This window comes from Procambarus clarkii, chromosome 83 (genome assembly GCF_040958095.1).
Source record: "Procambarus clarkii isolate CNS0578487 chromosome 83, FALCON_Pclarkii_2.0, whole genome shotgun sequence".
Taxonomy (NCBI): domain Eukaryota; kingdom Metazoa; phylum Arthropoda; class Malacostraca; order Decapoda; family Cambaridae; genus Procambarus; species Procambarus clarkii.
In genome coordinates, this window is record NC_091232.1 from 11,305,304 (window position 1) to 11,377,392 (window position 72,089).

General features: G+C 39.1%; 3 protein-coding genes across 7 annotated transcripts; 1 reads left to right on the top strand and 2 right to left on the bottom strand.

Moving 5' to 3' along the window:
* Window positions 1-6,352: 6,352 nt before the first annotated feature.
* Window positions 6,353-7,285, bottom strand: LOC138358379 (cysteine-rich, acidic integral membrane protein-like). The gene is made up of 2 exons (XM_069316214.1): window positions 7,281-7,285; window positions 6,353-6,875 (listed from the first exon to the last, which is right to left on the bottom strand). The coding sequence occupies exons 1-2, from the start codon at window positions 7,283-7,285 to the stop codon at window positions 6,353-6,355; spliced, it is 528 nt and encodes a 175-aa protein (XP_069172315.1).
* A 21,469-nt stretch (window positions 7,286-28,754) lies between these two features.
* LOC123768660 (protein phosphatase 1 regulatory subunit 16A) lies at window positions 28,755-45,801 on the top strand. Of its 3 annotated transcripts, none has more exons than XM_045759317.2 (11): window positions 28,755-28,894; window positions 30,980-31,986; window positions 33,884-34,100; window positions 37,047-37,275; window positions 37,681-37,806; window positions 38,149-38,224; window positions 38,740-38,828; window positions 39,389-39,526; window positions 40,367-40,485; window positions 40,881-41,011; window positions 42,160-45,801. In XM_045759317.2, the coding sequence occupies exons 2-11, from the start codon at window positions 31,728-31,730 to the stop codon at window positions 42,735-42,737; spliced, it is 1,962 nt and encodes a 653-aa protein (XP_045615273.1). In that variant the 5' UTR covers window positions 28,755-28,894; window positions 30,980-31,727; the 3' UTR covers window positions 42,738-45,801. The 3 variants fall into 3 exon arrangements, with proteins under 3 accessions (XP_045615273.1, XP_045615274.1, XP_045615272.1); XM_045759318.2 differs by lacking the exon at window positions 28,755-28,894 and adding an exon at window positions 29,075-29,189 and having other exon boundaries at window positions 42,160-45,115; XM_045759316.2 differs by lacking the exon at window positions 28,755-28,894 and adding an exon at window positions 29,100-29,357 and having other exon boundaries at window positions 42,160-45,115.
* A 7,724-nt stretch (window positions 45,802-53,525) lies between these two features.
* Window positions 53,526-71,341, bottom strand: NELF-B (negative elongation factor B). 3 transcript variants are annotated; one of them, XM_045759312.2, is made up of 12 exons: window positions 71,253-71,341; window positions 70,238-70,377; window positions 65,526-65,624; window positions 63,928-64,116; window positions 63,054-63,236; window positions 61,318-61,574; window positions 59,898-60,060; window positions 59,328-59,402; window positions 58,916-59,066; window positions 57,821-58,002; window positions 56,274-56,474; window positions 53,526-54,861 (listed from the first exon to the last, which is right to left on the bottom strand). In XM_045759312.2, the coding sequence occupies exons 2-12, from the start codon at window positions 70,340-70,342 to the stop codon at window positions 54,724-54,726; spliced, it is 1,743 nt and encodes a 580-aa protein (XP_045615268.1). In that variant the 5' UTR covers window positions 70,343-70,377; window positions 71,253-71,341; the 3' UTR covers window positions 53,526-54,723. The 3 variants fall into 3 exon arrangements, with proteins under 3 accessions (XP_045615268.1, XP_045615269.1, XP_045615270.1); XM_045759313.2 differs by having other exon boundaries at window positions 70,238-70,358; window positions 71,253-71,339; XM_045759314.2 differs by having other exon boundaries at window positions 70,238-70,348; window positions 71,253-71,324.
* Between the last annotated feature and the right edge of the window lie 748 nt (window positions 71,342-72,089).

The following is a 72,089-nucleotide window of genomic DNA, read 5'->3' on the forward strand; positions in this document are numbered from 1 at the left end:
CGACGTTTCGTTCCATCCTGGACCTTTAGCAAGTCTTGACTAGCAAAGGTAGGAGAGTCAGTATATGAGACAAGAGGGAAGGTAAGTGGAGAAGTGTATAATTGAAACATACGAAGGTCATTCCCTGGCGCAGTGTTGATTACGACCATCATTCACCCACTCACGTGACGTCCTTGGTCGAGAGATATGCGCAGTTCTTTTGCTCAATATGATGCTCGGGGCTGAGAATGCCTGCTCGCAGGGGTACTTGCAGGACAGTTTGTCAATAACAAATAAAATTAAAATGGGTTATATTTTCATGACCACGTCATGTAGTATGTTTAGGTATAATTGGGGAATTTTGACAAGCCGCCTAGTAGAGTATCCCCAAGATGAAGTCGTTACCTTTTAAGATAACATAGCTTTCCCGCTAAGATATAACGATTGGCATCCCTTAAGATAACATCACTTACTCCCTAAGATAATATCGCATACCCGCTAAGATAACGTGTACTCGCTAGGGTAACGTACTTGCTAAGATATCGTATACTCCCCAAGATAATATCGTGTATCCCCCTATGATAACATGGTTTACCCCTACCATAATAATAGTAATGATTAATTTTGTCGGGGGACATGCAGCCTGCGTACATATATACTTTAGGCTTAAATTGAGGTCCACCCCCCCTCCCCAAGGTCGAATTACTATAACCTTCCCCAGGGTGCAGCCCCTCAACAGTTGCCTAACTCCCAGATACTTATTTGCCTTTGAGTGAATAGAGGCTTTAGGTGAAAGGAAACGTGCCCAACCATTTCTGTCCCGCCCAGGAATCGAATCCCCGATTGTGAGTCGTGAACGAAGCCGTACTGTACTTCATCGTCAAGGTTATTTTCAACTAGTTTAGTCTCTAGTATGACTAAATATTGTTAGAAGTTCCATAGATTTTCTTAAAGATATGACATGCAGGAAAATCAACTCGTTCTCACTCTAAACTAATATTCGTGTTAAAACAGATTATATATATATATTTTTTTTTGACGTAAAGTTTATGGTGTTGGCTTGACGCTATATAGTTAAGACAGGAAGTTGGGTAACCTTTGCGACGGGATGGGTGCTCTTCGAAGTTGAATGGAGATAAAAAGTTGTCTGTGTGGCATTTGACTCGCTTTATTATGCATAATTTAAAGGCTACAGCAAGACATGGATTGGCCTTTTGGCGCTGATAGTCTTAGTGACAGCAGTGCTCCACGCACTCACTGTGTACTTATACGCACTATGTACTTTTAATCACTAGATACTCACACGCACTATGTACTTTTAGTGTCCACTCACATACACTATGTACTTTCAGTCACCAGGTACTCACACGCACTATGTACTTTCAGTCACCAGGTACTCGCACCTCACACTCACACTCAGCAAGTACTCGTTCACACACGGTATCTAACCAGGCTCTTGGTTGGCTTACAAGCCCAGTCACGCAATTACTGGTAACTACGCCAAGTGAATACAAAAAATATGCCCTGGGGAGGAGGAGACGGAAAGGGGCGGAATATAAGATTGCCTCAGTGACACTCATTATGTCGCCGGTACATGAATTCAAGGGACCCGCACTGCTCTCGCGCCCAGTTATAACCACCAGCACACTGAAGTTTAAAGGATGAAAACCCCAGCTGGGATTCTTCCTAGTAAGGAGTGGTGTTGTATGTGCTGCTCACGCGCCGAGGGACGCTGCTGCTCAATAAACTCTTAGCTCGAGGCGAAAATGCAAGACAAGTTTAGTGGGTGATATTCTTGTGGGCTCGGTTACGCAAACCGCTTACATAGAGCTTCGGACAATATATCACACACCAATCTTTGTATGTAACCATACCCTCGTACACTGAAGTACACTTTCCCATCTAAGAGCACACGGTATATACACACACACATATATATATATACACTCATACATTCACCCCCTGTGCTTAATTACCATCTGCGCACTGTGTAAACACTGGGATGCGGCGCAGATGATACACTTTCTAAATACACTCCGCGCCACCACACGATGAAAGCTACTTGGGCCCATTAATTAACTGGGATGGGGGCGAGCTCCTCCTTTGGAGACGTTCCCAAGAAATGAAACTAGAGTTTTTACTTTTATCTATATTTCTTATTGGATGTTTAATCACAAGGATTACGTCCTTCCATAATACATACATTAGATCACAATGAACAGTGCACGATACTGCATACAGTGCGTATAGTATAGTAAGAGAAGTGTGGGAGCGGGTACTCGCCAACCACGAAGGAAACATTTTGGTTTGATTTCAAAACAATTATTTGAACGTAAGCTAGATGATTATACTCGACTTCAACTATAAATTATCTTTGCTCATAAAGTTAATTATTTTATTTATAGTAGTACTAAAGGTCACAGTACTGAACACCCACCTCTATCTACCTCTCTATTTATTACACTAACATAACATCATGAGAATGTGCTCTTGCGTTCATCTATGTTGGAAGAATGACATTGCCTAAAGAAAGCCTGGGCTGCCCTAAATGAGTTAGGTGCGCTTCTGGGTAAACTAGGACGTTTGATTTAGGACTCTTGTGGCAAGTTAAGAGAACACACCACAAGCGTTCATTAACTGGCCGGGCGCCATGCAGGCACCTGAGTCAATGTTTACCAACAACATACACCTGCCGCCGCCACCCAACCTTGAATCACGTAAATTCCATTCTCGCGTGTTTCACACAATAGCGAGCAGAATCTTATGTGCAGGAGTGATGTGCTCGCTAATATCAATGGTTAAACTGAGGCCTAAAATGACCACTGATATGGTGATCGCTGTTTGAGATGTATAAGGGATCCCCAGACGCATACAGCGGTCGTCGCCCTGACCGCCACCAACTGTGCGTGTCTCGGGCCTGGAGATGCGCTCCGATATTCCGTGGCCACAACCTATGATAGAGGAGAAAGCATATCTCTCCACGCCCCCGTCCGCAATGCCGAATGCCATTAGAGGAGTAAAAAAAGTGGAAGAATGCCTGAGCCTGGGTCGAGGCCTGTGCTGTCTTGTTCCTAGCTAACCCACTATAGAGGTTGTGTACAAGCCAGTCCAATCAGCACGAGACCCAGAGACACTTCAAGATGTTACACCATCAAATGTCACATTCACCCCTAAAATCTAATACTACCTACGGGCTAGTTATGCCCGTGCCACCTCTAGTGGTGGCTTATTCTTCTACAACAACAACACTGCAATCAGACCTTTTGGTCACCACTTGGTCCGGGAGACATCTCCCGTCACGCAAGGTGCAGTCGCGCCTCCACAGATCTCCAGTATCAGCTCTTGATACTGGTAATGGCTCAAAAGGGCCACCACGTACGGGCTATTCATGCCCGTGCCACCTCTTGGGTGGCTTAATCTTCATCAATCAATCAATCACTGCAATCAGTAACCTCGTCAGCAGCAGAATCGACAACATAGAGATCACTCAGGCAAGAATGTACACAATATCTTGTAGTATACACAGTTACAGCCCCATTCCTATGCCAGGTAAGTCCACTACGGGCTCACCATAGCCCGTGCTACTTGGAACTTTTGTTCCTAGTAGCTGAATCTAAAACAACAACAACAATCTTGTAGTAATTGTGACGAAGGTAAGGTAATTCCGAGAAGAAAGCACTGTTGTTGTTGTTATAGATTCAGCTACTCGGAACAAGTTCCAAGTAGCACGGGCTATGGTGAGCCCGTAGTGTACTTACCTGGCATAGGAGCGGTGCTGAAGAAAGCACTAAACCAGCAAGACTATACAGCACTTGGAAGGGATAGGGCTGAGGGCAAGGATCTGGGATAGAACTGCTGGTAGGAAGGTGCTCAACCACTTAGAGCGTCGGGAATCGAACTCCGGCCTGTAAGAAGCGAGGCCATCGCTGTACCGACTAGTCCAAGTGGCTGGGTAAAGCATGCGAAAGAGTTGTGGAGGTGTGATGCACGAAATAATGTGCATATTAATTGTTTTATATAACATATCTGTACCTACCACTGTAAAAGGCTCGAGTGAATATTTCATATTAGATTTATTATTATTTTCAAGAAGCTTTAATGTGATGATTTATAAACATAAATGTGTTCATTGTCAATACAAAAAGGTCAATATTCTACCTCTACCATGGCCAGCCGTACGCAATATTACCGAACATATGAACTAACAAATTGTTCAGTGAGGAAAACTTTCCCGAATTCGAACACGCGAGATGTGCCACTGAAGATTAACCTTCATCGTTACATCATAGGAAATTGTGGGTACTTATACGCCTATCATGTAGGTCCCAGGCACCGTGCCTAGAGAATAATCCGGTACCGTACTCACCTAATTGTGCTTGCGGGGGTTGAGCTTTGGCTCTTTGGTCCTGCCTCTCAACTGTCAATCAACTGGTGTACAGATTCCTGAGCCTACTGGGCTCTATCATATCTACATTTGAAACTGTGTATGGAGTCAGCCTCCACCACATCACTTCCTAGTGCATTCCATATATTAACTACTCTGACACTGAAAAAATTCTTTCTAACGTCTCTGTGGCTCATCTGGGTACTAAGTTTCCACCTGTGCCCCCTTGTTCGTGTCCCACCCGTGCTGAAGAGTTTGTCTTTGTCTACCCTGTCAATTCCCCTGAGAATTTTGTAGGTGGTTATCATGTCTCCCCCTTACTCTTCTGTTTTCCAGGGATGTGAGGTTCAGCTCCTTTAGCCTTTCCTCGTAGCTCGTTCCTCTCAGTTCTGGGACGAGCCTGGTGGCATACCGCTGAATCTTCTCTAACTTTGTCTTGTGTTTAACTAGGTATGGACTCCAGGCTGGAGCTGCATACTCCAGGATTGGTCTTACATAAGTGGTATACAGGGTCCTGAACGATTCCTTACACAAGTTTCTAAAGGCAGTTCTTATGTTGGCCAGTCTAGCATATGCCGCTGATGATATTCTTTTGATGTAGGTCTCTGGGGACAGGTTCGGTGTGATATCAACCCCCAGATCTTTCTCTCTATTTGACTCTTGCAGGAGTTCACCTCCCAGATGATACCTTGTGTTCAGCCTCCTGCTCCCTTCGCCTAATTTCATTACCTTACACTTTCCTGAATTGAACTTTAGCAGCCATTTTCTAGACCATTCCTCCAGCTTGTCCAGATCATCCTGTAGTCTCTGTCTATCTTCATCCGTCTTGATTCTTCTCATAATTTTTGCATCATCAGCAAACACTGAGAGGAACGAGTCTATACTGTGTACAGGAAGAAATGTTATCCTTTTACACTACTGCTCGTGGGACAATTATGGTACGCACAATAAGGTAATTACAGCAGACTACACCAATCACCTTCCGTGTGAGATTAGTGAATAACTGAAATGAGTTAGATAAGGTAGTTAACTTTAACTCTATTCATAGGAGGTGGTTAAGGGTAATCGCATTCACAGCTATAAATGTAGGTAAGCACAGCTTACTCCTTCACATTAGACAACCGACGGTAACAAAGGCGAGGGATCCAATATATAACAGCTCGATCCTGCAGGTACAAATAGTAAACACACATACAATTATATAAACACACACACCTCACTGAACCTCACGACACTGGAAGACAGGAGAATTAGGGGGAGACATGATCACTACCTACAAAATTCTCAGGGGGAATTGACAGGGTAGATAAAGATAAACTGTTTAACACGGGTGGTACGCGAACAAGGGGACACAGGTGGAATCTAGAGTACCCAAATGAGCCACAGGGACGTAAGAAGGAACTTTTTCAGTGTCAGAGTAGTTAACAGATGGAATGTATTAGGCAGTGATGTGGTGGAGGCTGACTCCATACACAGTTTCAAATGTAGATATGATAGAGTCCAGTAGGCTCAGGAATCTGTACATCAGTTGATTGACGGTTGAGAGGCGGGACCAAAGAGCCAGAGCGGTGCCTTCTCGCCATGCCCTGTGGCTGGGGGGATTGGTGCCCTGAAGCTACATAAACACCCTATACCCTCCGAAGTGGCAAAGGGAGTTAGGGGACAACAAGTACAACTAGGTGAGTACATAAACACACACACACACACACACCGGATATACAGTGTCCGGAACCAAGAATCATTATAACGGCGGAAGTGAAGAGCGGTGACTAAGCCTTGTCCAATACACCAACTGCGGGTGTTTGAAAGTTTCTGGTGTTTTGGAAGTTGGAAATATAGATAAGGGCCCAGTACTTACTTGGCTGGTAATGTGTTCCTTACGCCAGCACGAGGACGGGTACCCGGCGGTGCCCGGGCGCTCTCACCCCTCGTCTTTCCCCCCTTTTACTTTCTGACGCCGGAAAGCTCTTCAGGAACATCAACTTTATTTTAGCTCTTCTTTTGATCAGTGCTGCGCTCTGTGGCATGGCTGCCTACATCCCCAGGTACTGGTGCTGGTGTATTGGTGCAGGTACTAGGAGTGGTACAGTACTTGGTGTAGCTGTCGCAGTCGGTGTATTTGTTGTGGTTGATGTTGCAGTCGGTGTATTTGTTGTGGTTGATGTTGCAGTCGGTGTATTTGTTGTGGTTGGTGCTGATGTTGCAGTCGGTGTATTTGTTGTGGTTGGTGGTGGTGTTGCAGTCGGTGTATTTGTTGTGGTTGGTGGTGGTGTTGCAGTCGGTGTATTTGTTGTGGTTGGTGGTGATGTTGTAATCGGTGTATTTGTTGTGGTTGGTGGTGATGTTGTAATCGGTGTATTTGTTGTGGTTGGTGCAGATGTTACAGTCGGTGTATTTGTTGTGGTTGGTGCTGATGTTACAGTCGGTGTATTTGTTGTGGTTGGTGGTGGTGTCACAGTCGGTGCAGGTATTGACGTAGGGTTTACAGGTATTTATGAAGGTGTTACAGTGACTGTTGAATCCATAACCTATGTTTGTAGGTGTTTGCTGTAGTAGTGTTGGAGCGCGTGTGCGCCCACGCACATGTACAGTAACAGCAGCGTGACGGGGCGTGACGGGACACTCACCAGCACCTCACTCTCACACTTTCTACACCTGGCTACATCACACTACTCTCATATGTCTGCCGCCATCCTCGATTGTTTCAAGCGCGGGTTGGACATGTATATGAGTGGGATTGGGTGGTTATAAATAGGAGCTGCCTCGCATGGGCCAATAGGCCTTCTGCAGTTACCTTTGTTCTTATGCTCTTATGATCCTGCATACTGTTCATTGCTGCTCTCATAGCCACTATCGCTGGTAAGGATACAAGCCAAATCGGGAACAAGGCGATTTGCTACTGGATATTAAAACCTACCTCATAATACCCAAACTATGCTGACAGTGCTTTCCCCTGATAATTATCATACTTTAACCCAAAACAATCTAACCTAACCTAACCTAATCTAAGTTAATACATGTTTAGGTTCTGTATTTGCGGTACGTTGGTGAAGCATTTACCAACTCGTTCTTGACTCAAGTCCATTCCATCCAGCGGTCGACCCCACAGACGCATTCATAAATGTTTACATGCTGTTCATTTAAAACGGGAATTTTCTCAAATATAAATTAATATTATAATATATTAGCATATTGTGCATATATAGGGATACGTTAGGTTAGGTGTTTAGGTTCTGTTGGCGATTATTTGTATTTGTAGTACGTGGGTGAAGCATTTACAGCGTTGTGGTTCGAACAAAATTCGTCCGTGAAGCACTTGTTCAGGAAGTGTTCGAACGTCATCAGTTGTGAGTCGTGTGTAAACCGTTTTTCATTCATAAACAGGGGGTTTGGCGGGTGCATGGAATCACTTTTGGGTCTTTGGAGGACGGGCTGTTTACAGCGTTGGGGCTCGAACAGCGGTCGTCATTGAAGCATTTCTTGAGAAATAATCGAACGTCATCAGTTGTGAATCGTGCGTAAACCGTTTTTATTCATGAACAGTGGGGTTTTGCGCCAGGATTAACGAATATTTGACCTTTGTTGATGAGGACGGGTTGGGTTAGGCAGTCCGTCCTTATCATACTAGCTCTATGTCCTTCATACTTGCACTACGTCATTCATACTTGCACTACGTCAGTCATACTTGCACTACGTCATTCATACTTACACTACGTCAGTCATACTTGCACTACGTCGTTCATACTTGCACTACGTCAGTCATACTTGCACTACGTCATTCATACTTACACTACGTCAGTCATACTTGCACTACGTCGTTCATACTTGCACTACGTCAGTCATACTTGCACTACGTCATTCATACTTACACTACGTCAGTCATACTTGCATTACGTCGTTCATACTTGCACTACGTCAGTCATACTTGCACTACGTCATTCATACTTGCACTGCGTCAGTCATACTTGCACTGTGATTCATTTCTTCACACATATTTCGTATACCTTCACTGCGCCACATACTTGGCGCTGCTCTGCTGTTATTTGAACCAGGTTCACCAGACCGTCATATAGTCCACCACAACCCATATATGTCATGTTTCTCTGCCATCATCACTAACATCAGAAAGTTCGTCATCTCACGTGACTCAAATACGTATGTGGCTCAGCGCAGTGCGTCACAGTGCGTCACGACGGTGTCATATTTACGCCATGCGTCCGAAAGTCAGCACTGTGTTTGCTGACGTCTTTAAGACGCCACACACTCACCCCATGCGTCAGTAAGGCATCGCAGTGCGTCACATTTACGCCTAACGTCAGTAAGGCACCGCAGGGCGTGACAAGCACACTGTACGTCACTAAGACGTTACAGTACGAAGTACCGCGTGGCCAGCCTAATGTTCCAATAATGACAGGATGGTCTTCCTCGCGGGCGAGAATCTCCAAGGGAAAGTTTGCGGTTTCTAAATATATAAAAACATGGGGGCTTAATCGTTAGTGATGATGGACTTGGGAACCACCGTATCGTGTGGCGATAATTTGTGTATCATCTGCGGGTCTCCAAGGGTGCTGAGTGTATGTTGCATTATACCTTACTGGGAAAAAAGGGGTTCGATTACATTATGTCGTAACCTTACCACAAAGGTACAGGCGGCGTCTACCTAGTTACTGCAAGGGTACAGGTGGCGACTAACTAGTTACTACAAGGGTACAGGTAGCGTCTACCTAGTTACTACAAGGGTACAGGTGGCGACTACCTAGTTACCACAAGGGTACAGGCGGCGTCTAACTAGTTACTGCAAGGGTACAGGCGGCGTCTAACTAGTTACCACAAGAGTACAGGCGGCGTCTAACTAGTTACCACAAGGGTACAGGCGGCGTTTAACTAGTTACCACAAGGGTACAGGCGGCGTCTAACTAGTTACCACAAGAGTACAGGCGGCGTCTAACTAGTCTGCTAGTGTTGGAGTCTTTAGTTGCAGGCAGGTGAGGGTGCGTCATCCCTGCGTGTGCCTGTATCAACTCGGGACAGTAAACATGGAATGGAACACTTTTATCTTTCCTAAAGCTGTTCCATCGTCACTGTGAATTGTTGAGCGTTGATTCAGTTTTCTTCTCTGTGCAGACATTTATTTAGAAAGCGGAAAGTCCATTTACATTAGTGGTAGTGTGTAGGCAGGTGAGTGGCATGCTGCTGTCTCCAGCACTGGGTGTGTGCAGCAGACGCCCTCCATTACTGCATCTGCTACCACACCTGCTCCGCCAGCGGCTGCACCTGTGGCTGCAGGTGCAGCTGTAGCCGCAGGCAGCTGTAGCCGCAGGTAGCCGCAATCCCTACCATGTAGTTTTCTCAAGGTAACTCAGTATCAAATTCTTCCTCTACAATTGGTGTATTAATTTCTCATGTTCCAATTCTCAACTTATTTTTTATTAAAAGGTAAAGAAAATGCTTGTGATGCTCCAGATTAACCTTATATATATATATATATATATATATATATATATATATATATATATATATATATATATATATATATATATATATAACATTGTTTAAAACATCAAAAGAAATTCTCCTAACGTCTTATTATGTATTTCAACTAATAGATATATTTATATCAAATTTCAGCGTTTTTGTTTACAATACCATAGACAAATTCTGAGAACAAATATGAATTAGCATCTCGGTAAATTGATTTATCCTTTTGCCCAAATTGTTAACAAATTTCACCAGTACTACACATGTATAATGGTTAACTAAGGGCTTAATGTTTATCATAAGTGGTCGAGCCACTCGGGTGCTGGGGTGTTAACACACAGATGTACAGGTGCTGGGTGTTAACACACAGATGTACAGGTGCTGGGGTGTTAACACACAGATGTACAGGTGCTGGGGTGTTAACACACACATGTACAGGTGCTGGGGTGTTAACACACAGATGTATAGGTGCTGGGGTGTTAACACACAGATGTACAGGTGCTGGGGTGTTAACACACACATGTACAGGTGTTGGGTGTTAACACACACATGTACAGGTGCTGGGGTGTTAACACACACATGTACAGGTGCTGGGTGTTAACACACAGATGTACAGGTGCTGGGGTGTTAACACACACATGTACAGGTGCTGGGGTGTTAACACACAGATGTACAGGTGCTGGGGTGTTAACACACCTAGAGAAGGACAGTGTGTGGAGGGCCAGTCATCTTGTAGACCACCTCCCAGCACTTGGATTATTTTGAAGGAAATATCATCATGACTTTAGATTATTTACCGAAGATTGATAACTAGAAGAGGGTGTTGAGTGCCGTCTTCCGTGGGAACCAGCAATAACCTGAGCATGTCATCAAGCAGGGCGAGCAGGGAGGCTATATAATTCGTGAGTAATCTTATATCGGCGATGTTATGACACACACGCACGCTGCCCGATGTCCTTGACACACTACTCAGATTACGGATTTGAAGGCTAGATTTTTAAACTCAAAATGTATTTTTGCCATACGAGTTATGGTCGTTACGAAAGGATAGATAAATTGTCGTTTTGAGATTCGTTTATTTTGTGGTTCAGTGATGCTCACCGCGTATTTCTTCTCGTTGGCATCTAAGCTGAAACATTTGTCCCTTTGCAAAACCAGTTTTTCTATGATAGGTTCATAGAAATCCGGTTCTTGTGCTTGCAACCACCCTTGAACTTCATCTCAGCCGCTGTTGCAAATGCGTGCAGCCATCCCGAGGAGAAGTCCATGGTTCTTTGTGGAGTGTCATCCTTTTGCTTAACACCGGACCCACTGCGCACGCCATGCGGGAGGATGCTTGGGAATGTCTGGATTGGATTTGATGTCCAAAGGATTTGGAAAGGATATTGGCAGGGAGAAGGATGGGGCGGTGAAATTATAATAAATGTCTGGCAGTGAAAGTCGCCTTCTTCTTCACTAGTTCCGACCTCTAGCTTAGCGACTATCATCTGCTGGGCCTTGAAAAAATATCTTTCCAGACTCCATTTAGACAAATATTTCTTCAGCTGAAGATGAAGCTTGTAAGTCGTAGTGATCACATGGAGATGAGTTAGGTGAACCTGACATAATGCAGTTTGGTTTTATGATGAAATAGGTGACTATGTGAAGGAGCGGTGAAAGTATTACCAATATCCTCTTGAAATAAATGTCTTAAAAACCTATAATGGTTTACATTGTTATTTTCTGGTCACCCTTCGTATACTAGCAACCTCAGAAGTGAAAACCTGCAAGGATACAGATGGCTGCACAAGAGCGGTGAACGTGGCCAGAATTTACCTGAGGCCAGTATCGAGAGTTATGCTCCCACGGCCCAGACAGAGGCAAGGGATCTAGTAGCAGAGATGTCACCACACATGATGATGAAATGTTGTATGTCATGGGAGGTGTCTAACTGGGCTCTCCTGCAAGAGCTCACCCCACTCCAACATACTTTCCAATAATAAATATATTACTTTGTAGTCAGTATGTATGTTGTGTTTTGCCTCCTTAGAATCATGGAGTCCTTGTCCTTTAAAATGCAATGTGGCAATTTATAGGTGATGTTGTTACTTTATAATATGAGTATATATATATATATATATATATATATATATATATATATATATATATATATATATATATATATATATATATATATATGTGTGTGTGTGTGTGTGTGTGTGTGTGTGTGTGTGTGTGTGTGTGTGTGTGTGTGTGTGTGTGTGTGTATGTGTGTGTGTGTGTGTGTGTGTGTGTGTGTGTGTGTGTGTGTGTGTGTGTGTGTGTGTGTGTGTGTGTGCGTTATTTTGATAATTTAGACATTTGTGTTAGAGGTTACAAAATACACACAATGTAAATTACTGTTCAAAAACCTCTTCCAACTGCTCAGAAGTGGGTAGCACACCCACGATACAGTTGACATTTTAATTATGAATCGCCACATTGGTCAGCTTGCCCCTTGCTGCGACTACATCTGTAGTCGGTGAGCAGCCCGTCTCCTAAGGTTTCCCAACGTCAAGCAAACGGTCAATCTAAAGTGTCCTCTTCTAACCTACCAGAAGACACATAACTGACAACGGGACAGTACGTTACTTTCGCAAACCGCTTCCATTTTTCGGTACGACAATTTTTGGCCTTATGTAACGCATGCCTTATGTAATGCATTACACGCTCTGTTGGAAATTACTTATATTTGTAGTACGTCGAGGGTAAAGCATTTATGAGGTGCGATTCGAATGGAGGTCGTCAGCGAAGCACTGTTCGAGAAAAGTTCGAACATCATCAGTTGTGAGTCATGTGTAAACATTTTGTATTCATGAACAGTGGGTTTGGCTGCTAGATTAACGAGCATTTGGCTATTGTTTATAAGAACGGGCTGGCTGGGGGCATCAATCAAAATATAATCTAGAAAAGACAAATGTTTCTCATTTGGATAGGTTGTTAGTATCCCTTTTTTCTTATTTTAAACTGCTGCCATAACAGCGTGTACAACACCCCCCAAAAGGAAGAAAACCCGCCGAGTTGTTCATCCTGTCATTTGTACCCAGGCACAGCTGGGACTTCCTTACTTGTCTCAAGTGAACAGCTTACCAAACCAGAAGATTAACATTTGTCAACCCTTAAGTACTTACTTTATCTTGCTGGTGCGAAATGGGGAAATCTTTTAAGAACAGTATCTATATATGACATATAGTATTTTCCTAACTCCAGCAATGTGGGGTTTATTATTCTACACATATTCCTAATAACTCTTCGATGTTCACATTCTCTCAGGTAGTGGTCATGGCGGTGTCCATCACTCGTACCACAGATTCTGCAACTCCTCTGCTTCCAAATCTCTATGGATATTTGTACTCCAGACGTATTCTTGCTCTTAATGATTCTCGAGTGGGGGGGGGGCTGACATCTGAGTGGACAGCGCTTCAGATTCGCAGTCCTGAGGTTTCGGGTTCGATCCCCGGTGGAGGCGGAAACAAATGGGCAGATTTTTGTTCACCCTGATGCCCCTGTTACCTAGCAGTGAATAGGTACCTGGGAGTTAGATATTTGCTACGGGCTGTTTCCTGGGGGTGTGTAACAAAAAGGAGGCCTGGTCAAGGACCGGGCAGCGGGGACGCTAAGCCCTGAAATCATCCCAAGATAACCTCAAGATAACCTCCCGCGGCCACCTCCTCTTCGTCCATAATGATTAGGATTGCCAGCTGCAACCACATTGTACCAGCGTACAGCTTCACTGATTTGTTCTTCTATCCTCCTTTCCTCAGTAACCTTGTCGCGATGATATTACCTGATGATACCTCTAATTTGTAGAAGAGTCTTGGGTATGAAGTATGCCCAAGACTCTTCTACAAATTAGAGATATCATCAGGCAATATGTAGAAGAATCTATTTTCAAAACATATATTTCCATTCAAATTCAGATACGAAATTTCTTCACAATAGGATACCAATACTATTAAATTTAATACCGAAAGTCGAGAATTAAAGATTGTATTTTGTGATTCAAAACATATTAATTGTATAAATAAAATATCAATAAATGACTTTGAAAAGCAAAATGAGTATAGCTAGGCTGAGGATAACGATGGCGAGGATCTACTCTGAGACAAGCGCCGATGAGTGGGAGACTAGGAAGGGGTGAAAGCCAAGAAAGAAAGTTGAGCGCTTAGAACAAGAGAAAGCTACAAGAGGAGAAGAGGAACATTTAGGGTGGAACGGTGTCCAGTGCCTCTTTAGTCACATGACCGAGGGTAGGTGTGTTTATGAGAGGCAGCATTACACTCAATATGCAATAATACGTCTTATCACTGTATTATTGCATATTGACGGTACGCAATAATACAATGATACACAACCGAGACGGTAATGCACTGTGATAGTCTGATGAAAGTACTCGTGATGGGATTTATGGTGATAATTTACAGCGGAAGGTACATGGACGTATGAAACTGTGGCGAGGGAGGAGGGGGAACGAATGCACGAAACATGAATACGAAAGGTGTATCGGTTGAGGAAGGTCAACGAGAGGAATGAGGAAGAAGAATGAAAGTCAGGCGGTCAGATTCTCTCCCGAAAAATGTGTGTCGTGCCCAGCTCGGGTATGAACGAAGTACTAAGGCGCCCATAACATTCAGGGCGAATCTTCTATAGAGCTATGGGATATGACATCACAGCACATTCTTATTATGTACGACGGAAATTGGAAGCTTTTAGAAACTGTCAAATTACCGCATTTTCATGTGTGGTGGAGAGTGAGAGAGCAGTGAGGCGATGTATTAAGAAAAGCCTCCTGGCTATGTCTGTACTCCCTTAACACTCTCGCGCTAAAATATTGACCCTCAACACCGCGAAACGCTTTATGTTGACGCTAATATTTACATGGCTTAATATTTCGTTGATAATTAGCTGAACAAGTAAGTTAATACCACGCTTGTATAACCCGAATGGGGGAATTTTTTGTGTTAAATTTTCCATACATTTACACACTAGACAAATTTGCAACCTCCCTGGAAACACAAACCGAAACTATCTCTATTTTCCGCTTGTTACAACTTGTAATAAAGTTGTTACATTTTGGCTTAACGTGTTTATGACGTATTAGAACGTTGTTACAACTTGCTATAGTGGTTGTTATAACTGGTTAGGAGGTGTTAAAACTTGCTCGAACGTTGTACCAACGTCGTAGTTTCGGTGTGTGTTTGGCGGGCTGGTAGTCCATGCAGACATGTGTGCAACATGTAAATTACCATATGATATTCGGAAGTGTTTAAGAGTATTTGATGGGGTTACCTCTGATGTACTACACTTGTGATCAGGATGTCTTGAAAGGTATCATGTAATATCACGGTGGAAAAGATTATGACATTCTCCAAGCTCAGCTGCCTCTCCTATATCAAGCTTCCTCACAGGTATTACGGTAACATTGCAGCATCTTCCTTGTAAGTGCTATGTGTTTCCTACCTAGCAGAAGCACCACACTCAAAATTGTGACAATTATTTATATCAACTTAATCCATAATGTGCGACCTTTGGCAGGTAAAAACACCCAGAGTTGAAGCCTCTGGGCGGAACATCCTCCATCCTAGCAACTGAGACTAACGTCTCCTGCACTTTTCGTTGAGTCTACTTGTGCCTCATTCACAAATGGTTTCGACATATGGCGAGTGTCGCTACACCGAGGATTAGGACGTCTTTACACACAGAGATCACACTAACGTGATGCATCAAATGAACAAATCCACAAGAGCCGTGACGAGGATTCGAACCTGCGTCCGGGAGCATCCCAGACACTGCCTTAATCGACTGAGCTACGACAGGGTAAAAAGGTTGAAACCGAAGATTTGTTCATTAGGACGTCTATCTGGGTTGTTTACACCTACAACCAGCAACCCGTCCACGACTCAAGTCCATTACATCCAGTGGTCGACCCCACAGACGCATTCATAAACTTTTACATGCTGTTCAGTGAAAACGGGAATTTTCTCAAATATAAATTATTATTATAATATATTAGCATATTGTGCATATATAGGCATAGGTTAAGTTAGGTTAGGTGTTTAGGTTCTGTTGGTGATTATTTGTATTTGTAGTACGTGGGTGAAACATTTACAGCGTTGTGGTTCCAACAAAATTCGTCAGTGAAGCACTTGTTCCGGAAGTGTTCGAACGTCATCAGTTGTGAGTCAGCCCGTCCTCCAAACAAAGATCCAAAAGTAATTCCATCCACCCGTCAAACCCCCTGTTTATGAATGAAAAACGGTTTACTCACGACTCACAACTGATTTCGTTCGAACACTTCCGGAACAAGTGCTTCACTGACGAGTTTTGTTTGAACCACATCGCTATAAATGCTTCACCCACGTACTACAAATACGAATAATCGCCAACCGAACCTAAACACCTAACCTAACCTAACCTATGCCTATATATGCACAATATGCTAATATATTATAATAGTAATTTACATTTGAGAAAATTCCCGTTTTTACTGAACAGCATGTAAAAGTTTATGAATGCGTCTGTGGGGTCGACCGTTGGATGTAATGGACTTGAGTCGAGGACGGGTTGTGTGAGTCGTGTGTAAACCGTTTTTCATTCATAAACAGGGGGTTTGGCGGGTGCATGGAATCACTTTTGGGTCTTTGTTTAGATGACGGGCTGACAACCAGTGTCTTGTCTCTTAGTTGGCGCGCCCTCCGCTCACAGTTTTGTTGTGTCTTTGGGTTCTGTAACACAGTGGTTTACGTCATCTACTCACAATCGAGGAACCCGGGTTCAATCCCCAAGAAGGATAAAAACGGTTAGGCACGTTTTTTTTCACCTGATGCCTTTATTCACCTACTAGTTAAATGAGTCCTCAGGGGTTAGGCAACCGCAAGATGCAACTCATAAAATTTGTGTTGGTTACATCTTTGGGAAGGTCAGTAGCTGGCCTCAGTGGACCTTGACAACCTAAGTGCAGACTTCATGTCCCCGACAACATGAATTACAACTCATCCTCAGGCTATGCTCCTCCAAGCAACTCGTCCTCATCATCAAAGGCCATTGCTCGTTAATCCACCCGTTAAACCCCCTGTTTATGAATGAAAAACACTTTACACACGACTTACAAATGATGACTTTCTCGAAGTGCTTCGTTCACGTCCTCTGCTCGAATCGCACCTCTGCTTCAACCACGTGATGAATTTGCTGCTATTTTTAATTTCTACAATGTGATGATATTTTAATTTCAGCAGTGTGATGATATTTTTATCATCACACTGCTGAAATTAAATTTTTTATTTCTAGAGATCTAATTGTAAACATAGAGTTTTCCTACCTAAAACAATGACAAAGGCAGGCAGCAGGGAGCTCCAGGGCCGCTATCCGCCTGTATTGTTTGTTGTTGGTCCAGCTGCAGCGGTCGCGCCTGCTGCTTCACCTTTACAAATGGTCGTATTAACAGGTGAGAAAACGAGGCCAGGTAATCCAAGAGTTCACACGCACCGAGGGATGATTACGAGAGTTCTCATATTAGTGTGTTGCTTTCAAGAAAAAAATCTCACGAAGGGTTAATTTGGACACCGAGCATGGAGACGCTCCCATAAACCTGACCTCGTACTCCTCCAATCCAAACAAGAGCAACCTATCTATAGCTTAACGTCTTGGCCAATAGCGTGAGGAGGCGCGGAATGCTAGTATTTCCTCACATTATGTGAAAACTGTGTTTGGCTAGAGGGCTCTTGTTCCTCATCGAGGGAAGCCCAGAGGAGCTCTGCCACTCCCACGGTTACGCACGCTGCTTTACGTAAAGTAATTCCATAACGTAATTTCTTCACCTCGCCTGGAAAAAAAACGTAGATTACATTATCAGTTTTCCATACTTATGAATTTATGTATTTTCTCGTGAATTTATATGTTTCATGTCTGTACGTCTTATCTTGAGATGATTTCGGGGCTTAGTGTCCCCGCGGCCCGGTCCTTGACCAGGCCTCCACCCCCAGGAAGCAGCCCGTGACAGCTGACTAACACCCAGGTACCTATTTTACTGTTAGGTAACAGGGGCATAGGGTGAAAGAAACTTTTGCCCATTGTTTCTCTCCGGCGCCCGGGATCGAACCCGGGACCACAGGATCACAAGTCCAGCGTGCCGTCCGCTCGGCCGAACGGCTCCCGAAATTTGTATTAATATGTCGATTTTTAACGGAGTGATCGATTCCCTTCAAAATACGACGTATCTGAAGATCACAGTGTTCATCACGGTACTATGTGGGTACTCTGTAGTTGCATTTGCTTTGAGCTCCAACTATTGGGCTCCGCCTTTCAGCCATCTGATGTGATAACACCCGACCCGCTTGGGCTTGAATATCCATGTATGGCAGCTGTCTGCTGGACCATTCATAACGACCGGTCTGCTGGACCATTCATAACGACCGGTCTGCTGGACCATTCATAACGACCGGTCTGCTGGGCCATTCATAACGACCGGTCTGCTGGACCATTCATAACGACCGGTCTGCTGGACCATTCATAACGACCGGTCTGCTGGACCATTCATGACAGCTGATCTGCATTTACTGTATAATTTAGGCTTAAACATGTTCAATTGTCTTGGAAGTAATTAAGTGTTTTGGTAAGTTGCTCCACAAGTCAACTACCTCATTTCTAGACCATTGTTTGCCTATTTCCTTCGTCATTGTTTTGTTGTTCCCTCTGAACCCATTGTTTCACCCTCACGGCTTGCTGTGTGTAATATCTCTCCTCAAATAATTATAGTACTTAGAGTAACTATTTGGCCAAACGTTAGAAGTACGGGTTGAAGCCAAAATTGTTCACTTTTGTACTATTATATTAGGCCAAATATAATGCTAATTTTGTTTACAGATTAACCGAAGAACATAACCTGTACAGAGTCTAATAAGGCAAGCCTAGGCCAAACATGCACTATCATACGCCTAATTTAGTACATGTATGTGCTATACTAAGGCCTAGGAAATTGTATATCTGATTGACAAGCAGTGGTCTATGTTATCTGATATATCTGATTGACAACCGGGTGGTTTATACATCTCTGACTGACAATTTCCAGACGGGCTATATACATCTGATGGATGTAGTTGCAAGAAGTAATACTGACGTTTGTGAGGCGGGTTAAGTATAAGAGTAAGGGAGGGAAGAAGAGAGAGAGAGAGAGAGAGAGAGAGAGAGAGAGAGAGAGAGAGAGAGAGAGAGAGAGAGAGAGAGAGAGAGAGAGAGAGAGAGGGAAGGAGAGAGATATCATTAGTAAGAAGGGAGGGAGGGAGGAAGAGAGACCCCAGTAGCCAGGCTGCTATCATAACGGGTCATCCAGTGGTTCACCTTCGCCACCCAGTCTACTGCTGCGTTATACACATGTTCCGCCCGCCCAGGTGCCGGGGGGAGCCCCACGCCGGGAATAACAAGGACAACTGACGTACAGTCACTCCTTTATGACAGATGACTCTAAATATCTACCTTTTATGATAAACACCTTTAAATATCTACCTTTTCATGATAAATACCTATAAATATCTACATTTTTATGATAAACACTTTTAAATATCTACCTTTTCATGATAAATACCTTTAAATATCTACATTTTTATGATAACACTTCTAAATATCTACATTTTTATGATAAACACCTCTAAATATCTATATCTAAATGGGTAAATGCTTGTTCGGTAACAGGCTTGTTGATTTGTGAAACCAATTATCGCGTAACATAATAGAAGTAATATCCCTTGATTGTTTCAAGCGTAGGTTAGACATATATATGAATGAGATTGGGTAGATATAAAAAAAGAGCTGCCTCGTATGGGCCAATAGGCCTTCTGCAATTTCCTTGATCCATATGTTCTTAACAGCCTGACAGGCGCTCTGGCTGGGGTCGATATCGAGGCCCTGAGGTGATTTATTTATTTATTTATATACAAGAAGGTACATTGGGGTTAAGAGACTACATAGTAATGATGATTTTACATTCTTGTAAGTGACGCTGGCCTAGGGTGTCGGGCGGGTGGGGCAGGGAGCAGACAATGTATATTGACAATTTATATACAGTAAATATTGTTTATAATATAACTAATTTATATATATATATATATATATATATATATATATATATATATATATATATATATATATATATATATTTCCCACTCTATCTTTCGTCTCTTGTCACGTCTTGCTAAGTCTTCCCACTTTCTTCGTCAGTCTTATAATAACATGGAGCTGCGTTGCCTTCAAACAGTTTGGCTTTTATGGTTTTCGGTAGTACAGTCGGGTTCGTTTTGAACCCACAATCGAGAATTGCGGGTTCGAATCCCGGGAGGGACAGAAATGATTTGGTGCGTTTCCAGTCACCTAATGTTCCTGTTCACCTAGTAGGAAATAGTCATTCTAGGAGTTAGTCAGCATGTTGTGGGATTGCATCCTGGGATTGGTCAGTAATTCGACCTTGGAGAAGGGGTGGGGAGGGAGGGACCTCGATATAAATTTAACATGTATATATTCACTGGCTGCCTGTCCTCTGACACAATGAATTATGGATTATTATTATTACACACACATATAATACTACATATAATAATCACACACACACACATGTATGCGTCCTTGCACACACACTTATATCGTATCAAAGACAAGAGTTTCCGCCTTGCGTGTGGGTGGACGCACGAGCACTGGCGGACTCCAGGAAGTAAACACTACCTCACCAAGGCTGGCCACGGCCAAGCCTCATCAAAAACATTACCCAAATGATTTTTTAGATATTCAAATTCAAATTCAAATTCAAATGTTTATTCAGGTAAAGTACATACATACAAGAGGTTATACAAAAATTGATAGATTTATAGATAGAGCTAGTACATACAATGCCTAAAGCCACTATTACGCAAAGCGTTTCGGGCAGGAAAAACATTTAAAGACTAAAACTTAATACTAATTGAGATTAAAGTATATATATATAACATAAAAGTCAGACAAAATCAAGATAAAGAAAAGACACACTCAAGGACATAGACGGAGTAAAAGTAACTGATCTAGTTAGCTATGAGGATATATCAGGTCTAGCAGGTATTGTTGGTATATTAACATACATCAGCATATTACTGCTTGCCTACATGAGGGGGGGTTACAGAGTCTAGAGCCAGAATGAGAGAGAAAGTCTTCTCATCTTGTTCCATAATCCTTTCCTACCATGGCTGCCTTCTTGTCATGCATTACCCATCTGTCATGAACCACCCACTGTTAGTATCATGTACCACCTACTACCTACGTCTTATGGAACATCTACCTGTCATACTCCTTCTTCTTGTCACGTCCCAGCCACAACCATGCACCAGTCACCACCCCACCACCATTTATGCTCCAACCACTACCCTCTTACCATGCACTATTTACACCCCCCGCGTATCATGAACCACCTACACATATCGTGCACCATCAGAGTGTCAGGCACCACCCACTTCCCTCATGCTATGTACCACCCATTGCCCAAATGTTACGGCTGCACCATAATATATCCCCCCATGACAAAATGTCGTATATCGCTCAACTGCCATACATCATCATGCACTAGCCTCTTGTCACGCACCGTCTACCTACCATTTACTTACCTATGGGGCCTGGACAGCGCTTGGGATTCGTAGTCCTAAGGTTCCGGGTTCGATCCCCAGTGGAGGCGGAAACAAATAGGCACAGTTTCATTCACACCGATGCATCTGTTCACCTAGCCGTAAATAGGTACCTGGGAGTTAGACAGCTGCTACGGGCTGTGCAACAAAAAGGAGGCCTGGTCGAGGACCGGGCCGCGGGGACGCTAAGCCTCGAAATCATCTCAAGATAACCTCAAGATAAGATACCACACCAGAAGATCTTAAACTTCAGACCGGTGTCACTGAAATGCATTTCATAAGACGTATTGGGATATGTTATCAGAAAGAGGATGACGGAACACCTGGAGAGGACTAACTCTGTAGCTAAGAGCAGGGATTTAGAGACTGTAAAGGCGTGTCTGACGAACCAGACTGAGGTTTGCGACAGTCTCTGATACCGTCTCCTGTAAAAAGTTGATACGCGAGTTGTAGAACTAGGCTGGGATAACCTGGGAGGCACTGGACTGAGTTGGAGAGTATCTAACAAACAGGAAGCAGAGGATCATAGTGAGAGAGGAAGTGGCAAGCGGTTTCCCGTAGGGTTCATTGCTTGGACCCCAGCTGTTCCTGATTTACATAATTGACTTTCCGGAGGAGTAGTTAGGGTCGTACATGCCAATGTTTATACACCTAAAACTGGAAAGCAGACAGGCTCTGGGTCTGGGAGGACAAATGCCTGTTGGGGTATATAATTCGTTTATTCGGATGCCTGTGTGTATAAATATATATATATGGCTTGACCTTGTCCCTTTGTTTCGTCGTCGACTGAAACGTCGTCGTCTCTTCACTCTCTAGAGTGTGGTTTGGTCAACATATTTCAGCCACGTTATTGTGACTCCCCGTCTGTATATATGGCTTGTATCGAGGTCTTCCCAAGGTCGAAGCACTGACCCTTCCCAGGATGCAACCCCACAACCACCCACCTGTCATGCACCATCCACCTACCACCCACCTGATATAAACTATTCAGCTCCCTCGTTGCACGCACCATTCACATGTCAGGCACCACCCGTAACCACCCGTCGTGTACTATTAACTACTCGCATGTAATAACTCACCTCCTGGTATGCCCCATTAACCTGCCGTGCACCACCTGCAATACATATCCACCATTCACCACCTCGTGCACCACTAATCTACCGTGCATCATCCGTCTAACATGCACCATCAACCTGCCATGCACTCACACATCAACCTGCCATGCACTCACACCTGACGTCTACCAGTCACTTGTCAGGTATCCCCATGTACACCAGTCATGCATTACCTAACTGCCCATACACCTATGTAGTAGAGCCCAACAGCTCTACATGATAGGTGTATGGCATCCATATGGCGTGTATGGCAACAGATGGCATCCTTAACCTAACATACATCAATCATTATCTACTAGAATGCATCATCCACCTACCATTACCTTCTAGAGTGCATCATCCACCTACCATTACCTTCTAGAATGCATCATCCACCTACCAATACCTTCTAGAGTGCATCATCCACCTACCAATACCTTCTAGAGTGCATCATCCACCTACCATTACCTTCTAGAGTGCATCATCCACCTACCATTACCTTCTAGAGTGCATCATCCACCTACCATTACCTTCTAGAGTGCATCATCCACCTACCATTACCTTCTAGAGTGCATCATCCACCTACCATTACCTTCTAGAATGCATCATCCACCTACCATTACCTTCTAGAGTGCATCATCCACCTACCATTACCTTCTAGAATGCATTATCCACCTACCATTACCTTCTAGAGTGCATCATCCACCTACCATTACCTTCTAGAGTGCATCATCCACCTACCATTACCTTCTAGAGTGCATCATCCACCTACCATTACCTTCTAGAGTGCATCATCCACCTACCATGCACCACTTACTCTTCACCTGTTTTGTACCATTCACCTTTCATTCACCGCTTATTACCCACGTGTCATGCACGACCCACTACCCACCTGCCATGCCACGGTGAATGGGTCCTGTGTGTGTGGCGAATGCTGTGTGAGTTGTGAGTGTGTGTGTGATGAGAGGAGTGTGAGTGCATGGTGAGAGAATGTAATGTGGTGAGGGTGTAAGTGTGTGGTGTGAGAGTAATGAGAGTATGAATGTGTGGCGAGAAAGTGAAGTACGTGATTATAGTGAGTGTAGGGTTAGCATGTGCTGTGTGTGTGTGATGAGTGATTGTGTGGTGCGTTGATGAGTGATGAGTGAGAGAGTAAAGATTACCATGGGGTTGGGGGGGATGGAAGGCCACACCCACTCTCCGTTATCAGGCACCACCCCCACCCTTCCCTCCCTGCAGTCTCACCTATGTGTGCTTCCTTTCCAACTTTTGTCAATTTCTCTTATAATCTTACACGTCATTACCATATCTCCCTGTTCCTTTCTCCCGCATGTGTGGTTAAGTCCGGGTCTAACCTTCTAACTCGGCTCCCTCAGCTCAGGAACTATATTTGTTTTATATAGTTCAAAGTTTTAACATTTCGTTTTGTTCTTTTTTGCAGGTGAGAGGGGTCCGTCTAATTACCGAAAGCTACCACAAGCTTCACAAGCTTCACAAAGCTTCCTGGCAATACGTTAGTAATGAATAAATATGATATATTTACTCATTATAATGAGTTCCATGCCGCTGTTTGGAAAGCATCCATTTGGTACCCATATTATTACCTTATACGCGGGAAAGCTCGCCCCTACTGTGGTGCCGGTAACATAGTGTTCACGCCCCGCTCTTCCTCAAAAGTCCATTCAAATTTCAATTCAATAGGGAGAATATAACACCAGAATAAAGGAACAATACGAGTGAAGTGACTGCCGACCGCGGGACTCCAACCCGCGCGCACTAGTCATTTACACCACTGTTAGATTTGCATGGGTGAGGGCGGACAAGGGCATTCAAACCCGTGTTACAAGCATTGGAGTATGACCGGGTGGAATATATATATATATATATATATATATATATATATATATATATATATATATATATATATATATATATATATATATATATATATATATATATATATATATATATGCAAAACCCTGGAGCATACCACATGTGAGTGCTGACCACTCAGATTTTATTAACATTTATGTTAACTTTGTTTTGCATTTGTAAACCATGTTCTAAACCAATTTATTATTTTTTGCCACGCAATGTTTTTCAACTTTTATTAACACATATGAGTCTAAAAACCCAAGAACATATGAATACAGGAAATAAGTCTAGATTTATCCAGTCCATACCTGAAACGCTCATATGGATTGGCATCTACTTGGTAATCTTTCTTATTTCACATATACATTCTGAACCAGTTCTTATTTATTTTGAAACTAAATTTTTTCAAATTTAATTCAGTACTTCAGTTTCTATCGTAAGTTTATATTTGTATAAATTTTAAGTTTATTTTTGTATAACCATACACTGTATAAAACCTTATTAAACCCATTCATTTATTTAATGTTCAATTTAGCCAAATTTAGGGAGTCATAGGCCTTGAAAATTACAAAGTTGCTACTTTCTTTTAATTTTCTGAACAATATACAAATTGGTAAATCCGTTTGTGAAAAAGAAGTTACGATTGGATGGAATAGGATACAAAGATAATGGCACATCAATGTACGAAATACAGTAGAAGGATTTATATCTTGAAGTATCAGTAGTAGAAGGTCTTATGTTATCGTTCCATTTACCTTGAACTTGTGAGATCTTGCTTGCTGTAAAGTTATGGTCCCCATACTATCAAACGGATGCTAGTGAAGAATGACTAAGGAACCTTCCTTATGAAGAATAACATAGGTACCCTACATATGAAGAATGACTAAGGTACCTTCCACTTGAAGAATGACTAAAAAACTGTTCCATATGAAGAATGCCTAACAAAGCAGGCAATTTTAGTCTGGAAGAAAAATGTATTCAAATGTGTTACTGGTCGGGTAGCACTTTATTCATTAAACAATAGGTCAAATTTTCGTGGTCATTGTTGAGAAATGTTTCAAGTAATGTGAAGTTCTCGTGGATTTCCCCTCATGCTTAAACGGTGCTTATCACGGTTGACTGATCACCTGGCGATAAATGCCAAGGAAAGATAAGGTGATAGAGAATTTATTAACCATGAAACAAAAAGTGAGCAAAAAGTTGAGTGGGAGGGGGTAGGAATTGCCTAAGCTACTCTATCCCTTTGAGATGTATTTCTTTCTTATCTCAATAAACATACTTGAACTTGAACATAAGTTGAGTGACGAGAAGGAATGTGTTGGAATATGTGATAAACCATCAAACACTACATATGAATGAAAACAATACATTATCATAATACAGTCATAGCAGATTCACAACTTATAAGTCAAATACTGACCATAAGTCAGCATGTGATTTAAAATCTAAATAGGCATTTTCTGTCATGTTCAGAGCTATGACTTGAAAAGTGCTTCTCTCACTTTCAGTCATAAGTGTAAACACTCTTTATTCAACGTAATACTTTAACTAATCTTACCTAACCTAACTATGCATAAACGAACAATTTATAAAAATACTAATTTACATTTCAGAAAAAAACGTTTATTATACCGGATGGACGATTCATCCTGTCAGTTGGTTGTCTGTCTGCTGTAAAAGTCAAATACTGACTTATTTAAAACTAAGTAAGTCAGCATTTAACTTATAGCGTGTGCTGGAGGATGGGTTATCAGGCTTACATATAAATATGTAGCCTATCGGGAATATGAAAGAGGTTCTGATGAAAATGAAAAAAAAATGCACAGTATGTTTTTATCTATCAGTTACTCCGTAAGCGTGAAGTGTAGCAATGACCCGCGTCCAACCTTTAGTATACCTGCTGCGTTTTTAAATCTTTAAATGTTCGAATTGTGTCTTATTCTCGCTTGACATGTGAATATCTGTGACTTTTACGACTCCTTGTTTAAGATCTTTCTTCTTGTTGACCCTTATTAAAATTTACAAGGTGTAAATATCATGTTATTTGATAAAGCCTTACCGTTTATGCATTGTCAGGCGCCTTCAAAGAGATGTTGTTACTTTTAAAATTGGGAAAAATTGGTAAGGGAATTAAAAAAGAATTAAAATTGGTAAGGGAATAACAACATAACACTCCCGATTCTGCTGTATATTTGAACAACGAAAAGCAAAATATTACGATCCACATATCGAATACTTTATGAAGAACTCTTCCAAGCGAAGAGATGAATGTCTTTTATGCCTTCACATGCCCACTTGGGGACTGCTAGTTCCAACGTCGTCCCCGATGTATAGGCAAGACAACATCACATGATGAGTGACGCTGTCCAATAAACTAGCGACAATTTTAAAAGTAACAACATCTCTTTGAAGGCGCCTGACAATGCACAAACGGCAAGGCTTTATCAAATAACATGATATTTACACAACCAGATCATCACCAGAGATAGTCTGATAAACAACAATGAAATAATCGATAGATACAACGACAATTAGAAGACTAGATATCGGCGAAGCACTGCGTATCAGACAAACTCGGACAGCTATCAAGAGGCAACTAGCACTGCGCAGTTACATTCTACCATCTTCAAGACCAAGACAGAACGTCCAGAACGTCTTGAGAATGGTCCAGGACGGACTGAAACGTCGTCGTCCCTTCACCTTCTAGTGTGTGAAGGACTGTTGGACTGTTGACTGTCTGGTCAATAGTCCAACATAATGTCCCAGCTATCAAGAGAACATATAGGAAGTAAGGAGGCTGCAGTTGGCCTATGGGTCCATGTGAAAACTTGCTCCGCCTCTCTTTCAGTTGTATATTCGGTTGCAGCGGAATTGTATTAATTTCTACTCGGCCTTTGAACCTGTTGCCAGGGTCACTGAAACGCATCTCTTGCGTCAGGTCATATTAAAACTGTACAATCAACTTTTGAAGAATTAATTTTTCAATTTCCCTCTCAAGTGAAGGACGTGAGAAATATAAGGAAGATTCGTGCTAAAAGCATTAAGCTCACCCTTTCTGTCATATTCAATAATGTATAAAAGAAAGACTGCTACCAATATATATATATATATATATATATATATATATATATATATATATATATATATATATATATATATATATAATCAAGTCTTCACATTATTAAGTAATTCTCTCATTGCAATTTTTGGCACTCATATGACCAGTTGCATGTACAGTGTTGCAGGCCGCACGCTAGCTAGTTAGTGCAACAGCTCACGTGTTGAGCGAATACCACATTACCACAAAATTCGCAAAAGCTGGAGTGACATGCACACCTCCGGAGATGCAATGCTGTCTTGAACGCATACAATAAAAGGATAAATAAAGTTCTCTTTACGATAAAGTCAATCATTTTACAAATGTTGACCTTTAAAAGTTAGATGTTGCCGTACTGCCACTTTTTTGTATTTGCTTCTGAAGTATGAAACAATTGTAATGTTCTTCGGTGAATAATAGAAAAAAGCCGTACAGACATTCGAATGTTATATATAAAGTTTCAAAAATATATGCTAACTTATTGTGTACCTATAAAACAAACTTCTAGGCAATAAAGCCTCTGGCATCTCCATCTTGAGACTTCCTCCGGTGAGATGAATGTGTCAGAACACAACTTAAAAGTATTTGAGAGATATAAACGAATGAAACCAGTTGGACAACTTTTGATATACAATTTCCTAGCTAACAGGTGGTAAAATGTAATTATAAATTCATGTATGTAATTTAGGAGACCGATACAAATAATTAATAATTTAACCCACCTCGGACGCGTCACAGGTGTGCGTTTCCAGCGTATGTTCTCAGAACTTTTGCTCCTTGACAATTGTCTTATGTTACTAAGTCCCTATACATACCTAAAACAGTACTATTTACCGTGTGAGTATACATGCTCACATGAAGTAGTCAACGAAATTGATTCTTGTTATATGCAGACTGATAACGCCCATATAACCTTGCTTTGCTAATGTTAGTTTTGCATCATATTGCAACTGTTGGCTCGTTTGGAGTTTATTTTAGACTTGAACATAAATGGAGACTATCACATAGTGAGGGGAAATCAAAATTAGTCACATTTGCAATATGGAAATAAAAATGTCTAGTGAAATATAAGTGAAATGAATATATAGTGAATTGTAAAGGAATGGAGGAATTTGGGAGTGAGGGAGGGGATAGTGGGAGTGATACAGAAGAGGTAGAGAGGGAGGGAGGGATGGAGGGTTGTGTGGTAGGGAGGGAGGTAGAGGTAGAAGGGAGGAAGAGGGATGGAGGGAGGGAGGGAGCAGGAAGAGGGATGGAGGGAGGGGGGCTGAGGGTTCCCGAGCCGTTGGTGTTATGGCCTCAGCAGTACCAGTGGTGTGGGCGGAGCCAACAGGTGGACACCATTTAATATGTGTTCCTGTGTAATATGGGGGCTCGGAGGTCCACCCCGGGTTGCCACGGCCTGGGTGCCAATGGTGTCTGGCCCCCTGGGTGCTCCTTGGGCGCCCAGGGTTACGATCCTGGTGGAAATAAGACTTTGAGTGGGAGGTGGTGGCAAGGCTCCCTTGAGCAGCCAGTGGACAGACAGACAGAGCTCCTGGAGACAGTGGCGGACACGGTCTTTGTCACACAAGACGTCTGTGTCTGGCATAGACACCGTGTCCTGGGGTGTGACACCTGTCTAACAGGTGTTTGCTCAACACGATTGCTTTTGAAGTGATTGGAGCGTGAAGGAATACTTTGATACATGAAGCTCGAGGTTTACGCTCTCGCATGTATGATAGAGAAAGGCTCTAATATCTGAGAGACAAATGGAAATGATTATGAAGTATACAGTAAATCATAAATACTATAAGGTAACAGTGGCTCACCATAAATGTGACGGAGTGTAAACCATTGTCAGTGTTGAACAAAGGTGTAAACCTGTAAACTTAGTGCCAAGACCCAAGTGCTCTAGTACATGAAAAAACTCTTGAAGGACAAGTCCTCTTTATTTTTGTTTCTTGTTTATTTCTTGAGACGTTTACCTTTTTATACTATATGAGGTATTATTGTGTACGGTGTTATGCATCTAATCTATTCCTAACTTTTCAATGGAAATATTCTTCTTCAGTACTGTACTGGTATGTGCAGTATACCAATTTATTTGTTTCCAGTATTGTTATTAAATATGACTGAAAGGGTTAGCTCAATGGTTTTAGCATAAATCTTTTCTAAAGCTCCTATGGTCTTCAGAAAGACGTTTAATTAACTTTAACAAATAATTGTTAACATTTTATTGGGCTGATGCAAGTCACTGAAAGATGCATTTCGCTAAAGTTCACTTAACCTCGCAGGTAGCGTGAATACAATTTAGCCAATGTAACATATGTATTCCACGTAGGGTGATGTAGGGCAAGGTGTTAGTCTAGGGGGATTGATTTTCTCATTGGTCAACTAAGGCAAGAGTCATAGTGGGAGCCAGCAGTGTTCTGTCTTCGTCTTGTGGATGCACCCAAGTGACGTTTGTGTGATCTGCTGTTCTTTGGCAGTATGTCTTCAAGTATTGATGTATGTTGATTATGTTCAGTTAGGATATTTCTCATGATGATCTGGTTGGGTGTGTGTAGAAATGTAATCTTTGATAGAGCCTTATTTATATTCTGATACCATGTTTATGAATTTATATGCCTATAGTGTGGCATGGTGAATAATGTTTGTCGGTAGGTTAGTGATGTCAGGAACCATTGGTTCTGGCTAGCACTGCCTGGGTAATCTCACGGACATTCTTGCTTTTCGGTTTGGCTAGGGAAACGGAAGCATTAGGTGAAGGGAAATTGCCCAATTATTGCAGTTCCGACCAGAATCTAATCCGTGATCCTTGATTGTGATTTGTTACCAAGCCTACTGTATGATGAGACTTTATTTTTTATTTATATTTGTATTGCCAATTTTTTTTTTATTCATTCATATTTAATTGCTGTACTGTACTTTATTCGAAAAGTTATATATTTTTTTTGGGGGGTGAGGGGGACTTGATTTGTCAAGCACTGCTGGAGTAATAAATACTCTTAGATTTGTTAGATGGTCTAGTACTGTACTAGCATTCTGTAGTGTTTTAAATTAGCACACATTCCTATAGCCCTATATCCAACTATGGTATTCCACAGCCTTGGGTAAAATATACGTAGATTCATAATTTACAGTTTTACAGTTGTTCTAATTTAATTACTGCTCATTTTTTTTATGTAACTCCATTCCCAGACTTATACCGAATGAAGCTTTGATGTTCTAAATCAATCCATGTTGTGTAGAAATTTTGCCTTTCTACTTTGAGATAATGATTTTGGCACATTTGTTGTTACAGCCTGATAACATTACTCCAATTGTAACTGAATATAGTACTAATACCGTAGTAAGTAAAGTAGTGATTTCACTGTTCGTGAATGTTGTGTCAAATACAGTATGCTTACTGTTTTTCCCATTTTTTTTTATGCAGAAACAGGCTACTGTGGAACAAAATGTGAGAGCTGATAATGAATTGCAGGAAAAAACTCCAGAGACAAGCTGTTGCAGATGAAACTGCAACACTTGTCCAATGTTTTCACAGACTGGTAGAGACTATTGTGTTGGAAATATGTACAAAAGAGCTCAGAAAGTGTATAGTAATGGTACAGTAATATATTTGATACTTGTAAGGCACATTCCATATTTTTACTCAAGCTGTTAAGTACAGTATACAGTTTTAAAATGTGAACGTATCCCAAATACAAAATAAGAACTCCACAAGTCCTATAATGTGGAATTATCAAAAGGTATGGAGGTACAATAGAGTACTGTACCTGAAAAAATTCTATGTTAAATCCATTGCAATTTAGCAGTTTTTATTTTTAACGTCATTAAAGATTATTATTGAATTGCAAAAAATAGTGCTGTGGAGATGTTTGTATACAAGTACTTCACATAATTGTGATTGGTGTAGCAAAATTTCTGAAATTACAATGGAAAAACTAAAAAGTTCAATGAATGAGTGCTACGAGTGCTTTTAAGAAATTTAAAACTTCATACCTTAATAAATTTGAAGTACAGTCCTGCACTGAATGACTGTGGTTTTTGCAGTCATGACTGTAATGATTCTCTAGCTCTAGTTCCGAGTAACTTGAAGACATTCCATAGAAACTTATGCATTCCAAACAAAGCTAGTCTTTCTGAAAGTTTGATAAGTGAACATAAAAAAAAAACGCACAATGGAACACAGTGAGCTCATTGCCGAAATGGCATACATTGAAAAATTGTCCACTCAGGAGAGGCTGAAGTTGGCAAGACGTCGGCGTATGCAGCAGATGAAGAAATGGTCACAAAAAGAAAGGGAAATAACTGGTAGCAAAAGAGAGAAAACTGCACAAAATGAGGCACAAAAGAGGAGAAGAGAGAACAGGAAGAGTGTCATGTTTATCAGTAATGTAATGCTACTGGAAGCTGCAGCCAGAAACGATATTGAGGAAGGTTAGTTAATCTTTAACATTCGTTTTCCAATTACTGTACTATATAATTGTGTGGGTGGGTAGGTGCCTTTACAAACATCCTGTATGTGTACACTGTATATAAATATTCTGCACATTATTCAGTTCTGTATATTATTCATTCATGTAAATTATACAGTTTAGTATTGACTACACTGTACATGACTCGCACAAATGGAACTTGGTGAACTTGAAAGCCAGATGTAATAGAAATACTATTCTGATGTTCAAGACTGTAATTCGGTATTTAGTGAAACAACATAACTGAAGATTTCTGGTGGAGTGAGCCCGAGCATGTAGTGCATAAAACTGCAAAATATATTTAAAATTAAATATTATTTTAAATAAAAATATTTAAATATTTAAAATTAATTTAAATTAAATATATTAATTTATTTACATTTAAAATTAATTTGAATTATTTAAAATTAAAGAAAAATTAAGAATCTAACATATTTAAAATTAAATAATTTATTTAAATTTTAATTTAAAATATTTAAATTAAATATTTAAATATTTTATATTTAAAATTAAAATTTGTATTTATATATTTGGTACCAAATTGTGCTCACAAGACTGTTCTATAATTTACACTAATAACATATGCTGTACTGGCATTAAATTATGAACTGTATAGTAATCAAGAATGATTTATGCCCATGACATTTCTCATTTCAACAAAATAGGAAATGGGGGAAAGTTCATTAGACTGACTATGCATTATCCACAAACTGTTAATTTGTGGTTTCACAATATTGTACTGTACATCATTTGAAGAAAAAGTAAATGAGAAATGATTAAAAACCAATGAAAACATATAAAATAATACAGTACAGTACTGTATATAATGATTAACATCTTCCCAACATCACTTGTTGGTACCCACCTGTTATTTCACTGTAAAACTAGTGATATAACAGGAGGTAGCTTCTTCAATGGTGTCTAAATCCTCGCTCCTCCAGGTGTAACTAATCCTAGAGTATGTCTGGCAGTGTCTGTCAGTATCTGTTGAGAACTGCCAACCCATCTAGGGTCTTGAAAAGTGTCACCGTCATTGGTTGCAGTAATGAATATTTTTACATCATTGTAGAATTTGAGGCACCTGTTTGAGGTCTGCCTGAAAATCAAAATTTATAAAAATTAAATCAAATATGACCCGTTTAAATATATTACAAATAATTTTAAATTCTCGTAGATTTACATGAAAATTGTATACAAAAAATTTAAAACTGAATATTATAATATTTAAAATTTGAATTGGAGACCTTTCTTGATTCAGTATGTTGAATTATATTTGAAGTGCTCGTGGTAATATTTTTGGTTTCATTCTATATTGCCTAGAAGGATGTATGCCTTTTAAGTCTGTTTAGGTGCCATTGTGTGGTTACTGGCAATCATCTTGTTACAATTGCTCATACCACAGTTTACATCTAATAGACTATTGCCATTTGAATTCTTTTGTAATATTTTGTAGAATTGCATAGATGACTCCAACACAAATTTAGATTAGTGTTGGATGACTCCAACACTAGGTAACCAGAAACTGGATTATAGTTCAGATTAATATTTTAATGTTTAAAGATACTATATTGCAAAAGAAAGTGGGTATTATATAAATATAATATACTGCACCTATTTATACTGAAGGAACTTAAACATACAGTACTGTATTTTGGAAAATATTGTATCTATATATTCCATTTAGAGATTTGATTGTGGTATTGCTTCATAGCAAATTTCTTGTTAATTTACTCAATATGAATCTACAAAATGATATTCATTATATATTTTATAACTCTCGTTCACACACAATACAATAATAGTTTAAGTGGCTGTGAACCAGCAACATTACCCTAGCTAATGTGTAATTTTCTTAACAGTGCAAGCACTCCTGGAAGCTGGTGTAAATCCTGATTCAACAAATGAGGATGGTTTGACAGCTTTGCATCAGTGTTGCATTGATGATTCTGAAGAAATGATGAGACTATTGGTTCACCATGGAGCTGATGTTAATGCACAGGACTCTGAGAAGTGGACACCTCTTCATGCAGCTGCTACCTGTGGCCATCTTCATCTTGCCAAATTCCTTATTGCCAAGTAGGTTTTGGTGAATATATTGTGTTATATAATATGCCAAGTTTTTATTTGTAATAGGTTTTATTAAAAATTTATTTAAATCTTGCTAAGTAAATTACATATACTGTATATTGAACTTATTAATTTTCCATAATGAATCTACATATTATAGTCATGTAATGTGTATATGTGTATATATATATATATATATATGTCGTACCTAGTAGCCAGAACGCACTTCTCGGCCTACTATGCAAGGCCTAATTTGCCTAATAAGCCAAGTTTTCTTGAATTATTATATTTTCTCTAATTTTTTTCTTATGAAATGATAAAGCTACCCATTTCATTACGTATGAGGTCATTTTTTTTTATTGGAGTTAAAATTAACGTAGATATATAACCGAACCTAACCAACCCTACCTAACCTAACCTAACCTATCTTTATAGGTTAGGTTAGGTTAGGTAGCAGAAAAAGTTAGGTTAGGTTAGGTAGTCGAAAAACTATTAATTCATGAAAACTTGGCTTATTAGGCAAATCTGGCCTTGCATAGTAGGCATAGAAGTGCGTTCTGGCTACTAGGTACGACATATATATATGTGTGTATATATATATATATATATATATATATATATATATATATATATATATATATATATATATATATATATATATATATATATATATATATATATATATATATATATATATATATATATATATATATATATATATATATATATATATATATATATATATATATATATATATATATATATATATATATATATATATATATATATATATATATATATATATATATATATATATATATATATATATATATATATATATATATATATATATATATATATATATATATATATATATATATATATATATATATATATATATATATATATATATATATATATATATATATATATATATATATATATATATATATATATATATATATATATATATATATATATATATATATATATATAATGTCGTACCTATTAGCCAGAACGTACTTCTCGGCCTACTATGCAAGGCCCGATTTACCTAATAAGCCAAGTTTTCCTGAATTAATATATTTTCTCTAATTTTTATCTTATGAAATGATAAAGCTACCCATTTCATTATGTATGAGGTCAATTTTTTTTTATTGGAGTTAAAATTAACCTAACGTATCTTTATAGGTTAGGTAGCCAAAAAAGTTAGGTTAGGTTAGGTAGTCGAAAAACAATTAATTCATGAAAACTTGGCTTATTATGCAAATCATGCTTTGCATAGTAGGCAAAGAAGTGCGTTCTGGCTACTAGGTACGACATATATATAATATATATAATATATATATATATATTATATAATAATATATATATATAAAATAATAATAATATTATTATTATTCCAACATGCCTTCTTTTACTGTGCCGTACATGTTGGCTAATATAGGTGCCACTTCCTTACACAATTACTCAAGTTCTGGAGTTGGCCCACATTAGACCATTCTACCACAAATGAGTGGGTCATGCCTTGGGATATTGTGGTGTACTGGATCAGCTTTTTTAATTTTGTCTATCATTGGTATCAAAATGAGGACACCTCTACGGAATTACAGTACTTTAAATATTTAATATTATAATTCTGGTCACTTGGAAATATGATGTATGAAATCCAAGTAGAGTATCATTAAAAAGTCTGTCAATTGTAAAAAAAAAAGTACAGTATAGTTAAAAAAAAATCAAATGCAATATTAAAACAATTTTATTGCATGGCTAGCTTGTTTGAATTGCAGTTAGGTTATTACAGAAGTCTTGAGACCAATTGCAGTAGCATCATGATTTTTGTTTTTGAAAAGTAATGTTGTCCTTATTCTCAAAGTACTGCCTTTAAGCATGTCTTCAAATTCTAATATCACTTGCAGTACATCATTATGAAGTCTGTGGATCTTATCATTTACATTAAAAAATGTTAAAACAAATTGTTAACATCACAATAATCTTTTTATTTGGAAAATGTGGAAACAACAGCTGGGACAGCCAAAAGGGAGCCAACAGGAGAATCCTGCTGGAGAATATCTTCCGTTTGGACAGGACCTGTAGCAAGAGCTGTATCAGAGTGAAAAGATGACGAAACCCTGATCAATTCAAGTAAAGTCGAAAGGCATCCACTATGAGAGTCTCGCCATCAGGAAAGAGCCACATAAACCAGAAGCTGCCAGTTTCATGCCAATTTGAAGAGGTCCACCTCAGGAAAACTAAGCATCTTGCAAAGCCAATGAAAGGACACGTTGTCAACAGTCAAATCGGTCAGTTTGGGAGAATGTTGGATACACCCCAAAAGTGAACCACATGGAATGCCAAACCTCCTAGAATCCATAAGATAAAAGATGCATAATCCAGCATCTCGAGGGGCATCATCACCCCTTGCGATTCAGACAATGAATCGTTGGGGAGCAGTTGGAGTGGAGCTGGACCATGGAGCCTACTGAGAGACCTTAACCTGCAGGAGAAAGGCATTTTTGGAAAAAGAACCATGCAATACTAGTATTTGAAACTTCAACGTAGTTTGACAAATGTGTGTGATATCGGTACATGAGGAGGGATTAACATTATGAAAGCATATAGGTGTGGGCATGCAGAGCAAAATGACCAAGGAAGTGGAGGTAAAATATGATTAAGAGATAATTTTGTGTTACAAGTTAAATGGAACCTTCCCCATTCCTTGATAGAGGGGAAATTAGGAAAGGATGAGTTATGCACATAATACAAAGAAGTGTTTCTGTACAATACAGTTTAGAAATAGTTTACACTTGATGACATAGGTGTATATAAAGTACTAGTTGGCAATTGGAAAAAACCATGATATTTTAAACATTCGGGTTCCACCTTGCTTTTCATGTGTGAGAAACTGAAAATTATTTAATAGGCTAGTTGACAAATATACTAATTATTTTGCAGGAGTGCCAATCTTCTTGCTGTTAATGCAGATGGCAACATGCCATATGATATATGTGAAGATGATGCTACTCTTGATTACATTGAGAGTGAGATGGCTCGCCGTGGGGTCACCCAGCGACTTATCGATGAGACTCGCTCTGCTACTGAAACACAAATGCTCACTGATCTGAAATGTATGAAGAGTGAGGGTCAAAGTCTGATGTTTCGTGATCACCAAGGAGCAACACCAGTATGTGCTGTGCTGTATTTTAATATTTAGTGTTTGTGGTTTCAGTGTTTCAAATACAGTAATTTGAATTAAATAAAATATACTAATATATTAATATTATATAAAATTAAATAAATAAAAAATAAATAAAAAATAAATAAATAAGAATAAATTGTTATTGTTAGCTTTAGGCTTAACAAAATACTAGAACTATAGGGTTCAGTAGCACTTAATGTCACGGTGATTCCCAAATGAATTTTTAGCATGAAAATGTTAATTTATTTTTATTGGCATTTTAAATTCAAAATCATTTATACAAACACCTAATTTGGTTAATTGAGGTATAGATAAGGAAAGGTGTTTTCCAGAAAATTAATACAATTGTTGTAACTATTCTTATTCCCCGATTCTCTCCCTGACTATCAGCTTCACGTAGCAGCAGCAAATGGGTATGTCAGAGTGGTGGAATACCTTCTGAGCCAAAATGTGCCAACAGAAGTAAGAGATCATGATGACTGGTCGCCTCTTCATGCAGCTGCCTGCTGGGGACATGTATGTTTGGTGTACTGTAATTATTTCTTGCTGTCCTTTCCATATACGTATCCCGTGTATGTGTAGTTTACATTCTGTCCCCACTTCCCCATGCACACATTTGACATTAAAACTTTTTCAACTTGAATCTCTCGCTGTGAAAAGGAGCTGCATCGTCTTCATTAATAAAATTGTACATATTCTAATTACTCTTTATTTGGCCTAAGTATTAGGCCAAATAATATTTTTCCTTTATTAATTGTAGTTAAAATTTAGCCTTTTAAAAGTTGCATTACAGTATTTAGCTCCTTTGACTCTTGTACTACAGTATACTTCTTTTGAACTTGAGCTTTCTTTCCTCAGCCGGATGTTTTAGAGCTGTTGGTTCAGAATGGGGCAAATCTTCACGCTCGTACTAAAAACCAAGAGACTCCCTATGGTAAGTTTGTACAACTTTACGAGGAGGATCAACATGTTATACTTGACTGTGATTTTGTTGTCTTGACCCCACCTGATGGCAGACCAGGGCTATATGTTCTTCACCCAGTAAACAAGTCTAATATTAATGTTGGTTAATCATGTACAGGTATATCAATAAATTTGGGGTGGATATAAATGAAAGCTGCCTGATATAGGAAGTCGACAAACAAATGAGTGAATTATATTTAGTTTATGAAAAGAGCAAAGCTTTTATGTTAAAAATTTGAAGAATTAATTCTAATCTTTTAAGATTAATATATTTTATTTTGTTTGTAGGTGCTGCTTATCTTGTAACCATTGTGTCTTGGCCATATTTATATAAAAAATATTTGTGAATTTGTTATTACATAAATTCAATGAAGTTTAAATATTTTTATATCACATAATTTGTGTGTACTGTATTAACCTTTGCTAAAAATGAAAAGGTAAGGAAATATAACCTATTTGATTTGTACATTATTTGATTTTCTTCAGACATATGTGAGGATGCAGAGCTGCGAGAAAGAATCATGCAACTCATCAGCGAACAAGAGACTAAGAGACTTCATGATCAGACTAAAAGGGTGAGATTGCTACTCCTTATATTGTTTGAAAAAGTTCTTATTGTTCTGAGAATCTTTGATTTTTATTTGCCTAAAAGTGAGTAGAATCTCGGTACACAATACTGTATAACTAATGTTCATATTTGTAGCATTGTGTAGTATTATTCTATTTTATATTAAACACATGCTTGCATATACCATACACTTAATGAGTGTACTATACAGTGTGTAATTAGAGCAGAGTTTTCTTGACAGTCAAAATTAACACTTTGATAATTACAAGGTTGTTCTTTTTCTCACTGTTGGTTTTTGACTATATATTAATGTTGATGCATCACAAAATATTTAGTACACTTTCTCATATAGTGTATAACAATTTCAGAGGCTGCTGCTTGTCCGCATATACCTTTATTTTAACAAATACTCCTATTTTCTCTTAAGAACCGAGGAAGAAACCTTATAATTTAACCATCTTTATTTCATAGCTCAAGTAAATAATGGTTGCTAAAACTGTAATAATGAGTTATGCAATTATCTAAAACTGTAAATATGTATTTAATTCAAACATATTTTCCTTTCAGGTTCGTCGTACACACTCAAACACACGCACACAGTCTGTACGCCGGACATCTATTCGGGAAAAAACACTGACGCCAAAGAAAGAAGCTCAAGAGGAGGCAAGAATACGACTTCAGTTAGAACATAAAAAAAAACCTTTGGTAAGCATGTACTAAAATGTTGAATTCAACTATGGTAAACTGTGCTATAGGAATGAGGGTATGAAGACTCTTGCCTTAATCATTATGCTGGATGAAGTGTATGTATGCTAATGTTGCACATTTCCTGTGGCCATCTTTAGGAACACTCAAATGAATGATTTAAATTGCAAATTTTCTTTAATATTATGGAAAATACCAGGTTACCTCTATTTCAGATCTATGTTCATTCATACCTAAACAACTAATGATACAGATAAATATATATCCTATACCCACGCTTAAAAAAATATTTTAAGATTGTCTACTGGTAGCTATAGTCTTACATAGGCGAACACTGTGAAAAATTGGTCACTGTAGTGAAACAAAGCTATTTTGCCTATATCAAAAATAAGTCTGAAACTCTTATAATAAATTAGTTTTACATGTCCAAACTTTTTTGTTTAACTGAAGAGAGAATATTTTGGTACCAGATTTTTTGTAACACTGAGTGATTAAGGCTGCCTTCAGTTGTTTGTTTGCTTTATCTTACATTTGTTTGAGAACTTTTGCCAGGGCTCGGGTTCATGGAGTACTGTATACCCATATATTATTTTACTTTCATTTACAACATTTGTTCACACTGTATAATTTTGCCCACTTACTGGTGCTCAAGCTCTCTGTAGACATGGCTTTTACTGATTTTGTATATATTAACTAAAATGAATTTAGGTGCTCTTGTAGAATGACCTATAGGAAATATTTATAACAGAGCATAGCTTCTGCAAGTGTATATGTTAATTAAACTTTATGAATCTAGTTTTAAAGTATGATTGCCATTGTAAAGTGTTTTAACTTTTACAGCAGGAAGATTCTCCATCACTGGGTGGGTTACGAGCAGTCAAGGAAGGAGGAGAGGGCTCTCCCCTGACTTCATTCCCAGCTGTTATTCCTGCCAACATCAGCAATAACAACAGCCCTAAGTGAGTGTCAGTCAGCATGACTAATTTTCCATGAAACATGGCTTGTCAATTGGTTTACAACCAGGTCCATAATCACTGCCGGGTGAACAGGGGCAAGCAGTCAAGAATCTGTATTCAGTCATCTCTCCTTGTTCAGGGCATGAACCCAGCCAAAATTGGTGCCGTGGTGTGGAGTAAGCATGCTACTGTTTTTTCACCCTTCACCTTAAATTACTTTTCCTCACAGAAAAGTAATCACTCAAAAGTAATCACTGAGGCACTTGCTCCTCACAGAGTGAGCATGTTCACATCATGGAAATTGGGAAATAGATTTATGATAGGTGTAATGTTGAGATTAGAGTTCTTATATTTCTAGCATATTAAACTTTAATTCTTAATGCTTTTATGATTTTTAGGGACAATCTTTTAGTAGAGGAAGAAGAGGAAGAGTTGAAGAAGGAAGAGAGAGAGAATGAGAAAAAAGAAGATGCAGGAAAAACCAACACCATTCCTGAGGAGGAAGAAAATCAAGTATCTTTATTACCAGGTTAGCATTCTTTAAATTTACTACATTCAAATATATTATACTGATATGCAACAGCATGTTCAAAATGTGCCATATGCCAAGATAGGCAGTAAATGTATATGTAAAAGTTGTCCATCTCTAGACAGTTCCATCAGAGTGGCCTTTCCCAGGTTCCATTTCTCCATTAAAAGCTTCTTAACCCACCCTCCAGAATTTTTATTTAATTAAAAATTATCACAGGATTCTCTCTCCATCAGTTTATTTCTTTTACATATATATGTTTAAAGAATGACAATATAGAATCTGCTATCTACTGTTTAGTGATGTAAAAGAGGGTAGTGATACATTAACAGACTAGAATGTGTGTGCGCTCTCCTGGAAATAGTCTATAGTTGTTGTGATAGCTCTCGTCCACAATGCCTGGGGTGAGATTCCTGCTAATAGGAAATGTTTTGAAGAGTGGTTGATTTGGCTGCAAGGATAGTAAGTTCTTAAGTAAGAGTTAAGATAGTAAGTTCTGCTAAACTTCTGTGAGCAGTACAGAAGATGCCAGACAAATGGTTGAGGAATTAGCTATGAAAACTTGGAACCGTGGGGTAGAGCAATGGAGACTACATGATAGAAGTACATTGTTGCTGGTAGATGGAGAGCAAAGCAAAATGGAGCAGGTAGGAAGATCAAAGTTTAGATGAGGTGGCCTGAGGGTTATTCTGTTGTGGCCATACCCTTAGAAGGAAGCTTCCAGGAAAACAGACATCAGAAGTGTCTACTCTCTGAAGGTATATAGAAATTATTTGGCCATGTTGAATGAATGGACAGTGATTAACTGGTGAGTGTATTAGTGAATATAAGAATAGGAGGAAAGGAAGCCCCCCAAAATGGGCAGACATTGGATGTGTTAAGGACAAGGAAGCAGGGTTCATGCAAGTAGCACATAAGTGGTACGGAACAAGGCTTGGTGGCAGCAGTTTGTAAATGGAATGAATGTTTGAATATCTTCGATGCAATTTTTGTTTAACCTGTTTACTCCTATCTGTCAAATGCCTTCCCTATCTGTATGAAAGTGGAAAATTAAGTAATTATTTTTTCTATAGACTCGTAGTGCTCCCTTTTGTTTGTTATTAAAATTTAAACATTGTGGTTTGTATTTATTTGATTAATTTTTTCAGCAACAGTTGCAAAGACAGAAGAGTTACTAGTGAGATCGGGTAGTGACAGCAGCAGTCTTGTTTGTAATAATGGGTTTAAAATAAAAACCAGTAGCCCTACAAAAGATAGATTAGAAGGCCATCAATCCTCGCCTCCCATTCCTCCCCCTCGAAGTTCATCTACAACGCGGCAGGACATAATCGAAACCAATGCTAATGGAGCCAATGGAATTGGAGGAGGAGGAATGGTAACTCACAGTGGAGAAGGAGGGAGTAAAATAGACATTCATGTCACTGTTACTGTCAATCCGTTCTCGCCTGGAACACTGGCTGACTTAAAGAAACAGCGTGCTATGTCCCGTGCATCACAGAGTTCATATACTCTGGCCTCTGCTGGAAGTACATATTCTCTCACTGCACCGGAATATGACCCTCGAACTCATGGACGAAATCCAGAATTTACGGCTTCATCTGTACGTGTTGATACAGTTTCATACAGACCACCAGCATCTCCATCTCTTACACCTCGTAAGTTTTGCGGAGACCCAACTGAGGTTATTGGAGGGGTAGATGCACAGTCTTGTTGTAGTATGATGTGAACAAATTATGGCATAAAACCATACACAATAGTGCAATCTGGGGGTGATGCCTCTTTTTAAATATAAATGAGGATTTTAATTTACAAAATGCATTAGTGAAAAATGGCAACAAATAAGTTTCTGGTCCTGTTAAATAAAGGACATTTATAGGAACAAGTTTTAATATACTGTATGTTATTCCCAACATAACAAAGATGTTTCACAATTCTGATATAGACTTGTATGACATAAATAATAAGTTTTAATAAACATGGCTGTTTTAAGTGTTCTGGTTCAACGTATATGTACTTTACTCCATTCCTAAGCTAAGCCATATTCAGTACCTTTATACAGTTTTGGCTACTTCAAGCAACAGTATGTTGGGATGTTTCCGTAAAGCCTTCCCCTACCTCTCCCAAACCAATAGATAGGGGGCATTGATAATATTAAATATGAAATTGTGTAGCAATTTTATTATTTTTGTTTCGAGTACCTTGTTGATTCGCTAAATTGTGTACTAAACCTTTTCGTTTTTTCTAAATTTAACAATTTCATGGATTTTGTAAAGTACGTATGTGAATACCTGGAGACCTTTCATTGGTATTGATTAATGAGAAATTTAGTGTCGAAAAAATTAAAAGTTGGATGTCTGGTTAAATATTTGTTATTATCTTGCCAATATATGGCAAAATTTAGAGCTGGTGGTGGTGGTGATTATTTGCCAAGCTAATGGACAGTTGTATCATGCAGCTAGTGACATAATTTTAACATGTAATAATGTGTATGCAAGTTTTTGTGCTGTTATTCCGTGAGAAATAAAAAATTATTTAATATTTTCATGATGCATAAATACTTAAAAGTAAAGTAATTGAACAACCTTCCATGATTCAGTATCGCTTATTAAGATATGCACCAATTTGTATTCTGTATTTCCTCCTGCTAGAAAGACTTGGTTTCTTAGTGTGTGTTGACACACTTCTTAATGCTGATGCATAGACTCCATCACTTATATATGTCTTTTCATAATTAAAATTGGTGGACATAATTATTTGTAAGCACATAAGGACTGAAATGCTCAGTTTCTTGGATATTTTCAGACCTGCACACTAGTATAATTTTTTTGTTGACAACAGTAGTTATTGCAGTGTTTGACAGTGTGTATAGAGTTGCATCTTATTGCATGATAAAGGTTCATAGGTATTCTAATTAGCATCTTCAGATTTGAGGCAAGGGACATTATTTTTAAATCTAATAAGCCATATAAGAGCAAGGTTGCTTTCAGAGCATATTACAGTTAGTGTTTGAATGTAGATCCTGTGCATCCGTGTCCTTGGTTTTATCAGGGAAATATTTTTATCTCGACAAAAGAATACGTAATAAGGGGGAAGAGGCTGACTTTTATCCTGACTTTAGCACTTCGTCCTCCAAAGTTATGGTCTTTGATGAACGGTAGTTGCTCGGTAATTGGTGTCTTGGCAAAATATCCTATCATTGTTGAGAAGTTCTTGATAGCAGCTAAAAGTGCATATTATATTTATTTTTCAAATGGAAAAACTAGTAAACATAATGCTGCTGCATGTTTATTATTGCTGTTTATATTGTTACTAAATGCCTCTGACTTGGTTATGTAAACACAAGGAATTATTATTTACATTAATATAGTTTAAAAGTCTTTCCTACATACAAAAAAACATTCATTTGCTGTAAATTATATACTTGTTCTTCCAAAGCATTCCAGTTCACAGTACAGTACTCAGTAATGTGCTTATTAATATAGCTTATGTATAATCTGTCTTCCAATATTGTGTAATGTCTGTACTCTTTTGTTTTATAAAAGAGTTAGTTATAAATGTTACAAAGGGTTCCTAAGGGTCAGTTTTGTTGCGAGAGTCAAAGGGTGAAGCTTAGGTTGAAGTAGACAATCAGTAATTGAAACCATCCATTATGTTACTGCTAAACTCATGGCAAAGCTACTTTGGTGTACCGTATTTCTTAACGTCGTGTATAGCACATTGTATTTCAAGCCATAATTACTACTATTAACAGGAAAACCTGGCTAAAGGTTAATGCATGTTTTATCTATATAAATGGTTATATTGTAAAATGAAGCAGAGGTGCATTTAAGTGATAATCATTTTTGTTTAAGGCAGTGTGCAGAAATGATTTGTGTAGTTAAGTTCACCGATCATTGCTCATTTTTAATGAATAGCCCAAGAAGTACTATAGTATCATATTGAGATGTTTATATAAAAAATTAAAGTTATCTGGTGTTATTCAAGGCACTTTTTAAAGACTAGTTTAATCTGGTAGTTGATGTATTGATTTCTTGTATTATAGGGCATAATATTTGCCTGGAATAAACATTTTTATATAAAATGAAATTTTGAGTTGATAACTATTATTCTGAATTTGTATTTGGACATGCCTCATTAACTTGTTTTGGATATATTCCGTTTGCTTCATGTACAAAGTTTGTCTTGCCAATTAATGCCAGTTTTTCATTCCAATGTGACGACTTCGTATGGAAAGCATAAAGGCATGTGGAAGATACAAATTCTATTTTGTTTGTTGAATCTCGGCAGTTTTAGATTGTAAGAAAACGTGTAAATCAAATGCATATATATTTTTAACTATACCAAGGTATAAAACATGTTGAAGATGAATAGTTTAATAAATATTCTTTGTTAATGAAAATAGATATATTCTCAGTGCCACAATGTGGTGGATCAGTGCCACAAAGGTTATGTTTGCAGCCAGAGTGTATAGTTTTTTGTTTGTTTATTACTACTACAGCCAATTTTGCACTTTCTGGATAGAGGTTTTGCTGATTCACAAGTTTGTGTTTTGATTTGTATGAATAAATTATCCTGTACAGTTGCAAGAGGTGTGAGTGAGGCTTCAGTGTGCCAACCAGTCACCCTAAGCACACATATATATCGACTCCTTTGCTTTTTTGTGCTGTAGTCAAGCATTTATTTTGGTAATATCTATGGATGTGTCTAGAAAGTTTGAAAACCCATGAAGTTCTTTGAATAAACGAAGGTACAGTGTGATAGTGTCAATAAAGGTTTATGTAAGCAGAAAACTCGGAGATTATTCTGTAATAACATTTTGTAAGAAAGTAGAGGGAATAAAGTGTGTACAGAGTATGAAATGAGGAAGATGACACTGAAGTAATTATTGTATGCTAAAAACTATCTTTGATTTTTTTTTTTTTTTTAGAAGTGAAAGTGATAAAATGGTACATGACAGAAAGACAGTGGATAATGCTAAAGTGAAGTGTGTTGATATACAGTAGTGCAGATGTTATTACCATCCAACAGCCTGATCAGAGACTGGGCCTCGGGAAATTTGACCCTCGAAATCAGCAACTGGTAATCAGCAGGTAGGTTGGCTGTTGGAGAAAGCCAGGGAGTTTTGTTACTGATGACTGAACAGTGTTTGTATACTGGTGACTGGCTTAAAAGTTAAACAAAAATCCATGTACAGTATTATTACAGTAAATATATAAAAATGAGCTAGGAGAAGGAGTTGGCTGATAAAAGTGTGGGCATCTTATCTGATATTAATTTTCTCCAGACAAGTAATCTTGCAACATCCACAACATGAATTATATAGACAGATATGAACAACCAACAATAGTAATCAACTTCATTACATTTCCCAGCCTATTTCCTTGCCTGTAAATTCCATGCTGAATCTTGCCCTTTGCAGTTTTGCGCACGGTTTCGATATTCCTACAGTGATTTATGTGCTCTTGAATTTCAGTCTGCTCTGTCCCTCTGGCAGTCCATGGCAGCCAGTTCCAGTGGTATTCACTATGAGGGGCTCTGTTTCCCACCATATATCTACCTACCTTGTGGAGGTTCTGGGGATCAATGACCCTGTGGCCTGGTCTCTGACCAGGCCTCCCAGTTGGTTGTTTGGTCAACCAGGCTGTTGGACATGGATACTAGCAGCCTGATGTATGAATCACAGCCTGGTTTATCAGGTATTCTTTGTAAAGTATTTATTGAATATTTACAACCCAATCTGGGATGCTGGGTCTGTCCACAGGTCTGACTTGAGGTAGTTCTTCCCATTATACCGTGGAACCTCAACTTAAGAATCCCCCCTACTTAAAAAAATTTCACGTTAAAACTCCAATTTTGTCAGAAAATTTGACTCGACTTGCAACCTTTGCCTCAACTTGTGACTTTGTTGATATATGTAAGGATCAAACGAGCATGTGGTTCCTGATGGCATGCATGACCTCGCCTCAGTTTACCAGAGCCGCTCGCTTTGTGACGATTGCGCTTGAATTCTTTGTAAAGAATTTCATTATTTTTCTGCTTTTCTTTTGGTTTTTGAACATAAGTTCTTAATACTGTATACAGTGGTACCTCGGAATGCGAGTGTCCCTGTATGCGAGTTTTTCGGAAGACGAGCAGGATTTACTCCAAAAATATGTCTCGGAAGGCGAGGGTTACCTCGGGACACGAGTTTGTTGATACGTGTACAGGCCGACTGGCGCGTGGTGGCATGGCGATCGCGCCTCAGTTTACCAGTGTCTCGTGTCCAGTGACTATCCCACCTGAATTCTTCACAAGGATTTACAGTTTTTTATCATTTTTTTGGCCATTTGAGCATAAAAGTTGTCATTATATATCTTGCCATGGGTCTCAAGAAAGCCATTGGTAAGGTTCAACCTAAGAAAATAGCTGTGAGTAGAGGATGTCCCTTCTTGATTAAGAAAATGTGTGAAGTATGGGAAGAACTGCAAAGTTTTGTTGAAAAAACTCACCCAGATAAAGCTGTAGCAGGCCGTTGCATTGACCTTTTAAATGATAATGTGATGTCTTACTACAGACAAGTGTTAAAATGTAGGGAAAAACAAGTGTCATTAGACAAATTCTTAGTAAAACAAGCAAGTCCTAGTGGTATGCAGGCAAAATGTGCCAGAGTGTGCATACCAGTGAAGTCCTCACTGCCTGATGTGATAATGGAAGGGGACTCCCCTTCCAAACAGTAACTCCTCTCTTCCTCCCACCTCCTCACCATCTTCCATATGCCTACAGCATTCAACAGCAAAGTCAGTAATAACTTGAACATAGTTTTGTAGGTTTATTTAGATGAATTAGGTATAAAAATTTAGTTTGATGTGGGTTTTTTGGGGTAGTCAGGAACGGATTAATTCATTTCCCTTTATTTCTTATGGGGAAATTAGCTTCGGAATGCGAGTTTTCGGAATACGAGGCGTCTCCAGGAACCAATTAAACTCTTAAACTGAGGTATGCCTGTATATCATGCCATGGGTCCCAAGAAAGTCAGTGGTAAGGTTCAACCTAAGAAAATAGTTGAGTAGAGGATGTCCCTTCCTCATTAACCACTGTGCTGCGTCAACTGAGAAATCTCGTTCTGAGAGTTGTACAATTTTTTTTTAATTAGGCTATATTTTAATGGTTTCATCACTCTGTGTCTTGAAATGAAAATGGTTGAGTTTGGAAATATTTTGACATTAACTTTACCTGAATATTTATAAAAACAAAAATATGTCCTTAACAATTGCAATATGAAGTTTTTGCCAAAAACAGGTGTGCAGTGCAGGGGTTAAGAAAATGTGTGAAGTATATTCCTCCAAGGAGTGCCGGACCAACTGGGCTGTGGTGGGTGTGTGGGCCTGCGGGCCGCTCCAAGCAACAGCCTAGTGGACCAAACACTCACAAGTCAAGCCTGGCCTCGGGCCGGGCTTGGGGAGTAGAAGAACTCCCAGAACCCCATCAACCAGGTATGAGAAGAACTGCAAAGTTTTGTTGAAAAAACTCGCCCAGATAAAGCTGTAGAAAGGCCATTGCATTGACCATTTAAATAATGTGATGTCTCACTACAGACAAGTGTTAAAATATAGGGAAAACAAGTCTTTAGACAGATTCTTAGTAAGACAAGCAAGTAGTGAGCCACAACCAGGTCCTAGTTGTATGTCTGCAAAACATAGGATAGAGAGAAGTCATCACTGCCTGATATTATAATGGAAGGAAGACTCCCCTTCCAAACAGTAACACCTCTCCTCCACACCACCTCACTGTCTACTACACGCCAACAAGTCATCAATAAAGGTAAGCTATAACTTGTACATATTATAGTACAAAATGTGTGCATATTAAGCATGAAATGTATTTTGAAGTTACTATTTTTGGGAGTGTGGAACAGATTAATTCAATTTATATTATTTCTTGCGGGAAAATTCATTTCAAGTTACGACCTGTCTCTAGGAACGGTTTAAATTCGTAAGTTATACACCACTGTATAACCAATAACACAAGGTACTTTTCCTGAGGTTTTTTGTCCCACTGTCATGACTAGTTGCAACTGCAAGCTCTTTTATGTATGTTTAAAAACCACACAAGGCAAACATTAGAGCACAATTGGTGGTCACCTCCCCCTCCCTCCCAATTTGGCTTTTGCAAATGTCACAGCACGATTGATAAACCGGGTAGATTTGAAAGTTTACATTTGTAACATCATTTTCTGTGGGTAATCCTGTAGTAGCCTTTGTTTCACTAAGTGTATGACAATTGATGCAATTGGCCTAATAAATTATATTCTTTTAGCCTTGGAGGCAATTTGCCACTCTTCCTTCAAACCTTCCTCTATGGCCTTACATTTAAGATACACTTTGAGACTGGTTTCTCAGCCTCTTTTTTTTTCACCAACATTTGGTCCTGATTTTCAGGATTAGAGCTTTTGCTTTTCCACTGTTTGAGCTGTACGTTTCCCAGTAGCCTCATTGGTGAATCTGATTCCTTGACATGCTTGCATGCACTTAGTATAAATACAGGTATATAGGATATAGCTGGTGAATTAATAAAAATTGTTAATAACCATTAATTTGTGTGCATTTTTTATTAAATAAAATAATGTTTTTCTAAACAATATTTTATGGGATAATTTGTCAAATATGACTTATTAGAGGTTTATCTGAGTAAAATGCCCTATTTTGCACCAATCTCGGTTGTGTGGTGGTCAGTATACGAGCTCAACCAAACATTTCATAACAATGCTGCTGCTTTCATCATTTTCCCTGCCACTGCAATTGTATAATTAATAAACTTGATTTTGACATAGTATAGTAAACACAGGTTGTGTGATGTGACTCTGGTTATTCAATACATAAATGGAGGAAGGTCAAGGCAAGAATGTGTTTAGGCCTAATATGAGTATTGGTTTACATAATGAAAAATGTGCTCTTGAATTAGAGCACATCTGTTATGTACATCTGTTATGGATACAGATGACTTGCCCACTGTCTGCTAAAACTATGTAGACTAAGTTAATGTAGTATTGAGGTGTACAGAGAAGACTGAAAAGTGGATGTAGGCACAAGTAAAGTTGTGGAGAACGGAAAGACATGAGAATGGTTAAGTGGTCAGTTTAAACACCTGGGGCCAGATTCGTGAAGCAGTTATGCAAGTACTTACGAACATATACATCTTTCCTCAATTTTTTACGACTGGTTACATTTATTAAACAGTTTACAAGCATGAAAACTTCCGAATCAACTGTTGTTGTTCGAAGCACCAGGAGGTTGTTTATGAGCTCATTAACTGTTTAATAATTGTAAACAAAGCTGCCAGAGATTGAGAAAAGATGTATAGATTTGTAAGTGTTTGTGTAACTGCTTCGTGAATCTAGCCCCTGGTCTATATAATCATACTGGCTTAGCACTTTCTCCTCACAATTACCTTGCCTAGACACCTGGGATGTATGAATACAAGGAATTTGTGCAATCCAAGTTGAGAGTAGTATCAGTCAGGGAAAGAAGATTGGTTGTGCAATAAAAGCCCTACTTAGGAGAAATCAGGTAAGTTTAGATTCTGGAAAGGGTCCGCATGAAGCAGTGATATTTATAACTTTGTGTATTTAGACAATGATGTGGATGTAAAAAAAAAAAGTAGAAAAGTACAATCTAAAAAGTATGTGTGGTGTTAAGAGTCAAAGTTAGGAATGAAAAAATGTAGAGAACAAAATTTAATAAACTGCAAGATTGGGGAGAGCACATAAAGATTGTATTGGCATGCTGAAAGAATGGGTGATGATAGTGATGATGGTATTAAAGTAAATTTGAGAGTAGGAAGAGGAATGGCATGAATGAAGTAGGCAAACATGAATAAGAGTGGCTGTAAGGAAGAGGAGACTGAAAGAGTGAACACAACGTTAGAAAGAATTTTTTCAGTGTCAGAGTAGTAGATAAATGGAATGCATTAGGAAGTGATGAGGTGGAGGCTGACTCCATACACAGCTTCAAGTGTAGATATGATTGAGCCCAATAGGCTCAGGAACCTGTACACCTGTTGATTGACGGTTGAGAGGCGGGACCAAAGAGCCAGAGCTCAACCCCCGCAAGCACAATTAGGTAAGTACAGGATGTGGTAAGGGTCAAGGCTGGGTGAAAACAGTTGGTAAAAAGGGAGTAAGAGTAAATGTATTTGTATATAATGTATACATGATAATTTATAAGGAACATTGTACACTTGGCCGAATAAAACGGCGAGTTGCTGGAATGTGGTAGTATTCAGTTGAAATTGTGCTGTACTATATTTTGAATAATACAATGAGTGGACGAGTGATATTTTTAATTATTATTTAATGTCTATAACCTTTCCTCCTAGGGTAATAAGTGTCCAACCCCATGGAAAAGGTAAATGAGGTAATAATTATGTATATAATGAAATGTGGTAATCATAAATTAGTTTTCCCAGTTAGTGCAGGACTGCTGAATACAGTATTTCTAGTACTGTAACTTCATACATATACAGTATACTGTGTTTATATATAAACAAATTAAGCTCTAAAAGAACAGTATTTAATTTGCTCAGTTTCATTGCAAAGGTAGCATTTTGTATTCAACTATTTCCAGTCTTCTACATTCTTAACTACCTCTATACCTACACCCATTTGCCTCCAAAATGTTCCATAATTATATTTGTTTACGTTTGATCAAGGAATCTTATTGTGAGTGTGTCAGGGCAACTGTGACATTGTTCATTTTAGTAATTTGAAACAAGTAGCTGTATTTAGGTTTGGACTTGGAGGTAATAATGTTGGTACAGGTCAAGGTTATTAGTACTAGGAAATCCATGGTTGTGTTAATTAAGGTAATGAATGTACAAACTTTGAAACCGAAGGAAAAACCATTACTGATAAATAATGTACTAATGAAGGATTGATGTTAAGTTACTAAATTTGTTGTTAATGAAGATTCACTTAATTTATCTTTTCATATTATGTAAAGTATACATTAACCTTCCACATTTGTGTGTTTGTAAACATTAATTGTAGCTTGATGTTAATGGGAGAGCTGTTAGGATTTTGTGCAACAACCAGGAAAAACTATATATTGGTTGAGTTGGTTTACTCATTTATTCACAATCAATTTTTGTTTAATTTATATCTTAAGTCAAAGAACATGGTACTCTTAGCCTCATCCTTAGGAGTCTCCAGCATGTGTCGAGTCTTCACCAATAGCATAATGGTTGCAAAGTATTGGTGAACCAACATTTATCCAGATAATGCATTAATATTTCTGTGATAAACATAACTTTTATAATGACATGGTGAAGCAAGCATTGACTATTTAGGTTACAGAATTAAACATTACTAACTTGTAATTTTGAAAGCCAATAATGCGCCAATTTATAACGCCACCATTGATAAGTGTATAATATAACCTTCAGAAGCATAAATGTGCACAAATACAGTAAAGGTTTATTCATATGTGAGCCATTGCTGGATAGTATAAACTATGATTAACCAATCTATAGTTTTGTTTCACTCCTTTTTTTATCATGTTCTCCAAGGGATGCCCTAGTCGATGCCATGTGACATTTAGTGTTTGTGTCAGTTTAACAACATGACCCATAGGGTTCGAGAGTTACACTTGTATTAATTAATGACACCAGTGTGTATTTGTTCAGCTGTCTAAACTAGATTATGGCTGTTGCGCACATTAAAGGTCCCGCTTGTGAAATTTTGTAACGCTCACATCAGTGTGAAGGCTTCTACCCCCACTTAAAGTAATGAAATGCATTTATTTGAAAATTTTCACTGCTATTTGTGCACTACTGTTGTTTACTAATGGGTCAGTCTTCTGATGACATTGGCTGGTCCATTATTTGTTCCTGATGAAGTCTACATGTGCTGTCTTTTACCAGAGACAAGCAGTTTCATGGCATAGCTTTATGCAATTATATACTCTATTCACAGGTTACTTTTCATATGCCAACATTCGTTTCTCATTTGTTGGGTTAAATTCCAGTGCCTTTGTAGCCCTGGAGCCATTAAACTCCTCCCATTCCATGATCATTCAACAATGGTATTTCCACTAATGATCTGTTGGATAACATTCATGCCTATCCTATCTCCCAGAAACAGATTCCTTACTCTGTCAGGTGTTATGGATAACAAATGTGCACTATTAAATATGATCTAACACTGTAGCCTTATTCTTGCTACTATAGCAGGTGAGATATGGTCTGGCTAGATTATGTATTGGATACATATGATTATTTCATCGGCACTTGATGGAAGAAAGGCATGTACCTTACTGTCAGAGCTGCACTGACCCACTTAATTGTGCATTCTCTTTTAGAATGCCCCAATTTTTTAGGATAGTTGAAAATTTTGTGAGTTGAGAATACATGCCACCACTACAAGATTTGCTAACTGGTCTTCTAAGCTTAGCACCACTTTTTGATAATTACTTGTGCATTTGTTTACTTATTAATGGCAAATATTTCTAAGAAGAGCATCCCCTTGTGTATAAAAAAAGTCTTATGAAGGGATAAAGCAATTTAATGTACAATGCAATTTGTTCCAGATTGTATTTACAGTCAGAATTTTTAGGAATGTTGTCTTTTTTATCGATATATCTGGGATCCTTATTGCAAGTGATATGTACAAAAATGTGTTTAAGTACAGTAATATCAATATACTGTACTTCGCTATTTATATACCAATTTAGCCTTTCATATCAACAAATGATTACAGCTGGAGAGTGAAGGTACTGGCTGATAAGTTTGAGGATTCATACTGGTACAATCAACATAAAAAGGTAAGTTTTGATTGCAGACAAAAAACTAAAAAAAAATTGGGCTAAAATTTCTACAAGGCTGATAAATAGGCTTCGTTCAGCAATTGTTTAAATGAAGACACGCTAACTTTTTTGCATGCATATGAACATTGTACTGCAGAAGTGAGTACAGGTACAAATAAGTATGGGTCCATTGTATAGCTTCAAAGGATTAAAAAAATACCATAATTGAATCCAGTCTTACTGGCCCAGTCATTAAGTACTGTCATCTTGTGGCAGTAAGAGCTTAACTTGACAATACTAGAGATGTCGCAAGGGACTTGAGTGTTTGACCTTTTGAGAGGTGACTCCAGGCTGGACTCTGCACTACTTCAGCACCTTCCCCTACACCAGTATGAACAAAGAACAGTTTCATATGATACATGTTTCACAATTGCAACATGATCTTTTGAATGCTCTTTTCAGTCGGTGGTGATGTATACATTTATTAATAGTGTGCAATCATCCTGTATTTATAAAAAATGCCAGTTTTCATCTAGTCTATATGTTAGAAGGAAAAATATAAAGATAAATGTCATAACCTATATCTGAATATAACGCTGAAATTTTTAATTAAACATTACAAACAATTCCATGTGCTACTTAGCCATAACTATTTTTTTTTTTACAGTGCACACTACAATTTTGATACATTAAGTTTAAACTGTATAGTACTATTAATGTTTAGAAAATAAAGTTGTGACAAACACCCACATGGAAGTTTTATAGTTTAGATAGGCTTAGTTGCCCATGAGAATGCCACTTGTATCATGGAGAGATTTCACTTCTCAAACCTCAACTCGAGAGCAGCTGTCTGGAAAGAATTATGGATCGGCTCCACATGTAAGAGGAGTTCCCATAGGGAACACGGCATCACAGATGTAGTAAATACCTAGGCTGTTACTGTATTGGGGCTGGAGTGGGCACAGCCATGAGTGGGGAGTCCATTTCGTTCATGGGTGCTGGCTGATTCTGAACATCCTGGAACTCCTGCACTCTTGTCTGAAACTTCTCATAGAGTGCCTGAATTGCTTCACCCTAAGAAAAAATCAAATGTTAGCAACTAGTATTGCACATCAGATACTGATATACCAGAAATCCTATACTGTATCTGTATATGCAAGACATTTGGAAATAGATCACAGCATTTAATAAGATTCCATCAACTCTTATAAAGTTAATAAAAAGACTTGTATAAAGTATTTGATCCACTTCTGCCTTGCTCGTTAGTAATTAAATTCAGTTATATCCTGAACTCTTCCAGTCACTGTTCTGGCATACACTGCAAACTACACTTTGCCTTTATTAAGCAAATTGTTGAAACTCCTTAAATTTCCTTCTCTTGACAGGATTTTAGATTTACTACATAAACTGGTACAGGGTATATCTCATCACAGATTGCAGCATTCCCATACTTCAGCACTTACCTCTTTTCATTGTCCAATTACCATTTAATAATATTCTACACAACATCAATAAAATCAGACAAACCTCAAGATATTTATCTTGGCTTATGTAATCACAAACATTGTACTATCAACAAATAGGCAATAAAATGGATATTTTATTGCCTATTTGGACAATCGACTTGAGAATGGTCCAGGACGGACCGAAACGTCGTCGTCTCTTCAATTTCTAGTGTGTGGTCTGGTCATCAATAAAATGGATACTTTCCTCTATTTCCTCCACTAGCACAGTGTCATGGTGTTTCTCTACATCTGCTACTTTACTTGCATTTAAAATGTGCACTAATAATACATAATTTCATTTCACATATCTTTAACTCTGTAGACATTATAATTAATTTCTGGCACACTGTATATTCATTATAATTTTTTTAGTTTTTCCCACTTTACTATTATAATCATCCCCAAAAATTATTTTGTAACTTTTTGATATCATACCAATCAATATTAACTACTCAAAAATAGTTATTTTAATCATAGTTTTAACAATTCTAGCATATGTAGTCACCACAGTCACCTTTGCCTCTTTTCAGCTAAAATTTAGCATACTGTGCGTGCATCTTGAACAGTTGTACCACGAGTGCAGTTCATTGCCTCATACTGCTCTGCATTTATTAAGTCATACTCCTACCATTCTCTCAACCTAGTTCTTAAAATTCTTGCCTAATTTCACTCTTTGTTCTTATTTCTTTTAAGAATCATTTCCTATAAACCTTGCACATCAAACTTTCCATTCTTAAAATTTTTCATTAATTCCATCCTCTTTTGGTCTTCATTTACTTTCCTCATGTTCCACAAGCAATAAGATATTTCGTTTTACAAAATAACATATAATTTTCCTTATACATTCTGAAGTTTTCTTAACAAAATCAACAGATTATGTTATTTTAGAAATGAAGATTGATAAAGATTAAGCCACCCAAGAGGTGGCACGGGCATGAATAGCCCGTAAGAGTAGAAATGAAGATGGATATAGCTACATACCTGATGAGGTCCAGGTTGAAGAACCTTTTGAAGGGTGTCAAGGCGAGCAGGTGGAAGCTTTGGGTGAATGTACCACACTAGTTTCATTACATGTCGCATGACATTTTCCCGGTTGATATTTGTAAAGAAAAATTCATCAAATACTACAGTGCAGAAATCCTCTGTTGTGAAGTCATCTGACATGGGGATCAATGCTGCAACCTGCAAAGCAAAGAACTTTATTGTACTAATAAAAATGTAAAGTAAATAAGTATTTTTAGTCCCCATGACAGAACCACTAATTGTCTTAGATATTAATTTGGCTTAATGCTTTCTCCTGATAATTACCTTGCCTTACATTTTAATTCAATTTTCATTAATTAATTAAATTTATAAAACCTAATATTAATATATACAAAATCATTATAGGAAGCTTATTTCATATAATAATAATAAGGAATAAAAGTAAATAATCAAAGGACTTGGTTCAATCCATCATTATGGCTTTTAAAGTGATGTAAGTCTGAATCATTTATCCAGCATAATTTCCTGGAATGGCTTGTGAAGCCATATTTATTTTGTATATAGAGCTCAACTTACCCTTCTACACCGAATTACGGTTCATCTTATGGTTACCCTAAGCTAACTACTGACCTTCCCACGAATGTAACCCACAACCATTGCCTCTGTACTTATTTACTGCTAGGTGAACAGACTCATCATGTTTAAGAAAATACTACCCAAACATTTATGTCCTGCCACGGGAATTGAACCCAGGATCTTTCTGCTGCGACCCAACTGCATCACTCTGCCAGTGAATGTTGCACACTTTATTTCTCATCATAATATGCTTTCATTATGTTATTCCATCTTCCTAAAATGCTGTAAGAAAATATTAAATCATAAAAGTCAATCTTCAAATTCACTATGAAGTTATGGTGTAAATGTGAACCTTAGAAAAGTACACATTCATTACACATTACTCAAATCTGTGTATCTGCCATAGTGGTACATAGTAAATAAACATAGCATGATTTTACCTGTGAAAGGATGTGGCATTAAATGCTATGAATGAGCGGGCTTGGATGTTTCTCTCTCATACAATCATTAATACAGAAGCTCATTACTTGTAACAAGTTACCTTTTGAGAATGTGTTAAACTGTCTGTATCAAGTTAAGTGTGTCATGGGACATAACCAAATGTTCTATCTTCACATCACATGCTTATAATATGGATACCCAGCAGGAAAAAACCATAATTCATCCCCAGATGCTCACTAGCATTTTGAGCAACAGTGACAACATTGTTTAATTTGGTGTTGTGGAAACAGTCTTGATTTCCTTTTCCAGTGGAGCTCCAGGCCACTACCCTGACCTGGCATCATCTACAAGATGTCCCTTATCAAATTTCTGCAGTAAACCTTGTGTTTGTGCCCATTTTGATAAATGGAACACAGACAATCCCACTTTCCCTAATTTACCTCATTTGTTCAAAATACAATATATAAAATAACATTGAAAAAGAAGAATTTATATGTTTCAAGTTTTGCAAAACATGATCAACTAACCAAGGAATGAAGAAAGGTGTCTTGAAAAGCTCTGTCTTGGTGACACGTTGCAAGTGTTCCCAACACGCGCATGAGAGCAGTCTTGTCCTTGCGAGTGGCAGTATGGAGGGTGTAATACATAGCCAATATGCAAGCAACACTACTCTCCTGGAGATAAGCTTGGTACGCATCTGGAGGAGGACCTGTTGATAGCATAATTCACCATGAGTTTTGTAGTAATGGGTAATTCACTAGAAGCTGGTCAAGTAATAATTAATATTACCATATGAAAATCTTTGACTTTTATATAAAGCAATACACTGACTCATGACCTAGCATTTGTAGTATAAGCAGGTGCTGTGCACTGTAATGTAAAATACAAAGTGGTTTACTCAAGAACACATGCTATTAGAATTTTTCAAATTCAACTAATGAAATTCTAGTATAAATCTTAATTTTTTAAAGAAGTTATTTTGCACAATAGTTTAGAAAATTCCAAAGTTAAAAAGATATAAAGACTGAGACTTCCACAGCCATGTTATTTGGGTGTTTCCTTATGAAAAATCTGTGTCCTTTGTCCAAGACACATGACTCGGGTCCTGATCTCAGGACCTGTGTCCTGAGAACATATTATGCAGTCAAGCAAGGGTGACATACCGCATGGTGCCAGAGGGAACCTGCAAGCATCCATTGAGGGCCATACTATGACGAGGAAGTCACTGGAGAACTGAATCAATCAAACCCAGAAATTACCTTCAGAGGTATTACCATTCCAAGCATTTGACTAGCAATGCTGCTAATTGCAAAAATAAGATTTTCACTACAACTGACTAGGCAGCCTAATGAAGACCACCAACTGCCACAAGATGGCAGAACCATGCTCAACTGCCCCGAGTCAGTCAACATACAACCTAACACTGAACAAACACTGACTGTATATTGGAGAAAACAGAAAAGGGGGAAGGGGGATATGCATAATGATATAACTCAAAAATGGAGTGGTCATGTGGGTGCAGTCTGTAAACATGGCAACAAGTGAAGTGTTTTTAAACAAAGATTTCCCAAAATATATATTTTACTAAAATGCTGTGTTATAGCTGAAACATCTGTACTTACCAGAATGTTCAATAATGGTGATTGCAGATTCTCTTTCATCCAGTGGTAGCTTGGCATTAAATCTTCTTACATCATCATCTACCATCAAAGACACCAGGGCTGGCAAAAATTTTGTGACAATTTGAGGGTCCAGCTTAGGCTCTCGAAATAACTGCAAATGATTACAAAATTATATTTTGGCAAAAATTATGTGGCTGTATATTCATATACAGCATACTGTACACAGAATTGATCGATAGTGACAATTCGGAAAATATCATTGGCTCTGATGATAGTCTAAGATGAATCACGAGAATGACAAGAGAAATAGAAATTTGGGAGAGAAGGGAATGGGGGGGGGGGGAACTCCTCTGCTATGAAACGCATTTTGATCTACTTTTAAACAAAATGAATAAACAGAAAATTAACCTACCTGACTCTCAATCATATCCCAACTGTGTAATCCTAATGCCAACATTCGCAGCATTAACACCAATACAGAATTCTCCTGAAAAGCAAGAATATTTAGGTTAGATTACACACACACACACACACACACACACACACACACACACACACACACACACACACACGTGTCTCATAGTACAGCCAACTTGAACACAGGATCATAGATCCTGTGTACAATTCTTGGGCAGAATGGAAATAGTTAAGCAAGTTTCTTTTCACCTAGCAGTACAGTAATTAGATATCCTGGAGTTAGGAAGCTGTTGTGGAGTTGTATCCTAGGGTCAGTTGTTTGTCTTTGGGGGGACCTCGATAAAAGTAATATCTCATTTCTTCCACTATATATCACTGAATTATTTTTTAGTAAAGATTCATATCTGGCTGAAGAGAAAAGCAGTTGATTAGTAATATTCAAGGAAACATGATTTTTTATTTCAGTACAATGTATCCTAAATTTGTAGGTGAATTTTCTTTTAACAGGAGGTACAGTTATAAATATAAGCACATACACAATCTGAAACTAGATACATTAACTTACCCTTGGCATGGCTTCATTATTCATAAGGTGTTGCAATAGTCGTATAACAGAGTTGGCCAAGAAGTTGATAGCATAAGGATCACACAAAATCATCGAAAGATCCCCTAAAACTTGCTCCTGACCACGTCTAATACTATCCAAAAATCCTTGTAGTTCACGAGACCTTAGAAATAAATGGAGATTGAATTCTTTAATACTGCATCAGGAAAGATGTCCCAGGATAAACTTCCAAGCAGAAAACAAATATATAATTATATGGTCTCATCCTCCCATTTTTCTCTTTATGACACTAACTCCCTTCTTCTGTTTCTCCAATCCAGTTTAGATTATGAAATACTATAATAACTAGTAATGTATCTTGTAAAATTTTGTCAAAATAAAACTGTATTACCAGTAGGCAGCCTCTCCTACATACACACACACACTGCAGTGTTATTACGTTTCCCACTTTCGTGGGGCAGTGAGGCATAAGCCCAGAGAAAACTGATGTGTAATAAGAGCAAAAGAGGGTTATACATATTTAATAAATTTGTAAAATGTAACACCCATTCATTATATCAGTTACCACCAGCTTCATAAGATCAGGTGTAAAGTGCTCCTTGTGAATTGTTATACTGTACATTATACTACAGCACAGTATACAAAAACATTTACAATGCAGACGATGAGTCACAATAACGTGGCTAAAGTATGTTGACCAGTATAAAGTATGTTAACACACACTAGAAGGTGAAGGGACAATGATGTTTCGGTCCGTCCTGGACCATTCTCAAGTCAATTGAGAATGGTCCGGGAATGATAAAAAAAAAAAAAAAAATTCACCCCTTTTCACAAGCAGTTTACAGGACTGGAGTCATTTGTGACAGTTGTCTTGTGGGACTTTATGTGTATGTTCAGTATATCAAATATAGGACTCATCATTAGTTGCATTGAATATTTAGATTCCTATATTAAGGAACCCTTCCTTCAAGAATCTTATGAACACATTAAAACATACGAATAAAGTAAACTGCAGAAGGCCTATTGGCCCATATAAAGCAGCTCTTATTTATATCTTACCAAAACTAATTCATAAAAGTGTATGTCTAACCTATACCTGAAACAATCCAGTGATCCTATGTCTATCATGCTACACAGTAATTTATTCAATAAATTTACAACCCTGAGTATTTATTGAAGTCTTTCCTGAATCAAACTTATCTATTGTTCTGTATTTTATTTTGAATTGATGCATATAAAACCTTATTTATATCCCTCTTTGTTATATTTTTCAACCATTTGTATACTTGAGCCATGTCTTTCCCTTACTCTTTGTCTTTCTAGACATAGCTTTTTTAATCTCTCTCTTCACTGACCTTATAAAATATTTTTGCTTTTTGAAAATAAAAAGTTGTGAAAAACAAAACGGATACTGCCTCACCTTTTGGCATCTACCTTGCCTTCTCTGATACAAGCATCCAAACACCAAGTAAACTTGTGGCATGGATCAACAGCAATTATATCATGGACTTCTTTGTCATGTAATGCCATAAGTAGCTCTGCTCGTAGAGAACAATAATGAATGAATCGTGTCCGAAGGAAGAGGGTGCGTAGAAACTGAAGAACCATATCGTACAACTTCACATTCTTGCCAATCATGTGCACTAGCTTCTGCACCATCTCACCTTGACGACGAGCCTACAGAGGAAAACAATAAATGAAATATACATCTGAATTAAAAATGAAAAATCATTTAAATAACAAAAATACAGTTAATCATTTAAATTAATTTCAAGTGGTAATGTCTTCTCTATGCACTTCCTTTCATTTATCTTTACAGCACATTCCTAAGGTTACTCTTCCTAACATTCCAACACAATCAAAATAATAATATTGTACTGTAATAATAATACAGTACAGTATTAATAATAATAAATATATCTGTAAAATTTAAACATTGAATATACACCTGGTATATAGCAAGGAGAAAATATATTGAGAGAAACCCACAAGGGAAATTTAAAAGCAGTACTGTACATGCATTCTGAGAATGTGTAACAGATAATTGAGACAAGACACTATCCTTCACTAGAAGCAGTGCTTTTATGAGTAAGGCCAAATCAGTATACAGTGGCACCTCGACATACGATTACTTACGACGACTACTTACGATAATTTCGAGTTACGATATAAATTTCATCGAAAAATGCGACTCGACATCCGATATTTGTTGGTACACGTTCGGGTCGGCCGAGCGCATGGTTCCCGGTTACGCGGTCCGACCTGCCTCAGTTTACTACAGCTGCCCGCTTAGTGACGATCGCGCCTATAAGAAATTCCGCTTTTGTGGTGATTTTTTGCATTTTGAACATTAAAGTAATTATTATATAATATGCCATGAGTCCCAGGAAAGTCAGTAGTAAGGCTCAACATATGAGATCCCATGTAAGAATAACCATAGAGCAGAAACAAGAGATCATTCATAAATATGAAGATGGTGTGCAGGTAGGTGAACTGGCTAGGCAGTACAACAAATCTCAGTCAACGACATCCACCATACTAGCTAAGAAAAAGGACATTATTGGTGCTAAAGTGATGCATCATTACAGACAAATGTTAAAGCGAATGGAAAAACAATTGTCTCTTGACAAATTTGTAGTGAGACAAACAAGCACTGAACCACAACCAGGTCCTAGTGGTATTCAGGCAAAACGTAGGAGAGAGAGTACCCCAGAGAAAATATCACTGTCTGATGTGATAATGGAAGGGGACTTCCCTTCCAAACAGTAACAACTCTCCTCCTCCCCCATCACCATCTCCCATACGCCATCAAGAGCCCTCCATAAAGGTAAGAGTAACTTTGGTACTGTATTGAAGTTAGAAAAAAACATTGTATTCAGTATAAAATGTATTTTTATGTTAATATTTTGGAGAGTGGGGAACGGATTAATTCAAATCCCTTTATTTCTTATGGGAAATATCGCTTCGACTTCCGATATTTCGACTTACGATCCGTCTACTGGGAACGGATTAGCATCGTAAGTCGAGGCCCCATTGTACCTTCCTAATAATTTATCAATAAACTTTTAGACTTACAAATTTGTATAATAAGTGCATATAAAGAATATATCAAAATTTAAACAGAACAAGTTATTTATTTGTGCTACATTTACTAACCTTTGGTGAAGGACTAAAAAATAAATTATTAAGATTTTCTACATTAAAGAGAGTGTCTTCTTTGCTTGTAATGTAGCCTGTTAATAGAGGAGAAACTTCATCTCCAAAAAGTGCTTGTGAATCCTTCCATATCTGACGTTTAACCTCTGTGTCACATGCTTCGTATAGCTCTCTATCTCGTACCTGAAGAAAGTAAGTGTAGAGACAGAGTAACACAATATTTACAATGAACTTGTGCCAATTTAGCGTTATATTAACTTTACTCCATCTGTTAATCAGCTCTGAAGAGCAAAAACCAAGCACTGAATGTCCAAGAAGCCCAATTTTATGACAGGAATGCATTTCTAATTTTCCATTGCAAGTTTATCAGTCAGAACTCTGTACATAATTCCCCCATAGGAACAATTCAATAAATTTTGGATTTCTGAAGTACCAAAAATCATGCATAGAATGCCAATTAGTAGCTCCCTGAAGTAGTGCACCGTGGCTGGCGAGCCTTACGGCATCGCACCAGGCCTTTGAAACCCATTTGAGCCTACTGAGAGTCAGAACTATTTAAATAGCAGGCAGTTTAATATAACAGAACATCAAGTGGAGCCATATTATTATTATTTTTTGTGTAAACATAATAACTACTTAAGGGAAAAATATAATCCCATATCTTTTAGCAAGAAAGTTATTCCGTGACAATCTGAGCCAAGCAATTTATGACTTAATGATTACTAATGCTTAAATATAAAAGAAGCAGAAGAGTTAAATTAAAAACATTAATATAATGGAGTGCTAATGAAAAGAAAACCATGATACACCTCAAAATGTTAATAAATGCAATTAAATATATCCAATAACATTAAAAAAATAGAGAAGTATTTACCAATATTTTCAGATACTTGTCCTCAACATGAGACATGTGCTTCAGTATGCACATGACAACAGGACGAAGAGCTTTAATCTTGATCACAGGAAAACTTTTGGTGAGTAGCTCCTTCAGTTTACGGTCCCTATCTCTGCCCTCACGTTTTCCTAATTCAGTAATCTGAGATATTAACTTGTCTCGTAGTTCCTGTAAGACAAAAATACAGGTGCAAATATATTATAAATATGTACAGTATATTATAGTACTGACTCTACAAAACTCCTTTGTTAAATGGTCTGAATGAGTAACGAGGAATAGTGTTTTTATAATTTGTTGCTTCAACAATAATGTTTAAATGATGACAGCTTTTCAGATAATTTCAGATCATTGATCTGCATAATACCCTAATAGAAAAAGGAATATAAGCCTTATTGGTTGAGCTAATGAAGCATTAGCAGTTTAGCACTTTTCTCTTAGTGAGAACTCAATCAAAAATTTAGTTCAATGAAACTCAATAAATAAATAAATAGCTCGATAAAACTGTCTAGATCAGTTATATGTATTATACATAAATAACTTAATATAAACTAAAAGTAAACACAAACCAGATATTTTTAATTTCTCACTTGAAGCTTAAATCATAGTAAGATTTGCTTATATAGATATCTGAGAAGATACAGGAAACCAAACAATACCTTCAAACAAGGTATAAACAAGGTACAGTTTATTGAGGAGAGCACAAAGAGTTTAGAAAGATGAATAGAAACACCAAGTTGACAGCAGACTATCTGGAGATAAATTTTCAGCTGTAAGGACTTTATAAAATCTGAAGGCTTATACACAATTTCAATAGTTCATCTCATGTAGCCTCCTTGGTTATTATAACGTTGGTCTCTGTAGACTATGGGGCCACACAGTGGTCTCAGCTAGGGTGATCCAAAATCCTCAGTAGAAACTCAACTTCTTTCTTGAAAGTTTAATTTTTTCTTTAATAATATTTCTTATAATTGTCGATAGGAGATTGAAGATTCATGAACCTCTGATATTTAAAATGTGTTCTCTAATTGTGCCAATGATGCCTCGATCTTTCATTGGATTTCTTTTAAACTTCCCACCATGTCTTTCATCCCAGTATACTGTAATTTAATTGTGCAGATTTGGAACCTGACCATCTAGTACTTTCCATATGTATATTTGTAAATACGAGACATTAAACCCTTAAAAGTCAAATTTTATCTCCAGTTAAGAGTTTATCTCTACTTTTTCTCCAGTAGAGAAATGCTAAAACTCTCATCTTGGCATTTTTTTATACCTTCACGAGTAGTTATGGTCAGCTGATATACCTTGAACTTCAGTTTAAACATTCAATAATAAATACTTAAATTTTACTTCTGGCATAAATCATTTCTTAATTATTTATGGAATTCTGCATTAAAGTACTGTATGTACAATGTGCAAAAAACCTTTGCATATGATACTAGTTCCTCTCATACTATGCAGTACAATACACAGCATAACTATTCAGGTAAATATAATTCATACACTGTACTGCACATTAAAAGCAAAACCAAATACAGTACATATCTTTAAAGAATGAAGGTCACACTAAATCTCACCTCCATGATAGAATTGTGGAAGTCAAGTCGTTTGACTCCATGCAGGTCCAAAAGGTGCAGCATGGGTCTGAGTGATGGCAGAAGGATTCCATTTTCTACCTAAAATGCCAGAAAAAAAGCACAGTACAGTAAAATACAAATAAAAGGTGGAAATGTTTTTGAATTTGGCAGTTAATTATAAAAAACCAGCGTTGAATGTAATGAAACGCCATTTTCTGGGTGAGACCCGGAGGCTCCCCGGAGCTTTACCGGCTGATATGCTAATGTCAGACTTTGGCATCAGTCATGTGTATGGAGTTCTAGGGCCTACCGGGGACCACGGCCAGAACCTGGCCCCCTCAGAGAGGCAAGGGGAGCAATGGCCTATAGAAACCCCCGTGTGGTTGGAAGCATTCTATGTCTGCCATCGACCGGGTCAAGCATCCAGAAAGGTAAGCATTCCAAAACAAACCCCTATTCTGGTGAAAATTGCTACCTAAAGCCGAACTAGTGGATAGAACTCTTCGACAGAAAACAAGGAAACTAGTATGACGTCATACGTCACCACGCCGCTGTCTGCGCAGCTCCCCCCTCCCCGGGAGGGGGAAGGGTGAGCCCCAGACCTCCCACGCCGGCTATCCACCCATCAGTTCTGAGGCTGGATGTCAAAACATGCGAAAAAACGCCGACCGGAGGGAGGGAGGGTTGCCGGGGAGCCTTCGAGTCTCACCCAGAAAATGGCGTTTCATTACATTCAACGCTGGTTTTCTGGGGGGAGCCCCGTCGGCTCCCCGGAGCTAACTACCCACAGAGGAAGGTCAAAGGGACAGAACCGGGAGGCGGACACCACGCACCCCCCAAGGAGGCGAGACAACCGGCAGCAAACGCCAACTCAAGGCGCCACAGCCCTGAAAAGTCTCGGGAACAACACGAGAACAACGAGCAGCAAGGCCCCTGCACGAACACCAAAAATCCATGCCCGAAAGACCGCAAGGCCACGTCGCCCAGACGGCAGTGAGAGCAGCAAAGCCACGAACGCCACAGGCATGAGGGAAGAACACAGGCAGCTTAGCCACGAACGCCACAGGCATGAGGGAAGAACACAGGCAGCTTAGCCGCAAGAACACGGCTGACCACCTGGGACACTACCACCCGTGAACCGGGAAGAACAGAACCGGATCAACGCAAAACGCGCTCCGGACCCAAACGCCGTGGCACGCAAACAACAGCGGAGGGCCGCCACTGAACACAAAAAACGACACACCCCCGGCCCGACCAACGAAGCACCAACAAACCCTGGACCCCTCCAGAACGCAGAAACTCACCTGGCGAACGGTGGCACGAACTTGACACGACTCAACCGCGCCCAGAAGAACCTGGGAGCACCGCCAGGTGAAGACGCCAGAGCCAGACCCTGCCGGACCCGCAGGAGAGCAGGGAGAGGCGAAGGAGGTGGTCAACACCCATGACACAGGGAAAACCGTGGTGTCCTCCCCACAACTGGGAACCAGGACACCCCCGGCGCGAAGGGGCACATACCGCAGCCAGGGAGAAGAACAAGAGGCGAAGCACTGTAGCAAAAAGAGCGCAGAACACCAGCACTGAAACACTGCCCAGACCAAAACAAACTCTACGGCGCATGCGCATAACACGCTGGCCGAACCGCACACCCTCTCTGCGGGAAGGCGCCAGCCAGGACTACTGCACGAGAAAAGTAGCCAAAAGAGGAAGCAGGAACAATAAAACCGGCCAAAGAAGCAAAGAGCCCAAAAAGGAACCCAACCGGGCGACAAGCAGCCCAACCTGGCGATAAGGAGCCCAACAGGGCGACAAGGAGCCCAACCAGGGGACAAGGAGCCCAACAGGGCAAACAAGGTCGAGGAGCCGACAGACGTTCCAATAATGCGGGAAGTAGCGAAAAACCTTCCCATACCCTCGAGAACACAGAAGCCAACACTAGTCCTGAAGGCACACGAAGGCGCAGGCGCACCCGAGATCAGAAGTCACGCAGAACCCCATCGAACGGGGAAACATGACGAAAACACCGTCCCAAAAAGGGGTGGGAGGAAACATCCACCCACAGGACGGAACCAACCGACTCAAAGGCCAAGGAACCGAGCCCGGGGAGGGGCCGACGCCCAACAGCACGTACGGCGAGTGGGGAGGAAAGACCCCACTCCGCGTAACCACAAGCCCCGCCTAGAGGGGGATAAAAACCCCCACGGGGTCCAACAGGGCCAAGGCCCTCCAAGCCAGCCCCTCCCCAGCCCCGGGAACCTACACGACAGGCCCCGGGGCCGAGGCGTTCCCCCAAAGCCCCGGCCGTACCAGAAAACCGGGGCAGCCGTGAAAACACTAAGGAAGGGAGCCCACTGGCAGACTCATACAACACGGCTGGAGGAACAGGCTCAAATGCCCCCGTCACTACCCCGGAAGGGAAATTCCCCGAGACTTCCCGAGTCTCAACACCATCAAAAACCCCGCCCCGAACCTACAGACGGTAAGGAACCGGATGCAGGCAGGAAGGGTGAACCAGGGGAAAGACAAGGGGGCGTGGATGGAACCGAAGCAACCAACACCCTCAAGTCCCAAAACGAACTACAACGGGGCAGCCCCGGGGCTCCCGGGGAGGACACCACGAGAACGTTGCCACCACCAAGGCTCAAGTGCAACGCCCCTGCTGCCCGCACCCGCTTTGTCAGCACAACTGGGTAACCAAGCCACAACGAGCAACCAAACTCGCAGGACTCCGGGTCGAAGGTGTCACCGACCCCACAGGCAGCAGACGGAGGCAAAACAGAGAGTCACCCAGAGACAAAGGGTGAGAGCAACCCTCAAACTCGCTGGAAGCGAGGGGGATGGGACTCTGGGGTCACATCCATCGGACCTGCGCGCCCCCAGGGGTTTCCCAGGGTCCCGAGCGTTTACTATAAGAGGACTCGCGCTCAGGTAATCCTAGGCAGGGTACTGCTAACCGGCACCTAAAGCTACCAAACAACTTTCTAAGAGCTGAACCCCCGGGACGTGTACACTCACAGGGACCTAGCAGGGGGTACCACCAGAAAATACTCAGAACACAAGGGACACAAGGGGCAAGAACGAAGGCAGACCCCCCCACCAGGTAGATAAACAAAAAGAAAAAGAAAACCCCCCAAGAGGACAGCGTACCCAAGCGGAACAGAGCCGGCCGCTATGATTGGTAAAGACAAGCTGCACAGTACCCTGTGCCCCACCAGTGCAAAAACTGCCCCTTACTCTAAGGCGAACAAGGGAGACAGAACACCCGAGCACACAAAGAGCGGCCGAAAACCAAGCAGTAAACGGCCAAGCAGGGGCAGGACCCAAGGAACTTGTGGAAGGTGGCCCCAAGCCCCAAGGGCAGTACTTACAGGGCACCTAGGGAAGGGAACCCTAGGCGCATGCAGCCCGAGTACTGGAGAATCACTCCCGGCTCACGCACCACCTAGAAAACAGACACCACACTCTAGGTACAGTGCTGAAACAACCACTGGAGCCGGAGCACATAACCGTTGCCTATAGCATCAGCCGAAGAACTGATGGGTGGATAGCCGGCGTGGGAGGTCTGGGGCTTCCTATTCCCCCTCCCAGGGAGGGGGGAGCTGCGCAGACAGCGGCGCGGTGACGTATGACGTCATACTAGTTTCTTTGTTTTCTGTCGAAGAGTTCTATCCACTAGTTCGGCTTTAGGTAGCAATTTTCACCAGAATAGGGGTTTGTTTTGGAATGCTTACCTTTCTGGATGCTTGACCCGGTTGATGGCAGACATAGAATGCTTCCAACCACACGGGGGTTTCTATAGGCCATTGCTCCCCTTGCCTCTCTGAGGGGGCCAGGTTCTGGCCGTGGTCCCCGGTAGGCCCTAGAACTCCATACACATGACTGATGCCAAAGTCTGACATTAGCATATCAGCCGGTAAAGCTCCGGGGAGCCGCCGGGGCTTCCCCCAGAAACTTAATATAAATTAAAGGGGATCCTCCTGAAAAGAATTGGCATAAGGCATTTTGAAAGTTTATTCTAATGAAAATTCATTCTTGGGGAAAGAAAAAAAGTTCATCAAGACATTTAATAGCTATGGTATTGAAAAATTGCATATGTAAAAGTCTTCTATTTGCCAATTTCAGAGGAGGTACATTTTACATGACTGACATTTCATAGCTACCATGGGACTCTTTCTTATTAATATACATGTATTGTGTAAATAAATATTGAAAATAAATCAATATGGAAATATTTATCACTTATTCCTGAAAATAATAAATTTCCTACATGTAACCTTTATGCATAAAATGTTAGCCAAAATAAACCTATAGTAGAACAGTACCATATAACAGTTCTAGTCTATTACTTACCTGGAGTGAATTCTGAGAGTTTTTCTCCCCAAGCCTGGACAGGGGCTATTGCTTACGTAATACTGTACCCCATACATAAATGGCATATCTCTGAGGGGGTATACTGTATATATATGGAGCACAGTATTATGTACTTGAATATACTGTATATTCAAGGGGATATACAGTATACAAAAATGCATTCATAAGGGTATGTACATTGAAATACATAAAAACTAGTACGGTGCAACAGGAATATACATGAAAACTAGTACAGACCACTGTTAATTCTGACTGTACTAAGAGGTTTAACACGTTTACAGCAATCTAAGCTTTAATATAACTTAATATTGCAAAATATTGGACAGAAATATTTTATTTACCTGAAACTCTTCTATAGCCTTTAGAGGATCTGTACAGTGTGTGAGTGACTCCTTAAGATACACCCCTCCTGGGATGCCGATTTCTTCTAAGCCAAATCCAGCCATCGTGCACTAAATAATTCTGTCATATATAAATGATACTGGAATAATAGATACTGAAATTAGTTTATATTCTTATAATTATACTATTCAATGATGCAAATATTTAACACATACATCAAGTCCCAATTAACTATTTCATAAAATATGTTTAACCTACACTTCAAACAACCTAGGTAAGTAATTAATATCAGGAAGCACTAAGCTAGTATGATTACTGGATGTTGTTGAGAGGCTGAGGTAGAGATTGATATAAGGCAAGTAGGTCTAGGAGCTCTAACAAATTGAATTTGCTATATCGCTACTTTTAATCAAACCTAAGAAAAAATAATATATAGTGCTGTATAACATTTTGAATTTTATATAGCGTGCTCAAGATGTGATGTCAATATGACACAGCATAGTTTGTAGGCTGGTGTAGGTTGTGATGCTTCAGTCTTCTAGCTGAGTTCATAGTATACTGCTCCTGCAGTTGTTTTAGATTCAGCTACTCGAAACAAGAAGATCCAAGTAGCACAGGTTATGGTGAGCCCATAGAGGACTTACCTGTTGTTCCTGCAACAAGTAGAGGTGTTTTTCCTGCAGGCCATATTCTGCTTTTTATAAGATAATGATAAGGATCAGTGAGGCGTTAAATGTGGTGCGCTGATCTTTTGACTGGCCTCCTATGGACCGCCCCTCCCCCCCCCCTCCACCCCTTTAGCATTGCACTGTCTTGACAGGAGCGTGCAGTCATCGGAAGGACAAACCCTTCATGCAAACTGCACCTACTATCAAGAAGACAGGAGCTTTGCTACATTCACAACTATATAATTAACCTCAGCTTCTTCTCTTTTACTGCTTATCTAATTTATTATTTCTTTGATATTTATATGCTAAGTTTATAGGATTTTTTTTTACAATAATAAGGTTTTACCTAGTAATTCTGGTGCAAGTCAGCAGAATTGCTGCGCCCAGCCCCCCATAGCCCGTCAGCTTGTCTGTTTACAAACAGACCGCGTCCCGAGGCCCGTGGTAATCTGCTATTTTGAATAACAAGCTAATTTATTATTATGTTTATCTTATATTTTCTACATATATAACAATAAATCATATTCTACATGTACCTAGTCATTTATTTAAACGTATATACAGTATATAATGGAATCGAACACAAACTAAGGTGATGGTTCTTCTTCGTGATGTGGAATGTCTTTATACTGTATTTTTTTTTCGTGATAATATATTGTAATAAATAATATGTAAATAACATTTCCTCCATCACCCACAGAATTCTATATATAATGAGATTCATAAGTCTCATACCTGAATTTATCTGAAGGCCACTGACACTAGTGGCCTCGACGAATACAGGAAGCCGGCGGCTTGGCAAAGGTTACCCCCATTTGCCTTGATAATTTGTTCCAGTTAAATTTTAAAATGTAACAGTTTTGGTAAATACAGCTTCAGCGGGTTCATAACCCAAAACAAACCCCCTAAAATCAAATACAATCAATTACAATTAAAAAAAAAATACAGGTTTGGAAGGCCTATTTGCCCATGTGTATAAGGCAGCTCCTATATCCAAAACGACAAGAATTACCGACCTTGTGGAAGGCTTACTGGCTTGGTACACGAGGCAGTTACCATTATATAACCAACTAATATTACGGGGTCTGTGCCACACTACCTCACGTTACCATAACTTTTCCACTCTTCTTACACTGTTCCACTCTCCCTCACACACTGTTCCACTCTCCCTCACACACTGTTC

Coding starts and splice junctions, on each gene's coding strand:
- LOC123768660 (XM_045759317.2), top strand. CDS start 31,728: ATGGAACACAGTGAGCTCATTGCCGAAATGGCATACATTGAAAAATTG. Junction 31,987..33,883: donor CAGAAACGATATTGAGGAAG/GTTAGTTAATCT, acceptor TTTTCTTAACAG/TGCAAGCACTCCTGGAAGCT. Junction 38,829..39,388: donor TTCATGATCAGACTAAAAGG/GTGAGATTGCTA, acceptor TTTTCCTTTCAG/GTTCGTCGTACACACTCAAA.
- NELF-B (XM_045759312.2), bottom strand. CDS start 70,342: ATGGCTGGATTTGGCTTAGAAGAAATCGGCATCCCAGGAGGGGTGTAT. Junction 58,003..58,915: donor CACCATTATTGAACATTCTG/GTAAGTACAGAT, acceptor TGCTATCAACAG/GTCCTCCTCCAGATGCGTAC. Junction 56,475..57,820: donor ACACCTTTCTTCATTCCTTG/GTTAGTTGATCA, acceptor TTTGCTTTGCAG/GTTGCAGCATTGATCCCCAT.